A 72,089-nucleotide genomic window follows, 5' to 3' on the forward strand; every position below is an offset into this window, starting at 1 on the left:
CAAATACCTAAAAATCCCTCTTCCAGGTCACAGGCGATGTCAGTGACAAAACAAAACTGAGGACCCTCGACTCCCAGGGTCATACATCCATCTCCAACCATATTTCCCCTGAAGATTCTAAAGGGTCATCATTCATCAGAACAGTGAACTCACTGAGGGTAATTTGTTATATCGTTCACCAAGTCAGAGGCCAAGTGTGTTAATACTTTTTGAAAAAATTGAAATATAGTTAATTTACAATGTTGTGTTAGTTTCAGGTGTACGTCAAAGTGGTTCCGTTAGATACACATATAGTTTCAGATTCTCTTCCATTATAAGTTATTACAAGATACTGAGTATAGTTCCCTGTGCTATACAGTAGGTCCTTGTTGTTTATCTATTTTATATATAGTAGTGCGTATCTGGTTTTCTTTTTAATATTTATTTATTTATTTTATTTTTGGGTTGCACCAGGTCTTAGTTGCGGCATGCAGGATCTTTCATTGCAGCACACAGGCTCTCTAGTTGTGGTGCACAGGCTCAGTAGATGCGGTGCGTAGGCTTATTTGCCTCGAGGCATGTGGGATCTTAGTTCCCTGATCAAGGATTGAACCAGTGTCCCCTGCATTGCAAGATGGAGTCTCAACCACTGGACCACCAGGGGAGTCCCTGTATCTGTTAATCCCAAACTCCTAATTTATACCTCCACCCCACTCTTTCCCCTTTGGTAACCATAAGTTGGTTTTCTATGTCTGTGAGTCTATTTCCGTTTTGTAAATAAGTTTATGAGTACCATTTTTTTAGATTCCACATATAAGTGATATCATATGATATTTGTCTTTCTCTGTCTGGCTTACTTCACTTAGTATGATACTCTCTAGGTCCGTCCATGTTGCTGCAAATATTTTTTTCAAGGCTGAATGAATCCCTGTTGGCTTTTTGAAGTGAAGATAAGAATGCAAACCCAGTAGTGAGGGAAAATTTAAGACTGAGGCAATATTAATAAATCTTAATTGCTTTATTATTCACATTGACAAAGCAAGCGAAGGCCATAAGGAAAAATACTGCAGGAGCCATTGTGCTGTTTTGTGCCAGTCTGCGTAAAATTTGTCGCTTTGAGCTTTCTGGTCGCTCTCAGTATTTAGCTACACATCCGTGATGTCTCAACAAAACCAATGTCTGCCTCAGACTTGGCCTTTACAGTGATTTTCCAGGTTATTTCAATGTGTCTCTCAGGAGGAGTGTAATGGTGCCTAACCCGAGGTTATCCTTCAGTTCATCAGTGCAAGTTTTTAAATTCAATTCCTCTCTCCCCTTCACTCCCTACCCCACAAACTCCTGACCAGTGTTTTCGAAATATATAGGATTTTTCCTGGAGGAGAAGCAACGTTCTTGGAATGTAAATGAGAACTAAATGTCAAGCTTTTAAAAAGGACAGTATGTCTTCTCAAATATGAAACAAGGGGCATTTCCAACAGAACATTTTTCTTCTCTTGACCTTCAGTTCCACGACCTACTGGAGGTCATTTCATTTAAAGCCCTCGGAAGAGAAAGTGGTTACATTTTTACAGACCTGCATGCCCAGGAGCTAGAGAGGGAGACAGGCAACTCACCTAATCTTCTCCTCAGAAACTGCTCCAAATAGCTCTTGAATGATTGTGAAAACAACTTAACAGGAGATTATGCTTAAAGAATGTGTATACATGTATAATTGAATCACTTTCCTGTACAGCAGTAATTAACACGACATTGTAAATCAATTATACATCAATTAAAAAATTAAACAGTAGATTATTCTTCCTTACAATGAAGTACAGTAATAACTGCTCAATTCTTAGAATGCCAGTCCTCATATTTTTCCTGAAGGAGAGCATACAAAATACAAAAATGAGGAATAATGATGCACTTTTTTTTTTTTTTTAAATTAATTAATTAATTTATTTTTGCTGTGTTGGGTCTTCGTTTCTGTGTGAGGGCTTTCTCTAGTTGCAGCGAGCGGGGGCCACTCTTCATCGCGGTGCACGGGCCTCTCACTGTCGCGGCCTCTCTTGTTGCGGAGCACAGGCTCCAGATGCGCAGGCTCAGTAGTTGTGGCTCACAGACCTAGTTGCTCCGCGGCATATGGGATCTTCCCAGACCAGGGCTCGAACCCCGTGTCCCCTGCATTGGCAGGCAGATTCTCAACCACTGCGCCACCAGGGAAGCCCCATGATGCACTTTTAATAAAACAACAAATAGATCTCTCTCCTAATTTGACTACTTAAAATTATAAATTGGATATTATATGTAATCACAAGAGAAAACGTATACTGCTTGGTGTTAGTTTTGTCATATTTTATGACAAAATTTCATTGTCAGTTACTCACTTGGCATTTTGCCCTGACCAATTAAAGCAATCACTTCATTAAAGAATATACTGTTAAAGAAACAAACGATAAGGGCAGGGTGGTCATTTTTCTAGTGTTTATTCTTGATTAAATCTACTAGTTTTACTGAATGAGCCACTTAAAATGGCCAAAAGAGAGAAGCAGTATTTATTTTACCAACTACTCGTAGATCATTTGAGTTTTAAAAGATACTCATTAAAAGGTGTATATGGTGCGTGTGCATGTGTGTGCTCGTAGGTGGGTGTGCGTGTGTGCATGTGTGTATGTGTGTTTGCATGTGTGTGTATACACAACTTGGGGGTAGTGTCTGATTAGTGGTTGCACTTCTAAATATAGGAAGCTCTCCAAGTTCTCCTGGGACCCTTCTAGTCTCCACAGACAGAGAGATTGCTTACCACTTGGCCTAAACCAGGAATAAGAATGATTTGCTCTACAGTGGGCAAGTGATCTGCAGTAAAATAAAAGTAACAGTATCGACTATTAAGACAGTTGTCATAGGTCGTGTATATTTAAAAGTTAGTTTCTGGACACATACTAATAGCAGTAATATTAGCTACTCACCCAGGGTGAACATATTTCAGTAAACAGCAATGATGATAAGACAGTATCATAATTATGTACAAGGAATGAATGGGTGAACAAGGCAGCTAAAATCCTGCACTCTTATTTGTTGTAAATTCTCTGAAAATAAGGACAGGGTCGGTCTCAACTCCGGGCCAAGTCTCAACTCCTACCCAAAACTGAAGTACCAAAACATTTTGGTAGTAGTAGGAGATCATTGGTTATCTTTAAGGAAGTGTTAACTCCTTGCCAGATACAATTCCTTACAAGGTCTGAGAGCACATTCCAGAAGGCTATGATTGTAAGAGGATCTCTTTATGACCAAGACAACCTTAGCTGTCATCACAGCTCTTTCTGTGAAGGTCTGAGCATGAGCCGTGTCTGGTGGTGGTCAAGCATTCTTGTGGGCTTTACTGAGCACGTAAATCTCTCACACTATCTTCCTGCACTTGGCAATGAGAAAAGAACACCTCAAATGTCCTCTTCCGTCACAACTCTACTCACTGTTCTACGAACTGCCAAGAGGACATGTAATTACCCAAGCTTAGCAGATGCTGACTGATGGCAAAAAGGACAGGAGCCCATCTCAGATAATGTTGGCTTAGCTGCTACTCTGCTATCTTATACCAGGAACACTTCAGAATTTTTTTCCCTGTCCTTCTCTTTGTTTGGGTAACCCAGTTTTGCTCTAATTGTTGTAACTTGACAAGAGCCAGGAAGAGAGCTACCGCAAAGACTACAACAGAACAGAAATGTGAGCGTTTTGGTCTCCATCCTAGAGAAAGAGTAACTGCACAGATTCACTTGTTGCCTCTACGGAGAAACGAGTTATTTCACTGCTATGAAATGTGAGTAACCGTAACTAACACAGTATTAACCCGGCTACTACAGAACTGCAGAACTGCAATGCAGAACTGCAGTTTAGGTGTGCTTTGTTATACAGCAGAAGCTAATTGATAAAAGCAGCAGCATTTTCTTCAGGTAAAACGCTTGAAGGTAAATATACTGCCATATGCTAAATTATATTCTCCATAAACTGCTTAACTTCTCACTAATGTAACTCGTTCATAAATTTTAGTAATAAACTTTCCTGAGAATATAGAATATATATGCATGTTAAATGTGAAGAGGGTAGAAAATTGGGAATTCAGATGAGATACATTTCTGAAAAGCCAACGTGATAAGATACATCCAAGTTGAAATTCATTAATATAAAATATGATGTCCTATATCTTTGGCTATATTTACAGCACAGATATAACATGTCTTCTTGTGTCTTGACTGAAGCATTTGAGGATAAACATTTAGGCCAATTTTTCCCCTCAGTGCAGAGGAGATAAGGGAAAAACACAAGGACATGCCAAGGTCACCTTGAGGGCACCATTGGATACTGTATCAGTGAAAGCTGCCTAACTGGGCAAGGCTGGGAAGGTGAGCAGACTGACAGAGTGGCCCTCTTCCACGCAATCCGTAGGGAATCCAGGCTGACGGAACTCTGTCATCTCCAGCATGTGGCATCATTATCCCTTGCCCCTAACATCCAATTCAGTCCTACATCCCTTGTCTATTTCACTGGGCTAGAGGGGGAAGGAGCGTGAAGGATCTCGTGTAGGAGATACTCATGTAGCTTTGAAATAGCTCAGACAACAGCTTGTACTCAGTTACCTGGCTATCCAACTTTAAGGGAGGCTGGGAACTCTAGTCTGACTATGTGTTAGGAAGAAAGAAACGTGGAACTTGTCAAGTAGTCAGCCTTTCCCACCGCAGCATCTCATAGGTGTGCACACTTGCCCAGCACTCCTTCCCATCCTCATCTTCTGAGGACCCACTGCTTTCCCTGCTCCAATCTTTCACTTTATTTATTTTTTATTTTTGCGGCACGCGGGCCCCTCACCGCTGCGGCCTCTCCTGTTGCGGAGCACAGGCTCCGGACGCGCAGGCTCAGTGGCCGTGGCCCACTGTCCCAGCCGCTCCGCGGCATGTGGGATCTTCCCGGACCGGGGCACGACCCCGCGTCCCCTGCATCAGCAGGCGGACCCTCAACCACTGCGCCACCAGGGAAGCCCCAATCTTTCACTTTGAGTGAGTCACTGCCATTAACGTGCAGGAGGCTGCATTACTCAGTTGCAGAGAAAACTGTTGCAGATTTGAAATTGTTCAGGTCCATTAACTCAGAGAGCTTTATTCAGTACAAATCAATAGTGGATATGACTGCAAAGAAGCAAAAAAAACATTGATATCAACATGACATCCAGAATGAGAGAGATGTGACACTTGTTCTTCACCGATTATCTCAAACATAAAATATTTCATTCAGTTGTTTGTATCACATTTGCAAAAGGATAAGGTGGATCACAGAACAAAGCCATAGCAGAAGAGATAAAAGAACTGGAGTTATTCAGGTAGAAGAGCAAAGAAGGATGAAGGAAGAGGCTATCATTGCCTTTAAATGCATATTTTCAAAAATCAGCTTTTTCTGACTACAAAACTACCAAAGAGAGAAAAGAAACTTCATCCATATTCCCACCACCCCAAGACAAGCACTATTAACATTACTTTTTATATCAATCCTTCTGGACTATTTTCCATGCATAATCTCTTAAGATATTCTTGCATTTTATCTATTTCTCTAACTTTCGCATGCTTTGGTCAATTATATGGGCATAGCGTTTGACAACGGTTTTAAAAAGTCTTCACAAACACGTTTTCTAAGAACACATACTGTTTCCCTGTGAAGATATTTTATAGACACTTACTGCTGAAGACTTAGATTGCTTCCAAGGTTTCACTATTTTAAATATCACCTGTATGCATCTTCGTGTGCAGAAGCCTTTTTCCAATCCAGTTAATCAAAGTACTGTCTACAAAGCCTCTTCCTACATATGCTATATTGTTTTTTAATATGTTTCTCCCACTGGTAAATGGGAGGCTAGGAACCCATGTTTCATCAAACCTTCTCTAGCATTTGGTATTGTCTAAAAAGTATTTTCCGATGGAGAGAGAAAATTCGTATCTTATTTTGTTTAATCTGCCCGGGTCCCTGCATCCCCTCCACAGCTTGATGAATGCTTGTGGGGCTGAGCATATGCTCGTAAACTTCCCCTAAAGAGCTCCCTTGTAACAGATACTGTGCTGCCTTCTTCTGCGAACACTCCCTACCTGGTGCCCAGCGTGAGGCAAACACAACTTGTCTTGGTTGTGGACCCTCCCAAGGTGGAGGAGGTGGGAGACATCCCCACTGAGGCTGGTGACAAGTTATCTGTATGGCGCTGGCTTGTTGATAGCCATGAGATGTACGTGGCCTGAAGTCCACAGACTGTGGAAACCCTGGTAAGGGATACAAAGTCCCCTGCAATTCTATTCCCCTGCAATTCTATCCCTTGACTCGATTCAGAGTTGGTAAATCCTTCTGAGCCCTAAGGATAAAAAGGAAGAGAAAAAAGAATTTCCATATCATTCCCAGGCAAACTTTGGAGTGGCTAGAGCAGTCTAACCACTTAGACCGGAAGCCTTACGTTAGGCAGTGTAACCCAAGGACCTTCTGCGGGAAAACAAGTATGAGTAGAGTGTGACTACACATAGAAAGAGAACTGCACTCCTCTGAGTGTATTATACCCAATACCTGGAGGAATTGAAGATAGTTCGTTTTAATGATGAAGTACTTAGATCAATGCAGTTGATGGAGACCCCATATTAGAAAATAGGAGGTGATGAATGCAGGACCCTCAGTTGCTGAAAGAATTTTCTAAACTGACTAATAAAATAATTAGGGGCTCTGGGGAATCGTGTTCACATTATCAATCCGAGGATACTTCTCCAAGTATTTAGGATAACAAACCTACAGAAATCTAATGGGTTTAGCATGCAAATTTTGATCATTTGCAGTTCACTGGGAGCCCATTAGCTCTTTAGGGAAGCTGCTTTTTAAGCAGTGACACAGGGATCCAGGCTGAGTTTACCTGAGGCTGTAGCTTCTCAACTGTGGCCAAGCCAATCAACATGGAAGGGAAAGTGGGAGACAGAGGAGGCACAGGGCTCTCTGACATTTAATGGCCAGGATGACATAGTTCACTTCCTCCCATTTCCCGCTTACCAGTATCAGCTCGTGGTACCATCTCAACTGCAAAGGAGACTAGGAAATGGAGGCCGGTCCTGAGTGTGTAATAAGCATTAAATATCTCTGCTGTAACATTTTTCTAGGTTAGGAGGAGCGAGAAGAGATAGTCTGCCATAAGAAAGTCAAATTTGGTAATGTTAGACTTGGGTACTTAACACCCATATTCTGTGCAACATTAATCCGGGATACAGAAGAAAAGAAGATGGAGATGTTTACAGATCAGTAGCTGGAATTATGACCTTTTGATAGCTGCTCTCTAAGCTCAGTTACATCCATGTATATCTCCCATTATAAATGATAAATTTTATTGGTTTTCCTAATCTCCTTTATTTTATGTAGAGAGCTTTAACAGTCATTAAGGCTGATTATAAATGTACTTGTTAAAGTTTTCAATCCAATTCAAGCATGAAGTGGGGTTTATGGTATTTCTACCACAAATCTCATTATTAAGTGATTATTTCTTCCATCCAACATTCTTGTTTTCCCTGTTAGTTTTAATTAAAAACCCATTTGAACCACAACCATAGCCTGATGAATATAATACATCAAAAGCTCTACGCTCCATGAGAAATGCAAGAATCAACTCTCCAGAGAGCCTCATGCTCCTGTCATAACACTGTGCTTTTTATGAGCAGTACTTAAGAATTCAGGGAGAAGATTCATGGAGCTCATTCATCAATTCACATTTAATCTTATCGCTATAATTTTAGAAGTGTGCATGTGGTTCTTAAAGTGGGTGATGAGCTTTCAGTGAAAATTATTTGGGCTACTTTCGAGACAATTTGTGAGTATAAGGCAATGACCCTTAAACAACACCCAACTGGCATGATAATAAATTAATATTATGTCAAGTAAATGATGCAATTAACTATTACTTGCCTTCTTTTCTCTGAGAAACTTTTCTCAACTGTACTTGAAGAGCTTTTAGTTTGCTCAAACTTAAACAGAAGATTTCAACTCTTCAAGAATAAGAGCATGTCTAACAACCTATCTGGGAACGGTTGTGAAGTACTCCATTATTGTTTATATATATTATATGCATGTATATATAATGCCCCTCGAACTGGAAAGTCACATTTTGGTATCTGTAAGAAAAGCAATAGACTTAATATATTTCACCCAGTTGTAAATCGCAGGGTCTTTCAAGGTCATGTAGTTGACCCTTGTACTCACTGTGTCATTCCTTCTATGTTGCCACCAGGTAGTCACCTGGCTTCTGCTGGACCGCCTTTAACCAACAGGGGTCCATGATGCCTCTAAGCTACGCACTGTTAGAGATAATTGTTGGACAGAAGTTCACCTTTTTTGAACAAAAACTTATCTTTATATAACTTCTTCCCAGCTGATCTTAATTGTACTATAATATAGTAGTAATATTATATTACACATATAATGTTCTATAGTAATATAATATCTCTCCCCCTGACAGCTATGATGTCTGCCTTTAATCTTCATCTAGTCTGAAGTCCTAATATAATTAAATGCCGCAAACATTAACATTAAGATGGTCTGGCCACTCCCTCCTAAACAGACTGTCCTCTGCATTAGTGACCCGCAGCTGGTGATGGGTACACACACCGGTTGGGGTGGAGAGAGGACTCAGGGTTGCCTGAGAGGTGAGGAGGGTTTTTTCCCCGTGTGGTTCCCTCCCTCCAAGATTTATCCCTGAGGAGAAATGCCCTTTCTTCTGTCCAGGAATGACTGCTGAGTGAATCCCCGAGTTGGGGGAAAAGATTTACTTAAAATGTATTCTTCAACTTGTTAACACACTCTTCTAATATGATGCCCAGATTTTAGTACAGAACTCCAGGTGTAGTTTGATCATTACAAAATATAATAAAGCTACTCTCTCCCACATTATTTTCTACCTGTAGTAATTTAGCTATGACCTGAGTTTTCTCAGGTCTTACAAACCTATACATACAAATGGTTTCTTATTCATAGTAAAAATACACTGTACTCAATACTCTGTAATGACCTATATGGGAAAAGAATCTAAAAAAGAGGGAATATGTGTATATGTATAGCTGATTCACTTTGCTGTACAGCAGAAACTAACACAACATTGTAAATCAACTATACTCCAATAAAAATTTTTAAAAAATAAAATGGGGCTTCCCTGGTGGCGCAGTGGTTGAGAGTCCACCTGCCGATGCAGGGGACACGGGTTCGTGCCCCGGTCCAGGAGGATCCCACATGCCGTGGAGCGGCTGGGCCCGTGAGCCATGGCCACTGAGCCTGAGCGTCCGGAGCCTGTGCTCCGCAACGGGAGAGACCACAGCAGTGAGAGGCCCACGTACCGCAAAAAAAAAAAACTCCAAGACAGTGAGAAAACTTATGTCTCACCTCCTGTTGCATGTGGTCAATGCCCCCTCTTTTTTTCCAGGCACCAGGCAACATGTCATCAACTGACAATCACTGTTGATCTGGCCAGGTCTGGGCCAGGTCTTGAGGATGTTACAAAGGAAGATGAGGTTACAAGCCTTTGAGAACTAACTGTCAACTGAAAAAAAAAAAAAAAAATGCACAACCTAGTAGTTGAGAGCTCCGTTTTACTCACAGGACATTCTGAGGATTTCAAGTCCCTGACACAGCATCTCAGATAACTCTGAAAGACTCCTCAGAAGAGGCAAGGTGGTGGGGGGAGGGTGAAGCCAAGAGATATAGGAGTTCTTGCAACAAAGACCAGGTAGTTGGAACATCTAAAGATTACTGTTAATTAAGGAAAACCAGATATCTCAAGTTAAGGAATTTAGCGCTTTTCTGTGTGTGAGAGGATGCAGTCTGGGCTCACTGAAATCATTCCTTTGACATGCACCTCAGCTCTGCGGGGCCAGTGTCCTGTGTTTTCACATCCTGAGTTTCCACAGGGCTCACCTAGGGAGTGGCTGCAGTCTGATGGCTGCTAGATGGCAGGTATTCTTTCCTTCCTGCATTCCCTCAGGACTCACCTTTGGGGCGGCTGTAATGTGATGGCTTGATGGCTACAACATCCTTTGTTTACGGATATGGTAGGCAACATTTTTCATTCACATAATCATCCCCCAAAATAAAACAAATGGCTTTAATTTAAAACACATTTAGTCAACAGCAGCCCTATGCCATCTGGCGCAGCCCGATTAGGCTGGTCAGACCAGGCACAGGAAAGCAGGGCTGAGGAGCTGCCTCTGAGGCCAGAGCCCCTGGAGGGGATTTGGTGGGAGCTGATGTCAACCCCTCCTCGAGTCTTCCTCAGCAGCCACAGGACAGTGGCCTAAGGCCAGAGTCTTGGAAAGGGAGAGGGCATGGGGAGGGAAGGGGTCTTGGAAAGGGAGAGGGCATGGGGAGGGAAGGGTCTTGGAAAGGGAGAGGGCATGGGGAGGGAAGGGTCTTGGAAAGGGAGAGGGCATGGGGAGGGAAGGGTCTTGGAAAGGGAGAGGGCATGGGGAGGGAAGGGTCTTGGAAAGGGAGAGGGCATGGGGAGGGAAGGGTCTTGGAGAGGGAGAGGGCATGGGGAGGGAAGGGTCTTGGAGAGGGAGAGGGCATGGGGAGGGAAGGGTCTTGGAGAGGGAGAGGGCATGGGGAGGGAAGGGTCTTGGAGAGGGAGAGGGCATGGGGAGGGAAGGGTCTTGGAGAGGGAGAGGGCATGGGGAGGGAAGGGTCTTGGAGAGGGAGAGGGCATGGGGAGGGAAGGGTCTTGGAGAGGGAGAGGGCATGGGGAGGGAAGGGTCTTGGAGAGGGAGAGGGCATGGGGAGGGAAGGGTCTTGGAGAGGGAGAGGGCATGGGGAGGGAAGGGTCTTGGAGAGGGAGAGGGCATGGGGAGGGAAGGGTCTTGGAGAGGGAGAGGGCATGGGGAGGGAAGGGTCTTGGAGAGGGAGAGGGCATGGGGAGGGAAGGGTCTTGGAGAGGGAGAGGGCATGGGGAGGGAAGGGTCTTGGAGAGGGAGAGGGCATGGGGAGGGAAGGGTCTTGGAGAGGGAGAGGGCATGGGGAGGGAAGGGTCTTGGAGAGGGAGAGGGCATGGGGAGGGAAGGGTCTTGGAGAGGGAGAGGGCATGGGGAGGGAAGGGTCTTGGAGAGGGAGAGGGCATGGGGAGGGAAGGGTCTTGGAGAGGGAGAGGGCATGGGGAGGGAAGGGTCTTGGAGAGGGAGAGGGCATGGGGAGGGAAGGGTCTTGGAAAGGGAGAGGGCATGGGCAGCTGGCCCTGTCCCACAGGGGATCCTGGAGAGTGCAAACACAGGGGCCTCCCTGTGTCAGCCAGTTCAGGGGCCAGGGGGGCCCAGCTGCCCCACCCAGGGTTCCCAGTCCACAGGGAAGGAACTTCCTTAGCCAGAAACAGCCCATGAAGTTGATGTCCGCCAAGAGCCTGTAGCAAGTGGAAGGAAGAAGAGTCAAACGTGGTCTTCACAGAGTTGAGAAATGCAGGTAATGAATGAGAATTCTTGGCGGCCAGCGTGTGTTGCTTTGATTGTGTGAGACTGGATCATGTTGGTGGAGAGTTATGAATATTATGCGTAATTAGGAAGACAATGCAGTTCTAGAGTGAGTGGTAAAGGTGAAGCACACCATAGAGAGTTGGCTGATGGAGGAGACTGGAGGGGAATGAGGGTCACCCTCAGCCGGGGGGCTGCTGGGACTTGGGGCGCAGCAGAAGGGAAAATACCTTCAGCAACTGAAAGAAACACCCCCTGTAACAATCTCACCCTCTTATTCCACGGAAACAAAACTGTGCTTTTCTTTTGCATCTTTGTTCCCTCTAGTCTCAGCCCAGGAGCTCTTTCCCGGACATCGCAGCTCTGGCTGAAGTCACCTTAAGCACTCAGTTAGGATGCCAGAGGAGCCCCTTTCCCAATTCTGGAGTGAGCATTTGTCCCCTCCTTCTATGTGGCCATAGCCTTGCTGTGATTAATGTAGACAATTGGCTTCACTTTTAAATGATGCCCTAGTTTTTCTTATCCAGGTTCATCTTTGTAGGATGCCAAGTCACAAATCCACCAGATAGGGGGACTTTATCACCCGCCTGATTGATACTCATTTGCCATGTGCTCCTTCGAAAGGAATACGGGGTGACCCATTCCCCAGTCATCTGCATTCTAAGTTGACTAAAGGAAGGGTTGTCTTTTCTCTCTTGATTCTTCTGTGTTTATTTTGACCTTCATAAGTCAGTGGGGAGAATGAGCTTGCAGATTGTGCAAGACAGGAATTGAAGATATTTCTTGCCCTCTTAAAACATTCCACCAGAGCAATCTTGTTGGGACATGCAGTATGGCATGCCCATGACCATGGCAGAAAAGCCGATGTCAGCTCTACCCCCGCCCTACTTTGTCTCGAAAGGGTTACATTGGCATGATATGCACCATCTATTTCTTGACTTGGCCTGTTGGTCCTTCTTCCTTCTCCCCTCCCTCCTTCCTTTCTTGCAAAAAATCATTTTATAATGTATAATTTATATACCATAAAATTCATTAATTTTAAGAGTTTGATTTACTGAATTTTAACAACTGTATAGAATCAGGTAACCACTCCCACAATTAGAGAACACTTCTGTCACCTAGGGGTCTCTTGCAGTCAACTTCCTCCTGCTAGCCCGCCCCTGGATGTGGGCAGTATAAAAAGAGCGTGGTGCCGTAAGGTCCCCTAGGGCTTCCTGTTCTTTATCTACAGTAATTGCATTCTGCCAGTCGTCTCCTAATTGGTATCCCGGAGAATCAGGAATCCTGAAAATCTGTCTACCTTTCGCCCACTTCTTCAGAGGCACCCGCTGAACCCACCACTTTCATTGACTAGCCCCATGTATATCAGAGATAAGTTTGCTCCATGTTTCCAAAGGTATGTCGCTCTAACTGACATCTCTTCAGAGGCTGAAAGAGAGCAGTCTGAGCTTCAAGAGAAAGAGATGCACATCTGAAATTAAATCAGGTAAACTCTACCTCCTCCCTTGCTTCCTATTACCCTTTGACCTGATTTGGATAAGGTTTTATATCTGAGAGATGGTTACCCCTATTCTACTAACCTACGGGAAGAGGAACAGATACAGAGTTGAGAACAACTCAACTCAACTCAACTCAACAACTCTTCCCTGAGAACAAGGCCCAGGGAAGAATCGGGGGACAGGCAATGGCCGCGTAAATGTTGGCATGGGGAGGTGAACAAAACACATAATAAACTCTTTGTTGAGTATGTGTTAAGCGCAAGGGTTCTGGGACACCAACCCAGAATAGGCTGTGGGTCTTGCCCACAAGGAGCTTACAGTCCAGGAGGGGAGGCAGCCAGGTCACCAGGCAGTGATGATACGATGAAATGCACGAAATGACAGAGGCATCCCGTTTGCTATAGGAGCAAGCGCACAGAGCATGAAGTCCAGGGACGCCTCCTGGGCACCGTGATAGCTAAGACCAGGCTTGAAGAACATGCAGAGTATAAAACCCAAGAATTTGTTTTTCAGGGCTGTTCATGGTAGTAAGCGACTCCTAGTGTAGAAATTGGAAAATATTTAAAATTAAGTCGTATCATTCAGAAGCGCTCAAGAAGTGAGAAAAAATTTTAAGTGCGATCTGAATCAGATTATATGCAAATCTAAAGTGATTTAATTTAAATTCTAAAAGACATGGCGGGTGGGGCAGAAGGAGGTCGTGCCCTGTAATGGCGCAGGCACTGTGGCAGGGCTGAGAAGCCAGGCTCTGCATTTGAGGGGCCGATGCTCTTGCTGCCTTCCCAAGGAGGGAAGAACTTGTAACTTCGTACTGATGTATGAGGATGTTAAAATGTTACTTGAGGGACTGTAGTAGATGGGTCATGATGGCCCTAGCTGTCCACGGCCCTCCGCAAAGGGAGGCATCGGGCCATTGTTCTTCAAGTAACTATGGCTTTTATCAAGTGTGGGGATGTCAAATGAAAGTAATCTTGCTACCTTGGCTAAAATGACTCAACTAGTGCCAAGTACACCCACGTAGAGGCATTACAGAGCTACACCATGAGAAATAACTTGGCATGAAACACTGCTAGTATGAGTGACGCCTTCAGGCTGGTGTGAACATGAGGCAGGCAAGAAAAGGTGGATCACTGGAGCTGCCTTTGTATTCTGCAGGACTGTGAGTCATCCTTGAAGTACTCTGTGATCCGCTGAATATTCCAGTTTTAGAAGTACTGAGACACAGAATGACTCTAAGTTGCTGCGAGGGTCCTGGGGTTCCTCATGGCTGCAGATATTCTTACATAAACCCTTATCACCGAGAGCAATCTGGGCGTGTCTCACCTTTTCTAACTACAAAAGCCTTGAGGACAGGAAGGGTGAATGGGGCTCTAGGGTAAAGACAGATGAGCAAGAGACTTAGTTCTGCTAATACGATAGGTGATTCTGGAAGACACTCTGTAGCAGAATATAGTATCATTAGTAAGTTCGCGCTGCAGAAAAATGTACTTTCTATTTGCTTTGGGATTTAGATGAAGAAATCAAGTTGTGAAAATTGGCTTTATGACTTAATTGACGATGTGGGGATATTGACTGTCAAAAGAGGTGAAGGGTCTGCGATTTCACCCTACCGGCAGCTAGTAAGTTAGCCTGCCAGTTTCATGGAAGCTGGCGGAGAACACGAGACTCCTGGCTCAGAGACAAAACAATTGCAGCATTCAGAGTGTCAGCATTCCCACTTGTTTCTCAAGCCCCAATTCCCACGGGGTGACACTTAGAGGGTCAAGACTCCTGCACGCATGCATAGCGGCTTGCCTAACAGGAGAGGAAGTTTGAACTTAGGGACCCTGAATCTTTTATAATTGGTAGTAAGCGTGCCTGCCATTATTTTTGTAGAGGAAACAAATAATAATGTACAGGAAACAAACGTGTCCTTCTCCCTGGAGGGAGATTCCATCTCTGTCTTTCCAAGCTCTTTGTTGTACAATCATCCTTGCAAAGATAAATCCTTGAAAAGGGAGTCAGTGCCTCTGCTGGAGAGACAAACAGAAAACACAGAGACTCACAGAGAACTGTCTCCCAACAGTGACCCATGAATAGAATCATGAAATTGATTCAGAGGGTTTAAAACCACAGAAGGATATTTCAGGTCATAGGGTAAGCACTGTTTAGTGAAGCTCTCTTTTGTTATAGCTATAAAGTGAAAAAATTTTTTTTTAACTTTTTTTTCATTGGCAAAAAGTTTGAGACACATAGGCTAAGATATTAAATTATAGAGTTCTTACATTCTGGGTGACGTGACTTGGCTTGAATTATACTAATCTGTGCAATAGTAATGTGTATTACGTTGGGGTTCTTCTGTAATATAAATTTTGAACACAGTTCCATAGACTATATATTCTAATCATATTTGATAAACACATTCAAATACTATTTTTTGCAAATCAGAACATTCCAGATACTAAATATTTTTTTAACTAGATGGTTTGGGTTTTTTTTTTTTTTTTTTTTGAGTTTTTTGATGTGGACCATTTTTTAAGTCTTTATTGAATTTGTTACAATATTGCTTCCATTTATGTTTTGGGTTTTTGGCCACGAGGCATGTGGGATCTTAGCTTCCCGACTAGGGATCGAACCCACACCCCCTGCATTGGAAGGTGAAGTCTTAAGCACTGGACCGCCAGGGGAGTCCCAACTAAATGGAGTTTTAAGAAGATAACTTTACCTTATTTAGGTTTTGGGTTGATAATGGGCAAAATGTGTAATATGAGCTCAGACTACCTACAGAAGAAAATATAATGTTGGACATTTTACGTTATGAACTGAACCGATGCTTTGCCAGCACTGGATTTAATAAAGAACACACACAGAAATTAACAAATATTTGACTTCTCAACAGCTCCAAAGCTACTATTTATTTCAGCTTACTTGTATCCTTGTGAAACAGATGTTTTGAAAAGACAAAATGAATGTTGGGTCTTTAATGTATCTGCTAAATTCAATATTTGAAAAAAAAATACTTTACACAATAGACAAAATTTTGTTAAAAATCCAGTTTCATAAATATTTACTGAGTTCATACATGCAAAAGGTCTGAGTTAGGTCAACAGATATAAACATATGTAAGATACCTACCTGGCTTCATGTTGATCGTATGGATTATAATTTCAAGGGGTAGAAATTATATCCAGTTTTCTATTGTACATACCTACAACATGGCCTCTATTTTAAATAAGTTTTAACTATTATTGTTGCTAAGATCAGGGCTGCAGTAAGGGTTATAATGCTAACATATTACTTTATACGAAGTGAAAAACTTATTCATTTAGTTGAGTATTTCTAAATCTTGGGGGAAATCAGTTTTAAGAATGGACATAAATGATGTTTCAGAAAGTGACCATCCACAATCTTAACATATGCAAGACACTGTCCCAAGAATAGTATGATTTACCAAAGAGAGAACTTTAGTGGCAGAAGCAAACACCATATCACTGGATCTACTAAAAAACAGAATTATTGATTTTATAGGATTGAATCATTTAAGGGAAGAATATACAAATAATACTCTTTTTGGAAGTTTAATACTTAAACGTGAAGAAATGCCATCAGTTTGTTGTTTTCTTTTGCTTTCTCAGAAAAGTAGTAAAACCTCTGTTACCCAGGGTTCTCCTGGCCTGAACTTTTAACTAATTTAATTGTCCCCATAAAATGCACTTTTATACAAAAAAAGAAAAATACAAGGAAACTAACTGGCAGAGACTTACCACAAACACGCTAAGTTTCTCCAAGGTAAGTGTGGGGGTCAGGAGGCATTCAGACAAACCAAAATATGCCCATCATTTAAGACGTTAATAACGTTTCATAAACGGGTCTGACTTATCTCACACACAATGCAGAGCAGAAGGCGAGGTGGTACTTGTAGGAGGAAGGTAGTAACAACACCCAGGCGTTCGGGAGAGCTCCTTGTCCGACGTCCTCAGGACTGTAGCAAGTCGGTTAACTGAGAAAACTCAAAGTGGGGAATTACAGAACAGATTAGACATCTTAGGCGCTTAGAAGATGTAAATATATCATCATTTGTCTATCTTTTAGTATAAGGCAGGGCTTTCTTTGCTAGCACTTGTTGCAGTGTCAACTATATGGGTGACGCATCGTCCACGGGATGACCAGATCGGTTTCTTTAAGTCCAGCAATCTGATTTCAGCATCAGTTTGAACTTCCACAATTCTTTTTCTTCACAATCAGTTTTTGCTCCAACACCTAATTTGATGGAAATTTTTGTTTTTGGTGACTCGCCTTAATCAAGATACTTAACGCTTTCAGCTTTATATTTATACTCATGTTTGACTCTCTTATATGATATTTAATTTATGTGTAATTATAATAATAACCACAATGGCAAAATGGGGTTGAAATAAACAAAACTAACTCTTATGGTATATATAAAGTTTTACTAGTGGGAGTGAAAGGGGGCAGGTGCCCCAAGAGCACATACCCTTACTAGGTGTGAGCACATAGAGAGGAGTATGTGTGAAGCCAGTTAAGTAGAAGGTGGTTAAAGAAGTTTCTGCTCTAAGTCAATGTTCGTTGCCATCAGCACTTATACAGAAGAAATATTAGTTAGTCCTCATATTTTTCGACTCCTAAAGATTACTTTTGAAAGATCAGTTTGCCTCAGTTCACAAACCTATTATCTTACATTTACTTTCATATAATTTTCATTAGTATGTATACAGTTTTTCAAGCTTCTAGCAACTTGTTACTGAAACCGCAAGTTTCTTTCAATCAAATTCCTATGAAGTTTCAACAGAGGAATGGATAGAGAAGATGTGGTACATATATATAATGGAATATTACTCAGCCATAAAAAAGAATGAAATAATGCCATTTGCAGCAACATGGATGGACCTAGAGATTGTCATACTAAGTAAGTCAGACAGAGAAAGACAAATATCATATATTGCTTACATGCGGCATGTAGAAAAAAAGGGTACAAATGAACTTATCTACAAAACCGAAATAGAATTACAGATGTAGAAAATAAACTTATGGTTACCAGGGGGTAAGGGGGGCAGAGGGATAAATTGGAAGATTGGGATTGACATATACACACTACTATATATATAATAGATAATAAGGACCTACTGTATAGCACAGGGAACTCTACTCAATACTCTGTAATGAACTATATGGGAAAAGAATCTAAAAAAGAGTGGATATATGTATAACTGATTCACTTTGCTGTACAGCAGAAACTAACACAACATTGTAGATCAACTATACTCCAATAAAAATGTTTTAAAAAATTCCTATGAAGGTTCTAAGACAATATCGCTGTCCCGCGTGTAAATTGTTCTTCTTGCCATAAAGTTTCTCTTAAGGATTACATGCTGCCTTTTGTCAATATCTATTAGCTATTATCAGTTGTTACCTGAATACTAAAGCACTTGGAACTACGATCTTTAAACTCACTTTCATTCTTTGCATGTGCCTTGTCATCTTCTCTCTCAAGTCTTAATGCCTTTCCTGCAGTATAAATGCCTCAGAGCTTTAAACATCTCTGTGTCTCACGAAGGCTTTGTATAGTGCCACAGTGAGCATAGCCCAGTATTCCTTTCCACTATCCTTGGAATATACTATTGATTATTTTTACAAACCTCAGCCAGACTTTCCAATAACGCTTTTAATATTTTCATAACTACTATGCAACTCACATCTTTTGCTGATCTCATGGTGCAGTTTGAGGTGATTCGGTTGAGCTGAATGAAGCCTTCACTTCAACCCCAGTTTTTATATTTATCCCTGGATTTGGTAACCATAATTACCCTGTGTGACCTTCACTTTCAGATGTCTTTGGAAAGCAGCATTGCTTAATTGTGAAGTTGCTCCCCAAAGCTGACAAAGACAGTGCCAGTTCCTTAAGATTTGGTGCCGTCAACACTCCAGGAACTGTTCCTACATTGATTTGTATTTGTACGTGACTTTGTGCTGTGATTATAAGCGAGGAAACCAAGCAATCAATAGTCTTTGTTTATTGTATCTGTATAACCACAAGCAAATTCTACGGGTGCTCTGAACTCAAAGGAAGTGGTAAGAGTCAGCTGTCTCTAACAACTTGCTCAGCAACGGATGTTCATAATCCATTCTGTATACCTAAAGTTTTTAAGGTCGTTAATATTAAAGCTCATTTAAAACCAATGACTTCTGGCTGTGAACAGTAAAACCGGCTGCATTTTAAGTTGATTTTGTGTAAATATTCTAACACTTAAAATGATACTGCTCACCTTAATATTCACTTTCAAGATGGAGGATAAACTTACTAACGATTATAATACTTATTAAAATTTAGTAAGCACTCATATTATTGCTAAAATCAGTGGCATAGTAGAAGGCAGTTACTTCTGTTAAATGCTTCTGCAAGTACATTTGAAGGGCCTACATTGACCCAGAGGTTACATACTCTAGATTGACGGGCCATCGTGAGACAACCCTTATATTGCAGGCCATTCCTCTGCCCCCTCAGCCTCTGGAAGGTACTGTATGGGTAAGGTGGATGTGGCAGTGAGCCAAGCCCGGAGTGTTTTCTCACATCGTGAAAGCCCAGAATCAAGGTAAGTTCTTCACCTGCCTACAGGATGGTTTATTCTGGGGGGTTAAGGTAAAGGGAAAAATCTATGCAGACAGACAGATATAAATGCATAAATGTTTAGACTGGGGTGCCGAAAGAATAAAAAGCCAAGTAAAATTCCTCCCATCCCCGCCCAACTCCCGCTCCGCCTGGAAGAGCGCCGAGAGGCGATTTAAAGCTGCAGGCTCTGCCTACACAAGCGCCGACGGAAAAAAAGCATAGGTTTCTCTTAAAATGGATTGCAACGTCCTCCGTTCCTCAATAATCAGAGTGACGGGACGTCTAGACCGTCCCTATGGCTCTATTTCAGATATACGCTGTCGTTCAAAGAGAGATTTAATTTAAATTTCCACACGGCACTCAGCATCCTTCCGTGCCTGGGAAGTAGCTCCGCCGTATCCCGGAGTGATCTGAAAACCCAAACACAGCCGTCCGACCGGAATCACTGAGGCGCCGCCGACCAACACGACCCGGAGCTACCGGCCGGCCGCCCCGCCTCCGGTCGCCCCGCCCAGGGGGTTGGGGCTGGCTCACCCCGCCCCTCACCAGCGCCCCGCCCCCTTGCGTAACCCGGATACACACCCACGCTCCCCTTTCACCTCACGGCAGTTGGCTAACGTGTAAGCCAGGCGCGCGGGCCGGCTGAGTAACTGGGAGCGCGCCGCCCCGGGAATCGGGCGTGCGGAAAGGCGGCGAGGGGATTCTTGGAGCGGCTCGGCCTTTCCCGGGAGCGAGCGATGGGGCGCGCGGGCGCCGGGGAGCGGGCGCCGGTGTAGTACGCGCGCTGCCCGACCCGGGAGCGCGGGCAGGCCTGTGAGGGCTGCCGCCCCGAGGGCCCGGCCTCCCGCCATGGCCCCCATGGGCATCCGCCTGTCCCCGCTGGGGGTGGCCGTGTTCTGCCTGCTGGGGCTCGGCGTGCTCTACCACCTCTACTCGGGCTTCCTGGCCGGCCGCCTCAGCCTCTTCGGCCTGGGCGGCGAGCCGAGCGGCGGGGCGGCGGGGCCCGCGGCCTCGGCCGACGGGGGCACGGTGGATCTGCGCGAGATGCTGGCCGTGTCGGTGCTGGCGGCCGTGCGCGGCGGCGACGAAGTGCGGCGCGTCCGCGAGAGCAACGTCCTCCACGAGAAGTCCAAGGGGAAGACGCGCGAGGGGGCCGACGACAAGATGACCAGCGGGGACGTGCTGTCCAACCGTAAGATGTTCTACCTGCTCAAGACCGCCTTCCCCAACGTGCAGGTGGGCGTCGCGAGCCGGCGCTGGGGCGGGGGGCGGAGCGGGGGCCGGGGCGCGGGTCCCAGCGCGTCGACTCCTGCAGCAGCCCCAGGCGTTCCGGCTCTGGCTCCGATTTCGCAGATCCGGAGCTGGAGACGCAAAGGTTTAGGTGCTCAAGGTCATAACAGAGAGTTCTTGGAAGAGCTGGGTGAGGTCGCGGGGCGTCCGACTCGGGGCGCGTGACCTTCTGGCCCCTCCCCAGGTGTGCGCGCCCACTTGGCACCTGGGATCTGGAGCTTTGGCTTCTGGGTGGGCCCTGCTCTCCGAAGGCAGAGAAAGTTAACTTCGCTCCCTGCCGCAGGCTCTTCTGTCGAATGAAAGGGTTGGACTAGCACCCCCAAGGCCCTCTAGCCTCCTTTCATCTAATTGCTGGAAGGGTCGTGACTGTAAAATACATGTTTTCTGGCGGACCTGCTAGGAACCAGCTGAAGGCCACGGTAGACGTCTTGCGGCAGAGCTCTGGGTGTGCAGGACATGTGTGGCTGGTGCGCCCACGATTTACTTTAGCTGTGGTCTCATCAGGACCCTCTTACTGGCATATATTTGGGGGGCCCTTCAAGGAAGTGTTTCGAAGTATATTTCCCAGCAACTTCAGCCTTCTTTCCCTTATTTACTCCAAAGAGTAAGGATTGAAGAACGTTTCTGGGGAAGGAATTGACATTTTCTTAGGGAAATCCAGACATTTTGGATTCGTTATTAATACTTTAAACTTCATCATTTCAGCGCTGTTGAATGAATAAAGCTTTTTAAAATGTATTACAATCCACAGGAAGAGCTACCATAGTGTGGCGGTACTTTCTATGTTTTAGCTCACCTAACAGTAGATTTTGGCGACGGGGAAGAAAAATTGTTTCCAGTGGAATTTTATTGATTAGATAAACAGTGAAACGTAAACCCCAGCTTCTTTGGAAGGTATCTGACCTTTTACTGTTGTTCTTGTAAGACTTAGGAGTATTGTCATTGTAGAATTACATATCTTGTTTAATCCTCTCTCCAGTCTGTTATATTACTGCTTTTTCTTTTTTTGGTCTTTTTTTCTTACTTTTTTTTTTTTTTGTCTTTTTAAAAATTTTTTTGCAGTGGGAAGGAACTTTGGCTCTCGTATCTCAAGCTGCTGGATACCTGATGTAATTGACATGATAGTTCTCAAACAAAACATAGAACACTTCAGGTTTTTCTTTTGCCCTACTGTGCTTTATCATCACAAATAATACTTATCTTTTGTTGGCTTCTGGGTGTAAGATGTGCTTGTAAAATTTCTTTTTCACTTCTCCGAAGCACATGGTGTTCCCTAAGAGTTTGTGGAAAAAAACGGGAATTTCAGTGAAGTTGATATATGCTAGTTATAAACAATAGTGATAGTAACCACTTATTGAGTGTATTTTAGGTGTCCAGATCCTGGCTACATAGGACTTGGCTTGATCCTCACAGCAACTTTAAGAAGTAAATATGATTTTCCCACTTTCCACGTGGGAGACCTGAGACTCATGAAACTCCGCTCCACAGTTTATATGAACTACCTTTAAGAGGCGACTTAAAACTTGTAGTATGATTTTCTGGGGAAAATTTAAAATTGTAGAAGCTTAAAGGCAATAATAGTGAAATATAGCAGAGAGTTGACTTTTTAAAAAACGCTAGTACAAAAATATTCTCAAATATTGGATGTGTATATCCATATGTACACGTGTGTTCAAATGTGAACTCCACCCCACTGCACATCTATCAAAACTTCTGCCTTGGGTAACTTCCGCAGGATTCTGCATTTGTTTTCTCCCTTCTTAACAAACGCTGGGGGAGTAGCTGCCACGGGTGATGCGCTGCATCTCGTTAAAACACAGAAACTAAGCTTTTTACAGATGGTGAAGTCTGCTTTATGTAGAATAACTTTTTGTTTTCTTGTGACTGAATGTTTGCATGTACGTCTTTTGCGTGTCTTTTTGTGTTCGTGTTGGATGGTGATTAGTGGAATAGAGGAGGTTATGTTCACTTACACAATGTCACAGTAGGATGGTGTCATGATGAGCTGTCTCCTTTTGTCAGTAAGTTGTTAGACTAGAGGCCAGATGTTACTGCCATCTAGGTAGTGACTCAGCCCTACATTCTTTCCTGTCTCCTTCCCTTCCTCCAACACCTAGAAGTACAGTCTTAAATGTCTAGTTGTTTTTGAAGCTGCACCTGAAATTTTTTGGTGAGGATCTTAAGTCGAATCCCACTCAGTTTATGTCCCCATGGAAAATTAGCATTGAGAAACCACAGATCCTCTCTTCTTTTATCCTGGTGCCCTATGCAAATGGAGAGAGGTCCCTTTCTCCCATGACTTCCCTGTCTGGAGTCAGAGGCTCGAGCTCGCCTCTCTTAATTGTTCACTCCTTAGTAAGAGGATATTGCAGGTGTCACTCACTCTCAACTGGACAATTTTGCCCCCAGGGGACATTTGGCAATGTCTGGAGATTTTTGGTTGTCACAACTGGGGGCAGAATGCTATTGGCATCTAGTAGGTAGAGGAAAAACATCCCATAATGCACAGAACAGTCCCCCTTAATGAAGAATTATCTGGCCTAATTTCTCAATTGGTGCCGAGGTTGAGAAGCCCTGCTCTAAAGCAGTGCATGTTGGACTTCTCTGGTGTTCCAGTGGTTAAGACTCCCCTCTTCCGGCGCTTCTACCGCAGGGAACCCAGCTTTGACCCCAGGTGGGGAACTAATATCCCACATGCTGCCCGGCGTGGCCAAAAATAAAAAAAAGGTGCGTATGCTGTCCTAAGAAAACTCAAGTTTGGCCTAGGATCTCTGGATTCCCTTTTGCCTTCAGTCTTTCTCACGTTTGGGATCTTGGGAGAGTTCTCAGGGCAGTCTTTCTCCTCTTCCTAAACACGTTGGCAATGCTTGATTTCATGGTGTGAAAATAATAGTAACTGCAGCCATTTGTATGACACTGTCTCTCATTGTATGCTTGTGGATAATGGTGAAAATGAAGGCTGAAGATAGTTTTCTGGAGTGGATTTGCACTACAGAACGCATTTAGATTTATAGTTTTGGTTTAATGTACAGGGAACTCTCTTTTTAAGGGGCTCCTGTCCTCAATTTGTTAAAAGTTTTTGACAGTGATTTATTTGAAGATAAAGCATGATACTTCAAGCTGGTAGGAGTCTTGGGTCTGTGCCTTCCTTGACCACAGGGATGAGAGACTCTTCTCTCTCAACAGGAGTACTCACTGGAAAAGTTTGAGAAGTGCTAATATAGTGCAAAGAACACTTGCCTTAACGTCTCGTCCTGTCACCAGGCTAGGTGATCCTGACCAGTCATTTAACTTCTTTGGGCGACAGTTTCCTCTTCTATAAAATTGAGGTAACTAGTAATTTGATAATTAGTACAGACATAAGCATCACAGACAGAGAAAAACCAAGTTCAAAGGAGCAGGCGGTATAGAGGTGGTAGTGTAGTAAATTCAAGTAGCCTGATGAACTTGAAACAGATGCACATGGAAGACTTACTGTGGAAGAAACTAGGAAGGTACGCAGAGGCTAGATCCTGTGCTAATCTCAAAGAAGTTTGAACCTGATCTTTAGTTTAATCCTAGAGTACTAAAAGAAGGCCAGACTTACCTGACTTTTCTTGAAGCCTACACGATGCCATACTTTGTTTGGGCTTTGGGCATTGAGAGGTGAGTGAGACCAGTTAGGAGACTGTTTAACTAGACTTTGGAGAGATGAGGACCCAAACTCAGGCAATGGGAAAGCTATACTCAGCTTGTTTTACTAGCCAACATTTATTTAGTCCTCGGTAAGTGGCAAGCCCCGAATTAAGCTTTTTCTTACCATTATTAATTTACTCTTGACAACAACGTAGGAGGTTAAGTGCTATTACCTCCATTTTGCAGGTAAATAAATTGAGGCTTGGAGAGGCTAAATAATTTGCCAAAGGTTACACAGGTAGAAAATCATCTTAGGCTCACAGAGATTCACTTAATGGTCTGGGAATTATCTCAGGTCTGTATAATTTTGTATATAAGGCAGCATAGGAGTAGCAAATAAAGTGTACTCTTAACTACAGTTTTTTAAAGGTTGGAAGAGCTCATGGTGTAGATGCTTAGAGAATGGTTTGGAGGGGGTAGACCAGTTAGGAGGCTTTCTCAAGTGAGAGATGATGCATTTTGAATTGGGGGTCATGGTTGTAGAGAGGAGGATATATGTGGAAGGATATGAGAGAATTTCTAGGGATGTGTGTCAAAAATGACTTCTGTTTCTGGCTTTCACAGTTGGCGTTTTGCTGGTGGTGAAGGGCAGTGGAGGATGACAAGTGCAAGAGGGCACATTATGAATATGCCGTCTTAGACTTGTTAAGTTAGAGGTGCCTTTGAAAGGTGCAAGGGGCCTTGTTAAAGTGGTAGTTGAATATATGGGTCTTAAGCTCTGAAGAGACATTTGCATTAGAAATATAAATTTGTGAGTCATCAATGTTGTAATATTAATTGAAACCAGTTTTGGACAGGGGTGCTTCGGGAGAGAATACAGTGTGAAAGGGAAGATCAGGGCCTAGGACCAAGAATAACGAAAACTGAAAATCGTCATTTAGTAAGAATACTAGCAGCCAGCTTTTATGGAGTGCTTACTCTGTGTTAAGCACTGCACTGTTTGTTTGTTTTGCCTATTGTATTTCATTGATTCACCCAAAGAACCCTATAGGAAGGTGTATGTATCACCCACTTTTAGCAATAAGGTAACTGCAGCTCAGAAAGATTAAGTGACTAGCCTAGGTAAGTCACATACCCAGTAAAATGAGGAGCTGGAATGTAACTCAGGCAATCTGATGTAGAGCACATACTCTTTATAATGGCTCTGTGTGCAGGTCATTGGTAGATTAGATGAGAGTTCTCTTGGTGTCTTGATGAGAAGGAAGCAAAATTTAAAACGATGGGAAGTAAGGAAATGGAGACATTAAGTAAAGACAAGTCTTTCGAGAAATTGGGCTCTCAGGAACTTGGCTAGGGTATTATGTGGGACTAAGAGAAGGTTCTGTGGATTTTTTGTTTCATATGTTTCTTTTTAAAGTGTGAGACACCAGAGCATGTTTATTTATAGGGATATATTTGAGAGGTAATAGCTGGCAGTAAAAGGCTTCTCTACGTAAAAGGAGAAGAGGACAGCTAGAGAGCTATATATATCCATTTAGAAAATAGTTATTGAATGCCTACTGAAAGCACAGTGTGAAGCATTATATCTAAAAACTTATTAGGATATAATGATTTAGGGAGAAATGCAGTAAATGCTACCTTCTTAAGGCACTAACCAAAAGTTTCCTTGACCCCAGAGTAACTGAACTGTCATATGAATGGCACTAATTGTATTTTAGGATCTTGATTTCTTATTCTTCAATTCCTTGGTGAGGACTGAGACAGATAGGCAGTAGTGATGAGAGTAGATTGAGTGGAAAGTCTTACAGGGAAGAAATGAAACTGCGTTGATGAAGAATAATGTTGTCAATCAAGAAGTATTTATGTAGCACCTACTGTGCCAGGCCCTGGTTTGGGCACTGGGGATAGAGCTATAGTAATGAAGGAAACTGGGTCCTTGAACTCACAGAACTTATGTTCGAGTGAGTCAAGATAGATAGTAAACATATAAACACATACGTCAGATACTAATGAGGGCTTTGAAGAGAATAAGATTTTGTGGGGAGAGGGGTGGGGTGGGGTGGGGCCCTGCTCTGGCCATGGTGGTCAGGGAAGGCCACTCTGGGGCCCTGTTTTGGGGCTGAGAACTGAATGACGAGAAGCAGGCAGACCATCATGCGGAGGTTTGGGGAGAGTGTAGATGAACCGAAGAGTACAGGTGCAAAGGCCCTGAGGCCAGAGGGTCAGACGAGGGCAAGTGAGTCTGGAGTGTAGTAAATAAGGGCGCAAATAGAGAAAGGTTACTGGAGCCAGATCATCCTGGACTTAACCTTGTAGGTGATGGTAAGGAGTCTGGATTTTATCTCAATGTAATGAGAAACCATTGGAAGGTTTTAAGCAGGGAGTGACATGATGTGATTTAGGAAGATGTCAGGTTGCTGGGTTGAGAAGTGAAGCTTCAGAAAGGCAGTAATTGATCTCTTTTATTCACTATTATATTCCCTTGCCCAAAGCAGTTTAGAATATGTAGTCATTAAATTGTTGTTGAATGAATGAATGAATCAGTGAATGCACGATTGGAGGCAGAGCAATCAAAGGCTATTTTTGGAATCCGAGTGAGAGACAGAGGGTGGTTCAAACTAGGATATATTTCTTGGTATACATAGTGACAGATATTTAGAATCGAGAGCTAGAACTTCCAGGGCTTACTGGCTGGTGGAATGTGGAAAATAATTGAGGAAGACTTACTGGTTTTGACTTTAACAACTGTTGGTAAGGCTGTCTACAATGGTGGGAGTGTTTATTAAATTTGTAGGTGTGACGTGGTAGTAGCAGGTAACAAATAGCTGTTGTGCAAAAACAGATCAGGTAATTGTGCTGATGTTCTTATTCTCTTACTCTGTTTCTCCCTTACCTGACTCTCAGTGAAAATCTCTTCAAATAAAGTTCTGTAACTTGTTAGCACATACTCAGTTGAAAGAATATGAAGAAGCTGATGAACTCCAAACAAAAATCTTAATCATTAAGGCACAGTGATAGGGCTTTCCTGGTGGTCCAGTGGTTAAGAATCCACCTTCCAAGGCATGGGACGCGGGTTCGATCCCTGGTCAGGGACTAAGATCCCACATGCCACAGGGAAACTAAGCCCACGCGCTGCAGCTACCGAGCCTGCACGCCACAGCTAGAGAAGCCTGTGTGCTGCAACTACAGAGCCTGTGTGCTCTGGAGCCCGCACGCCACAACTAGAGAGAAACCCATGCATAGCAACAAAGAGCCCATGTGCCGCAATGAAAGATCCTGTGTGCCACAACTAAGACCCGACACAGCCAAAAATAAATTAATTAATTAAAAAAAAAAAGGCACAGTCGTTGCTACTCAGACTTGGCACTACCGTTTTTGTAAAACTGGAGTGATCAAGACCCAGGAACTGCTTCTCTTTTCTTGGCGTCACATCCATTATTTGTTTTAAGTTTATTCTGGTTTTTGCATGTTCTTACTGCTGCATTCATTCACTGAGGTGGCCTAGCATTGTCATTAAGAGCATGGGCTCTCTACCCAAAATACTTTGGAGTGATATTTGCAAGATGGTAGTATAGGAATTCTCTATTGTCATTCCCTTATGGAACATTGATTTTGGCAGTCACCCACAGACAAGAGTTTCTTTGTGGGAGTCTGGGAGTCCAGCAGAGAAGTTTCAGCACATTACTGAGACAAAAAAATCCAAAAATAGATGCATCGAAGAGGGTAAAAGGAACATTTTCACTTTTCTTACGTTGCCCCTCTGTCAAGGTAACACAGCTCAGTGCCAGGAGAGAGAGAGACCCCTTCAGCCTGTGATTTCACCCACAGGAGTGTGTGAGTGAGTGCCTGGCTTTTCTAGCCATGCAAGACACTGGCCAAAAGGCCTACTTTTTTTTCACCTCACCTAGATTACTGAGGTGATCTGCAAGTCTGAGGGGTTGGGAGAAACTGTGGGAGCACCTAAGTCAGGACTCAACTCATCAAACGGATGCTACTAACCTCTTTGCAAATGCCGTCAGGAAGCCTGCCCATGAGCCACTGGGGACTCCTTACCTGCAAACCCCCCTAAATGGCCTGTGAACACCCCCAACAATACATGCCTCACCTACACCACCCACCCGCTTTGGCCTGATTTTGGCACATGCTTCCACAGACCATGAGATTAAGCCTTTGCAGATGGCTAGTGAACAAATGCAGAAAGTCACCATGACTCTGGGATGGGGAAAAGGCTCACAGACTTGAGCATTTCAGGACACCACCCTAGAGAAAACAAATGAGAAGCTCTCGGCACTTGGCCTGGCTTTAGGGGATTGAGATAAAGCAAACTATAACAAGGGATGAAGAAGGTCAATCTGTAATGATAAAAGGGTCATTTCATTAGGAGGATATAACAGTTGTAAATACCTGTGCACACAACATCGGAGCATCTGAATATATTAAGAAAATATAGATCTGAAGCTAGAAAGAGAGCAATGCACAATAGTAGGGACTTCAGTACCCCACTTTCAGTTACAGATCATCCAGACAGATCATCAAGAAAGAAATAATAGACTTGCGCCATAGATTGAATGGACCTATCATACATATACAGAACATTTCAGCAGCAGCAGAATAATACACATTCTTCTCAAACTCACATAGGATATTCTCCAGGATAGATCACATATTAGGCCAGAAAACAAGTCTTAACAAATTGAAGAATATTGAAATCATATCAAGCATCTTTTGTGACCACAATGATGTAAAACTAGAAGTCAGTAACAGAAGGAAAGCTGGAAAATTTACGAATATGTGAAAACTAAACAACACTCAGAAAAAGTCAAAAGGGGAATGAAAAAAAATATCTTGAAGTAAACAAAAATGGAAGCACAACATACCAAAGCTTATGGGATGCAGCAAAAGCAGTTCCAAGGGGGAAATTTATACAAAAAAAGAAAAAAGCCTACATTAAGAAAAAAGAAAAATCTCAAATAACCTAACTCACACCTCAAGGAACTAGGAAAAGAAGAACAAACTAAGCCCAAAATTAGCAGCAGGAAGGAAATAATAAAGATCAGAGCAGAAATAAGAGACTAGAAAAGCAATAGAAAATATGAACTGAGATCTGGTTTTTTGAAAAGGTAAAATTGACAAACCTTTAGCAAGACTAAGATAAGAGAATACTCAAATACATAAAATCAGTAATGAAAGCATAGACATTACACCTGATACTGCAAAATACAAAGGATCATAACAGACTACTATGAACAGTTATATGCCAACAAATTGGATAACCTAGAAGAAATGGATAAATACCTTAAAACAAAAACCTACCAAGACTGAACTAGGAAAAAATAGAATATCTGAACAGATCTGTAATTAGTAAGATTAAATCATTAGTCAAAAGTCTCCCAACAAAGAAAATCCAAGGACCAGATGACTTCTTCAGTGAATTCAACCAAACATTTAATGAAGAATTAATTCCAGTCCTTCCCAAATTCTTCCAAAAAATTGAAGAAGTAGCAACACTCCCAGCATTACCCTGATACCAAAGTCATACAAAGACACTACAAGAAAAGAGCATTACAGGCCAACATCCCTGATGAATATACATGTAAAAATTCTCAACAAAATACTAGCAAACTGAATTCAACAGCACATTTGAAGGATTAAACAGCATGATCAAGTAGAATTTACCCCTGGGATGTAAGGACAGTTTAACATATGCAAATCAATCAAGGTGATATACCACTTGAACAGAATGAAAGATAAAAATCGTATGATTCAACATACTTCCATGATAAAAACTCTCAACAAATTAAGTATAGGAGGACTATACCTCAACATAATAAAGGCCATATATGACAGGACCACAGCTAATGTACTCAGTGGTGAAAAGCTTTTAGTTTTCCCTCTAAGATCAGAAACAAGACAAAGATGCTCACTTTTACGACATCCATTCAACATAGTACTGCAAGTCCTGGCCAGAGCAATTAGGTAAGTAAAACAAATAAAATGCATCCAAATCAGAAAGGAAGAAGTAAAATTGTCTCTGCAGATGAGCCAATCTAACATATAGAACACCCTTAAGACTCCACCAAAATACTTTTGAAGTAATAAACAAATTCAGTAAAGTTGTAGGATACAAAATCAACATGCAAAAATCAGTTATATTTCTGTACACTAACAACAGTGAACTATCTGAAAGAGAAATTAAGAAAACAATCCCATTTACAATAACATCAAAAACAATAAAATATGAATAAATTTAACCAAGGCAGTGAAAGACCTGTATACTGAAAACTGAAAGACATTGATGAAAGAAATTGAAGAAGATACAAATAAATGGAAAGAGATTGCTTGTTCTTGGATTGGGGAAATTAATATTGTTAAAATATCTGTACTCCCCAAAGCAGTCTTCAGATTCAGTGCAATCCTTATCAAAATTCCAATGGCATTTTTCAGAGAACTAGAACAAACAATCCTAAAATTCATACGGAACCACAAAAGACCTGAGTAGCCAAGCAAGAACAAAGCTGGAGGCATCACACTTTCTGATTTCAAATTATATTACAAAGCTATAGTAATCAAAACAATATGATAGTGGCATAAAACATACACATAGACCAATGGAATTTAATATAGAGTTCAGAAATAATCCAGTGCATATACGTCCAGCTAATCTTTGACAAGGTGCCAAGAACACACCATGGGGAAAAGATAGACTCTTCAATAAATGGTGCTGGGAATGCTGGTTATCCATATGCAAAAGAATGAAACTGAACCTTTATCTTACACCACACAACAAAAATTAACTCAAAATACACTGAGGATTTAAGTGTGACACCTAAAACCTAAAATTCCTTAGCATGGTCTTAGCAATGATTTTTTTTGGAAAAGGCACCAAAAAGCATGGAAAACAAAAGCAAAGATAAACAAGTGGGACAACATCAAACTAAAAAGCTTTTTGCACAGGAAAGGAGACAGTCAAGTAAATGAAAAGGCAACCTATGGAATGGCAGAAAGTATTTGCAAACCATATATATGATAAGGGGTTAATGTCTAAAACATGTAAGGAAGTCACTCAGCTCAGTAGCAAAAAATAAATAATTCAATTAAAAAATGGGCAAAGGACCTAAATAGACATTTTTCCGAAGAAGACATGTAATTAGCCATCTGATAATATGAAAAGGTGCTCAACGTCACTAATCATTAGGAAAATACAAATCAAAACCACAATGAGACATGAATTCACACCTGTTAGGATTGCTTTTATCAAATAGACAAGAGATAAGTGTTGGCAAGGATGTGGAGAAAAGGGAGCTCTTACCTTTCATACTGTTGGTGGGAATGTAAATTGGTACAGCCATTATGGAAAACAGTGTGGAGGTTCTTCAAAAAAAATTTAAAATAGAACTGCTATATGATCCAGCAGTCTCATTTCTGGATATATATCTGAATGAAATGAAATCAGTATCTGGAGGAAATACCTGTACTCGCAAGTGCATTGTAACAATATTCGTCATAGTTAAGATATGGAAACAACGGATAGATACGTGTCCATCTATGCATGAATGAATAAAGAAAATGCGATGCACACACACACCTAAAGTGGAATACTATTCAACTTTCAAAAAGAAGGACGTCTTGCCATTTGGGACAACATAGATGAACCTGAAGGGAACTCTGCTAAGTGAAATAAACCAGACAGAGAAAGTAAAATATTGTATCACATTTATATGTAACCGCAATGAGAAGCGCACGCACCGCAGTGAAGAGTAGCCCCTGCTCGCCACAACTAGAGAAAGCCCGTGCACAGCAATGAAGACCCAACGCAGCCAAATTTAAATAAATAAATAAATTTATTTTTTAATAAAGCAACTTTCGGGCTTCCCTGGTGGTGCAGTGGTTGAGAGTCCTGCCTGCCGATGCAGGGGACACGGGTTCATGCCCCGGTCCGGGAAGTTTCCACATGCCGCGGAGCAGCTAGGCCCCTGAGCCATGGCCGCTGAGCCTGCGCATCCAGAGCCTGTGCTCCGCAACGGGAGAGGCCACGGCAGTCAGAGGCCCGCGTACCGCAAAAAAAAAAAAAAAAAAAGCAACTTTCAATTATAACTAAGATGAATAAGTTCTGAGGATCTAATGTGCAGCAAGGTGACTGTGGTTTATATTACTGAATTATATACATGAAATTTGCTTCAAGAGTAGATCTTAAGTGTTTTCACCACAAAAGAAAAAAGTGAATACATGATGTGGTAGATATGTCAATTTACTTAATTGTGGTACTTACTCCACAATGTATGTGTATATCACCTCATCATGTTGTACACTTTAAATACATTCAGCTTTGTCAATTATACCTCAGTGAAGCTGGGGGAAAAAGCCAAAATATGTCAAGGAAAGTCACCCCACCATGATATTTATATATGTGTATATATATATATATATATATATATATATATATATATATATATATATACACACACACACATATATATATATGTCATATATGTATCATGATATATCATATATATTTTTTTTTCCTTTTCCCCAAAATGGATTGTTCTGTTTCCAAGAAGGGGTTAAAAAAAGTGTAGGGATTTTGATTGAAGTTGCTTTAAATCTGCAGTTTACAGATGGGAGAATTGACATCTTTATCATTGTTTTTAAGTCATATTGTTTTTAAGGCATAATTTTAAGTCTATTGTCACTTTTCTCTTTCTGACTCTTATAGTTACTTGTGTTCAGTGTTCCATAATATTGTCAGTCCATTTTCACACGTTTAGATCTGTTATTTTTCCTAAATATTATCAAGTTTTAAATAGCTTGTTTCCTTGATGTTTAGTTTCTTTTTATATTTCTCTATGTTTAGATTCTCTGTCCTGCTTACACAACAAGCTAATTTCGAATATTAGATTGGAAAGCACTGGAAGACAATGTCGCTGGAATTTCTTACATATTTTCATTTTTCATTGGCATTCCTTGAAATAAAAATATTTATCTACTTTCAATTTATGGGATTTTGTCTGAATTGTTTTTCTCTATTCTGTTTTTTCCAGGTAGTAATTTTTTTCTAACTTTAAAACTTTTCTAACTGTCAATTCTTTTTAATGCAGATAAATACTGAGGAACACGTGGACGCAGCTGATCAGGAGGTTATCTTATGGGATCGTAAGATTCCTGAGGACATCCTAACGGAAATAGCCACTCCTCAGGAAGTGCCAGCGGAGAGTGTTACTGTCTGGATTGACCCACTTGATGCTACACAGGAATATACTGGTAATTTTAAATTAAAGTTGATCTCAGACTTCATGTTGCCATTATGTATCGGAGAACCAGAACAAGGGCAGGTGGTGTATTCCTGGTGGTAAGTACTTTACCAGCCTGACACAACTTTTCCAATTAGATTTTAAGATGGAGAGCTGGATTAAAGCACTGTGGTGTGCATCTTCTGGAGTGGATCAATTATTCTCAACCTTTTTTTTCTCTCAGATCACTGTATTATGGCATCCTCCTCTCACTGTGTCACTGATTCTTTAGTGAAGGGAAGTTTCTAGCAGTCACAGCAACAAAATAGTTCCTATCGGACCCCAGTTTATTGAAGTGTTGATTTACATATTGATTTACTTATTGAGGTGCTCGTTATTGAGGTATTTATTTATATAGCCAGAATACAATATTCACTTGTGATTTTTGGAATTTAGGTTTTATTCCATATGCATCTGTTCTTGGAATTCAAGATAGTAAATCCTAGGCACCCAGGGAGCAAGTAAACAGCAAAACAGAATTACTTCTCCCACCTCCTATTGCTGTTCTTTTCACCTAGTCCTAGCTCCTGTTTCACTTCTGTGGATCTTCTCTCAGTCCCTATTTCTTACACAGAGATATATAATGTTCTGTGTTTGCTTTGTTCTCTTGGTGCGTAAAAGTTGATTGCTTGTATATCAGTTCTTCTAAACGGTACGTTCTCTGAATCTGGAGGCTTCTGCTTTTTCACCTTCGCAGTCTAGCGCTTAAGTACGGAACTTGGCCCAAAACAGACACTCAGTAGAGAACTATTTGGAGAACAGGGAGAAGACACTAGGTGTGTATATCTGATAGTAACTGAAACTATAAAACAATATTTTGCAGAAATAGTAGAAATATGGAATATTGAGGGGTTTGTTTGTAAAGAGTTTTTCCTAGAGTGCAATTGATTTGATGATATAATAATGATGATATTTAGTGAGCACATCCCTTGCACAGGGACTATTCTAAATGCTTTTTAAAATTCTAAATGCTTTAAAAATTGAATTTTTAAATTCAATCCTAAAATTATTTTAATAATAATTTTTATTATTGGATTTTTTTTTTTCTTGTAGAGGATCTTCGAAAGTATGTTACTACTATGGTGTGTGTGGCTGTAAATGGTAAACCTGTGCTAGGAGTAATACATAAGCCATTTTCTGAATATACAGGTAAGAAATATGCTAGAGCTTCCAAGAGTTAATGTTATTAAACCATTTGTCTGTAGTATTTACTGTCCTGTTGGAATCTCAGCTGTGGCTCAGTAATTGTTCAAGTCAGTCCCCTACCCTACCTCACCCCCTCCCTGGATACAGTGAGGATTTTATTGTTGGTACTAATAATATATGGCAAAGCAGAGCTTTCTAAACCTTGTTCAGAGAACAGAAACTGTGTTAAATGAAGATGAACGATTCTTAGTGTGTCGGGGAATACAACTGGGCATGGACTCCCCAGCAGCTGAGCTCCTCTCTGCTTCTATCATGCTGTTGCTGGGGATAAGGTCCAGGGCTCTTACACATTGGATTCTGTGTACATTCTGAGATCCACGTGAAGTGGACTTAGCCCAACCTGTTGTCATATCAGGAAATGAGCTTCATATTGCGGTGGTTAAGGGCAGTGCCAGTCTCAGCATTACAGTTGGGTCGTATCACTGTGAAAGTCTTCATAATCAGGCCAATCCCTCTGTAGTTCTGGACGCCCTTCCGAGCTCCTTTAGACCCTTGCTTCCCCACTTTCTTGATGTAGTAATGTTTGTTAGCTTCCTGCAGGTGACAGGTCAGATCCATGACAGTCGTGTTGGGAGGGGGAATATGGAAGGCCATGCCAAAGAGCTTGCCATTCAGCTCAGGAATGACCTTGCCCAAAGCCTTGTCAGAGCTAATGAATCCTGGGATGACATTTTGGGATCTGCACTTTGCCAGAGAGGCTAGTCATGGTCTTCCAGATATCAGTGATGGTGTGCACTCTGGGTTACAAGTCCACGATGACACCATGAATTTTCAGGGTGGTGAAGTGGAGGGAAACAATTAGTGGTATAAGCAGTATTGCTGACAGTTTGAAGGGAATCCTCATACTTTTAATTGGTAACTCCCGTCAAAAACTTGAGGCTAGGATTATGGCCCTCTTGACTCCAGTGTTCTCTAAGATGATGAAGTTCTTTTTTTTTTTTTTTTTTTTTTTTTTTTTGCGGTACACGGGCCTCTCACTGTTGTGGCCTCTCACGTTGCGGAGCACAGGCTCCGGACACGCAGGCTCAGTGGCCATGGCTCACGGGCCCAGCTGCTCCACAGCATGTGGGATCTTCCCAGACCAGGGCACGAACCCATGTCCCCTGCATCGGCAGGCGGACTCTCAACCACTGCGCCACCAGGGAAGCCCGATGATGAAGTTCTTGATGGGGACAGTATCTACTTTGCCAGTATTGAAAGCAGCCCTGATGACCAGTTATAGTAGGCTGAATAATGTCTCCTTCAAATTCACATCTATCCCTGTATTAGTTTTCTAGAGCTGCCATTAAAAATCCCATAAACAGTGTGTCTTTAAACAGCAGATATATAGTCTGTCACAGGTTTGGAGGCTAGAAGTCCAAAATCAAGGTGTGGGCAGAGCCATGCTCTCTGAAACCTACAGGGAAAAATCCTTCCATATCTTTCTCTTAGCTTCTGGTAGTTTGCTGGCAATCCCCGGGGTTTCTTGGTATAAATCCAGTCTCTGCCTCTGTCATCGGTGTGTGTTGTGTCTCCCTGCGTGTCTGTGTCTGTGTGTCTTTTCTTATAAAGACACAGTCATGGTAGATTAAGAGCCTACCCTCCTCCAGCATGACTTCATCTTAACTAATTACATCTGCTAGTAACTTATGATCCTGTTTTCAGATAGAGGCAGGTTCTGATGTGCTGGGGGTCAGGACTTCAGCATATCTTTCGGGGGAAAACAGTTCAACTCATAACAACCCAGAACTTCAGAATGTGACCTTTCTTGGAAATAAGGTCCTGGCAGATGTAATTAAGGTAAATATCAGCATGAGCTCATCCTGCATTAGGGTGGGCCCTTAAGCCAATGCGAGCATCCTTAGAAGAAACAGAGAGCACGCAGACATACCAGGGGTAAGACGATGTGTTAGGAGGCAGGGCCTGGAGTGATGCGTGCAAGCCGGGGGACACCAAAGACTGCTGGCAGCCACAAGAAGCTAGGAGAGAGGCGCAGAACAGACTCTCCCTTCGAACTTCCAGAAGGAACAAACCCTGCCACCTTCGGGATTTTGGACTTGCTGGCCTCCAGACTGTGAGAAAATAAATTTCTCTCATTGTAAGCCACCAAGTTTGTGGTAATGTGTTATGGCAGCCCTAGGAAACTAACACAGTGGGCATCCGTATAGTTTTATCGTTTACTCCAGCCTCATCCATCGTGTCTCGTTGGTGTGGCTGACACTGCATAAAAATGCTGTCTGTCAAGTGGAGAGAAATAGAGACAAAGTTAATTTTTTATTACTCTAGATTATTTGCTTTGCACAATAACCTTGTACTCGAATTCTAGCTGCTCTGAGATAGGCTAAACATATATGTGAGGATTGGCTCTGCATTTCAAAACGAAATCTGCTTTGTGTATCTGACCTTTTAACTCCTTTTCATAATTCAGGTCGTTTTTTTCAATTGACAGTTTGATGAGCTACAGCAGCTTCATGCCATTACTGTGGTAGTGTGCCTTAAGATTAATTACATAATTGCTTAATGGTTTATGGATTGCTTTCACATATTTCATTTAATCCTTACCAAGTTAGTTATTATACAGGTTAGACTTCTAGCTGAAGCTGTGTAATAATCTGTACCAAAATACAGGAGATTGAACAAAACAGTTTATTTCTCTCTTCTCCAGCAGCCTGTATGTCAGCAGACCATGGCAGCTCCCTGGTACCAAATTCTCACACAAATTCTCTTGCTGTTTTGCTGTACTAAAGTTAGTTGCCCTCATCTGCACGACTGAGGATGGCTTACTGCTTCATCCACTTTGCAGCAGTGGAGAGGGCTAGAAGGCAGACGCGGAAGATGTTTCCCACTAAGGGTTGGACCTGTAAGTTGTACACATCACTTCAGCTCACATCCATTGACCAAAACATAGCTGGAATCCAGCCACAAGGGAGGTGAAGAAATGTAGTCTTTATTTTCAGTGGCTATCCAAGCTGAAATTCAGGGGCTCTGTCCCTCAGGGAACACAGGGAGAGTGGATATTGGCGTGTAATGTAGCAGTACTGCTACACTTTGTCCAGCTCCTGAGGGAGGGACACGGTTACTACTAGCATTGCACTTACAGGTGAGAAAATGAGACTCAGAAATTTGATATGTTCCTCAAGATCATCCAGCTAAAGCAGAGGAGTCCACCCCAGGAATTCCATGCAAATGGTGTATCACACCGCTTTCGGAATAATAACTCCATGAGTCCTCACGTGTGTGGTGTTTACAAGTTTATGTTCTCGCATTTGAACCTTTCGATAACTCTGGGGGACAGAGAAAAATGTTGTCTTTCTTGTAGATGAGAAAAGGACCTTAGGCAGCTCTCATCGAGAAAACCATACAGTAAAATGTTACTGTAAGAGCCATCCACTCCTTATTAGTATCTTACATTTGTTTAGTATTTTCACAGTTAGTGAAGTGTATTGACATAAATTCATTTCAGTCTCAAAGTAACTCTGGAAAGAATATAAAATAGGAAATAGGTGACTTTCTTTTAATAAAAAAGAGAAAACAGGCACATAAAGGTTGTGTACAGGGCTTAAGTCTTTGAGATCCTCTCATTCTTCTGACAGCGTCCCTCATGCCTGTTTCTGTCAGTTAGGACTGCCTTTAGCTGCGTATAAAATAAATCGTCTTTGCAGTAGTTAGACAAGTAAGGGCTTTATTTTTCTCACCTAATTAAGACGGCCCAGGGTAGGAGTGATTCGGTGGCTTCTGATCCTCTTAAATGCCTGACTCCTCTTTCTGCTCTTTCTTCTTAGAAGGTGGCATTTTGTTTGCTTGCTCACAAAAATGGGCGATTCCGGTTACCATGGCTCTATTCTAGGCAGGAAGAAAGGGCAAAGAAGAGGGACAAAAGATCTATCTTAGATATTCTATTTGGAAAGACTGACTTTGAAGCCCTCCGCTTCATCTCATTGGCCAAATGTCACGTGGCGTGCTTAGCTGCCAACAGAGCCTGCTGCCCAAAGAGAGTTAGAAGTGGGATAGAGAAAATGCAGAGAAAGTTGATATCAGAGAGGCCGATAGGTCCTGGTCTCCACATCTGTTCATGTTAGGAGGGAGAATGGCGATAATAAAACCTCCATTTTTAAAAACCTTTATTCCATCAGAATATACGATATACCCCCTCATAGGCTTAGGAACATAAGGTGCTTCTAGTCAGCAAACATTCCAAAAGAATCAATACGCCCTTAATTAGGTGTGGGTTGACCTTCCATTCCTGGATCGAAGGTTTGTTTGGCTTGTGCCCTCTTTGGGACTATTGTTTTCACATCCAGACTGTATATTGATGTTGGCAGAGTACAAACTGTCAAGTATTGTGTATTTACCAGAATTTAGCTACACTTGACCATGATGGGAGCTAGATATTATTGTTGCTGGCAACAGTTAGAACAAAGCTGATCAAAATTCTTCTCAGACTTAATTAGAATTAATTCACTGAGTGAAATACTTAAAGCAAGAGATACTAGAATAGTACATATTTTAATGAAGTAATATCAAGTAGGTGTAGTATATCCACTCAGTGGAAATTTGTAGCTATAAAAATAAGTGATAATGTCTGAAGTATGTGTAGAAAAGTACCAACCACTTTCTATTTCCTACTGGACTTTTTGTTAGCATGTCTTATAGACTAAACATATTCTGTTGGCTGCTGTTTTAGCTTATCACTGCTGCCTTATCATCAACATCAATCGCTTATATTTATTTAAGCACCTCCTGTATTTTTTTAAGGGGCTTGAAATAATTTTGTCGATATAAATGTTATGACTGAATGTCTTGAGTTTATGTGATCTGAAATATATATTTTTAATATTAAATTAGTAATTCTTATCTAAAATTACTCTTGTACTATCTACTGAGATATAGTCTTTATTCTCTTACACAATACTGACCTCTAGAGATACAGCATTGTAAATTCACTTCTTAATAAAACTTTTTGATCATCTCTAAAAAGAATTTAGAGGATTTTTTTGCTTCTCATTTCTTATTTTACTTTTATTACGAATAATTCAAAAACCCAATTATAATGAATTTTCATGTACTCCATCCAGATTTAACAGTTGATAACATTTTTATATATTTGCTTTTATTCATTTATTCATTTATTTATTTATTTGCCTATGTACTTTAGAGAAAATTACAAGGATCATGACATTTTACCCCTATATATTTCAATATGCATGTCTAAAAAGAACATGTTTCTAAACAAGAACAGTACTATTAGTATAATAATAAAATTAAGAAATATTCCATAATTGACCCAGTAGTCACATTTCCCCCAATTGTTCCTAAATTGGATTTTACAACCTGTTACATCAGACCAAAATCCAGTCAAGGACAAGCATTTCTTTTGGTTGTTAGGTTGCTATGTTAAATTCTTCTAATGTAGATCCTAGAACAGCCCCCAGTCCCCCTTATCTCCAGACATTGCCTTGTTGAGATCAGGCCCCTTGTCATAGAATGTCCTGCCTCTTGGATTCTTCTCATTATTTTCCCAGGCTGTTGTTTAACTTGTTTATTTTTCATCTTCTTTTTCTTATAAAGTGTAACAGGTCTGGAGGCTTGATTGGATTAAGGTTAAATATTTTTCTCAAGAACACATTTTAGGTACTCTTCATGTACTTCCTACTGCATCACATTATGTTACATACGTGTCATCTCACTATTAATGATGTTAATAAGATGGTTAAGGTGTCATGACCAGACTTCTCAGTTATAAAATTATGGTGATTCTCTTGGTATCAGCAGGTAATCTAGAGAGAGATTTTGGCATCATTTGAAATCAGGATTCCATTAAACCTTCCATATAATAGTTTTAAGATCTATTTAAGATGTAAAATGGGATTTTCAATTCTGTTGTTTTTTTCTACGTATGTCAGCTGAAGTTCTGTAGAGAAAGTTCTCCATCAACTTGGGGTTATTTATTTACTGTAAAACATTGTTTCTACTCAAAGACACTGTACTCTTTTCCTTTACCAATTTTTCAAGTTAGGGTTAGGGTAAAAACCACCTCCGGTGCAAACAGATGTTATTCTGGGGCAAGAGTAGGCATTCTCTCTCTCTCTTTAATATCCGTATCTCCTGGATTTTTATATATTCAATGTGACTCAAACTACAGTTATTATTTTTTAAGTTTAATTTGTTCTTCTGTTGTTGCATTTTTTAGTAACACTTTAATATATACTTTTCTCTTTAAATAACCACTATATAGTCATCTTCTTCAGGTATTACCTATTGGTTCTCTCCTAGCAGCAGCAATTAAATTAGCTTAGTTTAGCCTTCTTGACCAACTATCCCCATGTTAGTCAATCATATTTTTTTGATGTTTATCTTTCTACTCCACTATTCAAATCTTCAGATTTAAATGGTGTCCTTCAACTCTCAGTAATCAACTATGAGGTAACATTTCTACACCTTTTTCCTATCTTTGTCTTTCTCTTAAATCCACAGTTACACTTATTCAGTGCTTACCAGCAGTACTTCCGCTGAGAGTTCCTCAGTCATCTTTGGTTGGATAAAGCCTGTCCTCTAATAGATTACTTTAGAAGAGCTAGCTCATGAATGCCAAATTACCTGAGTTCTTACATGGGAAAAGCTTTTTCTATAGCGTTGACACTTGGAAAGACCACTTGGCTAGTTATAAAATATATGTATTTTAAAACTGTATTTGTTTCCTAGGGAAGTTATAACAAATTACCACAGACTGGGTGGCTTAAAACAATAGAACTATATTCTCACATTTCTGGAGGCCAGAAGTCTGATCTCAAGTGGTTGACAGTGTCACACTCAAGAGAAGACTCCTTCCTTGCCTCTTCCAGCTTCTGGTGGCTCCAGGCATTCCTTGGTCTGCCTTGGTTTGTAGACACTTCCCTCCAATTCATGTCTCCTTCTTCACATTCTCTTTGTCTCTGTATTTCTGCATTTCCTCTTCTTATAAGGATACCAGTCATTAAATTTAGGGTCCACTCTAATCCATTATGACCTCAGCTTTACATCTGCAAAGACCCTATTTCCAAATGAGGTCACATTCTGACGGCTCAGGGTAGACCTGAACTTTGGTAGGATGTTATTCAACCCACTATACACCGTTTTTTCTTGGTTAAATGGTATAAACTCTTGAACTGGTGTGACATCTGTGTAGGCATGTGTTGAATCTTGAGAAAAAGGCTTATAACCTGATTTTCTGTTCTTTGTAAGTAGCTTGGTCTTTTTGCCTGGAATGCCAAAGAACATTATCTTTAGAGTCTCATAAAAGAACTATGACTTATCTCAGATTCAGAGTTGGCATTCTGGGCAGTTGTCTCCATATTATGTCTCAATGTGGACATTTAGGTTCTCTTCATTTCAAGGACATTTTCTTGAATCATAATTTTAAAGATTAGTTCTGTTTCACTTTGTTTTTCTGTTTCATGGACTCCTAATGTATGTATGCTGACTCTTCTTTCATTGGCTTCCATATGGATCACTTTTACTCTGGTCCCTTTTATGTGTTTACTTGTCTCATTTATTTTTTGTTTTTCTTATTGCTTTCTATGCTTTTGGGCATTTCTATTGTCCCTTGTGTATCCTGTGATTTAGTACTAAGCCTTTAATGATTTTGTCCTTTTGTTTGTTTGTTTGTTTGTTTTTGGGGTATGCGGGCCTCTCACTGTTGTGGCCTCTCCCGTTGCGGAGCACAGGCTCCGGACGCGCAGGCTCAGCGGCCATGGCTTACGGGCCCAGCCGCTCCGTGGCATGTGGGATCCTCCCAGACTGGGGCACGAACCCATGTCCCCTGCATTGGCAGGCAGACTCTCAACCACTGTGCCACCAGGGAAGCCCTGTCCTTTTTTTTTTCTTCAGTTTATTTCCTGTTTTATATGAGTTCCCATTTCATATCTTCCTATTGTTTATTTACCTCTTCTGATTTGTTCTTTTTTATTTGTTCCATAGCATTCTTTTTATTTTTTTGTTGCTTGTTTATTTTTAACTGTGTTGCAATGTTGCATTATAGTCTTAACTCTGCTTTGTAGAAATTTTCAAGTAGCCTGAAATGTTTTAGTCGTCATTCCTTATGTTTTTTTCTTTTTCAATAGACATTGCAGTTCTATATTTCTTATATCTATTTGATCCAGTTTCTGTGGAATTGGGGGAAGGGTGGTAGCAGGACAGAGGTTTGGGTAATTCTTGGTTTACGAGCTTTCTTTAATGTTAGTGTGAGGAAGGCGTTGTCTTTATTAGTAGGCCTCTTTTTTTGTTGTTTTCACATTTTTTCTTTCTTGTTTGACCCTTTCTTGTTTCAATAAGGCCCTTACCTTCAACCCCGTCCTTCTTTTTAGTCCTCTTTGCCGTCTTCCAAATTGTCTCTCTTAGAGAAACGTCCTAACAGATGTTGTTCTCCATCCAGTATGCTCTTGAGACTTCACCCTTGTTTCCGTGTCTTCTCCAAGCCTCCTTTACCTCTTTGGCTGTTTTATATTTATAAAGCTCATTAGGAAATTGAGCCAATATACAAATAATTGAAACCATGAATATATCAGACGAAAAGGTAGTATAGAAGAAAAGTCGTTTTTAAATTTTGAATTATGTCGTAGGTTCCGCAGGTTGTGTTGCCCAGGAATCAGACTTTGGGGTGGAGATTAGAGTGCAGGATGTTTACTAGAGAGTGCTCTCAGGATCAGATTTGTGGAAGGGAGGGAGGGAGGGAGGAGAAGTTGAGTTGCAGCATGGTCCCAGTGAAGACTCAGCAGTGCCCTACAGGGAGCTCTGGAGCCCGGGCTTTCTTAAGCCGAGGAGTTAATAGTCACTGTTTCTGGTTGGGCAGGATTGCATAGCCTCTTTTAGTTTTGTTTTAATATGTGACTATTGTAAAAAAAAATAAACATGTTACTCTTGTACTCAGAAAATGAAAGCTTCCTGTTTTGGAAAAAAGTATGAGTAATTCTTTGGAAGAAGTTTTTTTTCAGTCACTCTTGGTACTTTGAGTTCTGGTTTTAAAAGCTTCAGTGCCATTACTGGCTGTTACATTTTCTTTCCAGCTTGGGCGATGGTAGACCATGGGTCAAATGTGAAAGCCCGCGCTTCTTACAACGAGAAGACCCCGAGGATCGTCGTGTCTCGCTCACATTCAGGAATGGTCAAGCAGGTTGCTCTTCAGACTTTCGGAAACCAGACCACAATCATCCCGGCGGGTGGTGCTGGTATGTTCCTGCTCCCCTGCGGTGCCTGTGCAGTGTTCCCTGTGGGTCCAAGGCCATGTCAGGAGGCACACTTGGTTGGCCCATCCTTGGGAAGAAAGTGAGAATGGACAGTGGGCTTTCAAGACAGGCATGGTCTCCTACTTGGTGATCTCGAGAGTGGGATTCAGTCATACGTGCCTCCTTGGTAGAGACAGTCTCACAATAGAAACAGTCTCACAATGGTGATTTCTGTTCCTCGAATACTACAAAAGCATATTTCTGACATTGATGGTTGTTATATATATGATCTGATGGTGAAATAATTGTGCTATTAGTTTAACTGTAAGAATAGCAAGGAGAAGAAGAAAGATCCAGCACATCACGACGCTTTAGTTAGCAGCAGGGTGCCAGGAATCATCAGAAGTGTTACTAGAACGGCCAACCCCTTGGTCAGTGTTAACGCCCCTGAACTCCTCAGCTTTCGTGTCTGGGAGGAGCCGCAGAGTCTAGTGCCCATCCAGCTTAATGCAGATCCTGTATTGTTGCATTCCCTATGTTCTAGCTCAGGGTCAGCTGACTTTTTCTGAAAGGCCCAATAGTAAATATTTTAGGCTTTGTGAGTCACATGATCTCTTTTGCATACTATTATTTGATTTTTTTTTAACCGTGCTTTAAAAATACCAAAAAAAAAACCACAAGAAAAACCATCTATAGCTCGAGGGCTGCACAAAAGCAGGCCGTGGCCCAGACTTAGTTCCTGGGCCATTTGCCCACCTTGTTTTGAGTGTTGTTTAATATGGCAGAAGTGTTGTAATTCAAACAAATAGCAAATTATAGTCGGAAACATTTGTGTTTGAAAACCTTTTCAGCAGAGTAATAAAGGGAAAAGTAGTGCTTTTAACCTTTAAGCCTAATAGTTTTCGTTTACTGCTGACCTATACGTGTCTTTCTTAACATGGCTTTATTGTTTTCTTACAGACTCTCAGTTTGGTTAGGAAAGGTGATATCCAAAATGCCCAGTAGGAATGGGATAAACTAGATTTTAGACCCAGTTTCTTCTGGGTTTGTTTTATTTTATTTTTAAAATTCTGCCTCATTACAAAAAAGACTTAAGATAGTAGCATTATTTTGTGCTTTCTTCTTTCAAATCCAGCCTTCCTGGAGACTCAAGGGAAACCTGTGGGTGTTTAGCTTTAGTTTAATAGTCCATAGGAGACGATTCATGCTGAAGGTATCACCCCGTAGAAGACAAGCACAAAGTGGATTTAAATTTAAAATGTTATAGGCATATATTTGTTTGTATTTGAGAACAGCTTAATAAATTACTTTGCAGTATTTTTTTTTGGCTCATTTGGGTTTAATGTCTGCGCTATTACTTAAAAAAAAAACTTTTTAAAAATAAGTTTAGACTTAGCAGTGGCAAAGATAGTACAGAGATCTCCTGCACATCCTGTGCTGTTATTTTAACAATGTACTCAAAACAGTAAGCTCCTTTCTTCAAATCTTTCAGACAATAACCTAAATTCTGTGTTTATCTTGTAGGTTATAAAGTTTTAGCACTCTTGGATGTGCCTGATAAGAGTCAAGAAAAAGCTGATCTATATATCCATGTGACATATATCAAAAAGTGGGATATATGTGCTGGCAACGCCATCCTAAAAGCCCTTGGGGGGCATATGACTACCCTGAGTGGGGAAGAAATCAGTTACACGGGTTCCGACGGCATTGAAGGAGGGCTCCTCGCCAGCATCAGAATGAACCACCAAGCTCTGGTCAGAAAACTCCCCAGTCTAGAGAAGACAGGACATAAATAAACCACGCTGGTTACAGGTCACCGCTCCTCCAGAGCTGAACGGTCAGCCTGGAACGCTGGAGGCTTCAAGGCATTGGTGGAGACTGCATGGTTAAGGCCATCCCGAACTTTTTAAAGTATTTATGAAGCATCAGAGACTTATTTTCCCTGTAATAGGATGCAAGATCAGGGAGAATGGGTTGCTTCCTGTCTCAAGTATTGTCTTTATTTTTGAGACTATTTTCGTACAGTTGTCATACACAAGGCGCATATATATATATTTGTGAATTAAAATCTATAGTCGAGTCTACATTGTTATGAGTCACCATTTTCACACAATATCATGAATCTTCACTGTTAGTACTTTCATATAGAATTGGGCTGAAGAAAGGATTGATTTTGTGTAGATGTTTAATATTACTTTACAATTATATCTCATTGAAAATAAAATAATTGGGGGTTTTTACCCCTAGTTCAGATGGAAAGCACAAGAAGCTACAAATTCATTAATATGCAACAAATTCTCTATCACTTACTGAATATATTTCTTATGGATTAAAATAGAAAAAGCTTAAATTGTTTTTTTTCTTTGAAATTTTAATAACAGGTTCACCAGCTAGTAGCGAGTATAGATATATGATGGTTGCATTGTAACTGTAATTTCTGTGTGTGTGTGTTTTGTTTTGTTTTTATAAAGAAAAGTGTGTTTGTACCTATGGGTTCAACATTTCTGCCATCTTGCTGGTAGTTTTCATTTGCCCTGTGGACGGTGCATGGTTCCATCCTTTCCCTCTTGACCAGCATTTAGTCTTTAACTTGTAAGGTTTGGATTAAGGTTTCAGGGTTAGCATTAGAATTTGGTATATTTTCTCATTAGGGATAAAATATGCTGTATAAGGCATTATAAAAATATAAATGATCCTCTTATTAACTGAAAGTTATTTGACATTATGTGAATTGAGCTAGCTTTTATTATTTTCAAAAGCCTTGTTATAGTACTTTTTAAAAAATTTGCCAGGTTTGTGTATAGAGATTCTCTCATTATCAAGAATAAGTTAAGGTTGCTTTTGCCGTGGTTAGTTTTACCATTAATAAATGGATCTAACCTAACCAAACTAAGTATTAACTTTTGAGATAATTTGTATCTTCCCTTCAGATTAAAAAAATGAAGATTGGAGTTACTTTTTGTTGAATTTTTTTCCTATTCAAGTGTGCAGAATCTGGTTGGAAGAAAGGTTGTGACATATTCACTGTGTCACTGTAATTTGAACCTTGCTTTGTAGGATATCTTCCATTGGGATGTCTGATTTCTCTGAATGTGATAGCTGGAAATTTCAGGTAAACAGTAGCATTATTTCACATGACTTTGCTATGGTTTTATTCCATAACACTGATAAGGAGAGGCATTTCTTGTGGTTTCATGGTTTCTTTTCTTTATATCTTTCTTCCTTCCTCTCTCTCTCTTTCTTTTTCTCTTTAGATTTTTTAACCCTAAATCAACTTTCCATTTATTTTCCAATCTTGGAGGTAAAGTTGACCAAAAGATGGGCATCCTCACCTGGTGGAATGTGCTCACAACATTAGGTTTGCAAATTACACTGTCCAAGGTCCTTATTCCTCACTGGGGAATTGGACCTAGTGTGATAACACACATTACCACCCAGTCTCTAGCAACTGGTCACCAATCTGGTAGGGTAATGGGCCTTGATAGGTAGGGTTTTGTTCATGAAAATTCATTCAAAGTTTTGGTAGTTGGAACACTTGATATTTAAACAGGACTTAGGAATTCTGAGCAGAATATTAGAGACTGCATCTTTTTTTGCAACGAGATGAGGAAATCCTTTTTCTCAGGAGGGATGGCAAAGGCATATGCTGTTTCCAGAGTCCTGTAGTACAAACATTTGTTTTCTTTGTAATGTGTCAAACTTAGGGAAAAGGGACTAGCATATTAGGAAATGGGACTAGTTCATATTAGCAAGCATGGTGCTTTGGTTTTATTTTTAATTTTGTTAAACCACATGTAGATAATGACTTTGTGAAGGGCTTTGTTGTGTGCAAAAATTAAGATATTGGCCGACAGTTAAATGCATTATGTTTGTGATTTGTTGGGTATATTATAGTACTAATGATTTTTAAGTGCTTTTATAAAAATTTCATTTTAAAACATTTTGTTTCTAAAAGTCAGTATACATTATAGAACTAATGTAAGTACAAAGAACAGTATTTATATTTATTTATGTAAGACATTATTGTGCCAGGACATACCAGTAAAACACCTTCATGAATAAGTGAGACAGATAATATCTCCCAAGAATGACATAAATACAGTTATTTCTAAAATGTTTACTTTTAGTGATCCTCACCTCCCCAGTTCCTTGTCTCCCTTTCCCTCATCTTGACATTGATAACCTCAGGATCCATCAACTGTCCCCTTCCTCAGCCCCTCTTTGTCTCTACGTTGTTCCCTATCACCCTAGCCTGTTGATTAATGTTCTCCTTTTATTTCTGTTTCTCTTTCTTCACCAGTATACTCTTCCCCAGCACTTAATCCCTGAATTGTCTCATAGACCTACATCTCCACGATTGGTTGCTGAAATCTTAGGGCAGAACGGAGACTCTAGTAAAGTTCCGATGGAGAGAGTCGTCCTGGTAGAGTCCTAGCTGAAAATTACTTTTCAAAGACTCCTCGAAAAGTAAAGGAAAATCACCTTCAAAACCACAAAGTAACTGTCAAGTATAACCCAAGTCCTCTGTCTTTACAGAGCGTTTCTTCTGACCCATCCTTCAAAGAATGAAAATGCAGAAAATACAAGAGTTGGCTGTGCTCTGCCTGCTGGAGAGAACTTGCTTTCTCTATGAGTTTTCATATTGTATCCCTATTTCAGTTGAGAGTGTCAGAGCCTACAAGATGGGTCATGTTTGTCTTTGTTATTCAATTGTCCCCTTTCCCCAATTTTGGAGTTTTTCTTTGATCCTAAATATTGAATTGTTTATGGCTGTATAATGAAGTAACAAGCGTCTTGGTCTGTGTGTTTTAAGTAGTAATTGTGCAAATTCTTCCTGTTTTCTGGGTGCTTCCTTTGAATATTGTGCAAATTGAGTCAGAGGCAGTGGGAGGGGCAGTGACTAAGAAAAGACTAGGGAAGAAGGAAGCCCAGGGGAAGGGTAGCCAAGGGAGGATGCCAAGCAGGCATCTGCCCTGTCTCAGATGTTTAATTCAGAAGTTGGATTTTACTCGGGCTTGAAAGGTGACAGCTGTCTCTCCTAGCTTAAACATAAGTAAAGAAAGCTGGAGTGCCACCCCCTGTTCCTCAGAAAAGGAAATATCCGGCTTGCCTCTCCTTGATAACAGCTTGGAAATGGCCTTCTGGAGACAAGCTCTGGCAGGTTTAAAACAGGAACTGTTTGGAATCTAGTTGCAACTACTTCTCCTGGCTGTGTGGTGGCTGCTTGTGGACAGAAGCAGTGATTTTTCAGTTTAGATCTTGGTTGAATTTAAGGCTTATTTAATTATTTTCAGCATATGCCTACAAAAGTCTGCCTTGTAACTGTTGTGTAAAATAAACCTATGGTTTCATTTTTATCCTAAAAACAAGTTGTGCCTTAACAACAGGGCATTGTATGTTAATAAGGGAAAACAAAATTCTTTTTAATAGATGGGGAAAACAGGAACTTTTGCCATTAAAATTTAAGTTCTTTTTATGTTTTTAATGTTAGAGTTGGGGAAAATTCATTAAAGTTAAATAAAATTAATATAAAATTATTTTTGCATATACAACTAAAGTGCATTTTTATAAGAACTGGCATCTTGATGTATATAGGTCTGAAATGATACTTCATCCTTTGATTTTTAATTTGAATTAATAAGACCATGATAGATTTTTTTTTTAATTTTACCCTTAAACTATTTCAGTGTGCTATTATATCTGTTCTAGTACTCTGAGTCACTTTGGTTCTAACAACTATTTATGGTATCATGTCAAGAATTTCTTAATGTTAAAATATACTGTATGTCTGTGACATAAACCAGAATGGTTCATAGATCAGGGAGGGTTCGGATTAGCATTTAGTAAGAGGGCAAGAAGAACTGAACTTTGTACTTCAAAAGGAGGTTTTGGTTTTATGAGGTGCTGGTCATAATAAGTTGTTTATTTTTATTTCGTCAAAACCTGGCAGGTGTTTGCATTCCAATTTACCATTGATAAAGGCTTACAGGGAAGCTTCTTTTTTAAAAATTATTTTTTAAAATGAGTGATGAATTAATTCTGTGGGAAAATGAGATTTATAAATATTAGTTTTCCTTTAAGATAAAATAATATAACCCAAACTTTCAGAAGTTAAGGATGATGAATAATATTACAACTTGTTGTGTATTGTGTTTGTAAGGGTTCCCTAAAGTATTAAAATTCAGGTAATTTGTGTAAATTGCAAAAGCAGAAACTGTGATATTTGATTAGTAGTATGTTGCATTAGAATTCTTTTTGAGATGTATGTTATACATATAGTAAACTATTATTCAGACTTGTTCATCCTGTATTTTTTTAAAATAGGAGATACAGCACCCCAAGTCATCTTTAGATCAGTCTACAGAGTTCATCTGTCTCCCCAAATTATCTCTTCTAAGCCCTCTTCGTCATCTATGTTCAGTTAAGTTTGAAATGTTTATAGACTTTAATTTGTGTGTAAAATATGGACTTCAATTTCCATTGTGCCCTTGCATCCACCCTTGGCAGTAGCCAAAACTATCTTTATAGTCTAACGGGAGAGACTGTGTTCTGCCATGATGAACTGTGGTGCTCCCAGTGGTTTTTTTTTCCTCTTTTGATGGTTTTACTTAAGCTACTAAATGGATATACACAAGCAGTTGAGTTTACACTAACACTATGAAACGGTATTTCCCGTCTATGTCCCTGCCTCTTCAAACTTGGATGTGGTGGGTTTTTTTTTTTTAATCATTTTCACTTCCTAGTCAATCTCTTATAATGGGCTAATGATGACAGGGATTAAAATAAAACTAAATACCTTTGAATACCCCTTCCCCTCTCACACACTGAAAGCTGTGGAGGAACTAGACCATTTCCGGTTGCCAAGACATGCTTAGACACCAGAGTTGTCTTTGCTTGGCATGCTATCCCCTGCCTCACCCACACCACCTAATTTAAGAGGATCCCGACTTAAGCCTCCTTCCAGGTTTCTGAGCAGGCTTTTTGGCTTCTCACCTGTAGCCCTCACTTCTACATGTGCTGTTGTAAACTTCTTAAGGTCAGGGATGACGTCTTGGTGATTTCTGTACTTCCACCTCAGCCTCGGCAGCTACCCCAGTGTCTGGAACATATTAGGTGCTTAATGTCTGTCGAACTAAATGGAATAAAGGGTTTCTACTAGCGTCAGCGTTTCTCGTGCCTCAGTTGTGTAAGCTGGTTGTTTGTTTTCCTCTGCAAATATTTATGTTTTATCACCCACACACCCTAAATTATTTTTTAAAGTTTTGTTTTCTTTCCTTCAGATACTACCCCATGGCCAAATAGCTCTAGAAAATGTGGTTGCCTCCGATGACATGATCATCCCAAACCCTGCCCCTGGATATACTTTGCCAAACTGAACTTTGAGTTTCCTGAATAAATTGGTCGTGTCTGAAAGACGGTGTGCTGCATCTACTTTTTTTCCTTTTCTAAAAAAATTTTTGCTGTGATGAAATATACACAACAAATTTACCGTTTCAACCATTTTTAAGTGTAAAATTGGGTGGCATTTACATTCACAGTGTTGTGCAAATATCACCACTATCCATTTGAAGAACCTGTTCAGCCCAAACAGAAACCCTGTGCCCTTTGGACAGTCACTCCCCATTCCCCACTCCTGGTACCAACTATACTGCTGTCTGTCTCTGAATGCTTCTGCTTTTTTTTTTTTTTTTTAACAGCTTTATTGGAGTGTAATTGCTTTACAATGATGTGTTAGTTACTGCTTTATAACAAAGTGAATCAGATATACATATATCCCCATATCCCCTCCCTCTTGTGTCTCCCTCCTACCCTCCCTATCCCACCCCTCTAGGTGGTCACAGAGCACTGAGCTGACCTCCCTGTGCTATGCGGCTCCTTTCCACTAGCTATTTTACATTTGGTAGTGTATATATGTCCATGCCACTCTCTCAGTTCGTCCCAGCTTACCCTTCCCCCTCCCCATATCCTCAAGTCCATTCTCTATGTCTGCATCTTTATTTCTGTCCTGACCCTAGGTTCTTCAGAACCTTTTTTTTTTTTTTTAGATTCCATATATATGTGTTAGCATACGGTATTTGCTTTTCTCATTCTGACTTACTTCACTTTGTGTGACAGACTCTATGTCCATCCACCTCACTACAAATAACTCAATTTCGTTTCTTTTTATGGCTGAGTGATATTCCATTGTATATATGTGCCACATCTTCTTTATCCATTCCTCTATCGATGGACGACACTTAGGTTGCTTCCATGTCCTGGCAATTGTAAATAGTGCTGCAATGAACATTGTGTTACATGACTTTTTGAATTATGGTTTTCTCAGGGTATATGCCCAGTAGTGGGATTGCTGGGTTGTATTTTAGTTTTTTAAGGAACCTCCATACTGTTCTCCATAGTGGCTGTACCAATTTACATTCCCACCAACAGTGCAACAGGGTTCCCTTTTCTCCACACCCTCTCCAGCATTTATTGTTTGTAGATTTTTTGATGATGGCCATTCTGACTGGTGTGAGGTGATAACTCACTGCAGTTTTGATTTGCATTTCTCTAATGATTAATGATGTTGAGCATTCTTTCATGTGTTTGTTGGCAGTCTGTATATCTTCTCTGGAGAAATGTCTATTTAGGTCTTCTGCCCATTTTTGGATTGGGTTGTTTGTTATTTTGATATTGAGCTGCATGAGCTGCTTGTAAATTTTGGAGATTAATCCTTTGTCAGTTGCTTCATTTGCAAATATTTTCTCCCATTCTGAGGGTTGTCTTTTTGTCTTGTTTATGGTTTCCTTTGCTGTGCAAAAGCTTTGAAGTTTCATTAGGTCCCATTTGTTTATTTTGGTTTTTATTTCCATTTCTCCAGGAGGTGGGTCAAAAAGGATCTTGCTGTGATTTATGTCATAGAGTGGTCTGCCTATGTTTTCCTCTAAGAGTTTTATAGCATCTGGCCTTACATTTAGGTCTTTAATCCATTTTGAGTTAATTTTTGTGTATGGTGTTATGGAGTGTTCTAATTTCATTCTTTTACATGTAGCTGTCCAGTTTTCCCAGCAGCACTTATTGAAGAGACTGTCTTTTCTCCATTGTATATTCTTGCCTCCTTTATCAAAAATAAAGTGACCATATGTGCATGGGTTTATCTCTGGGCTTTCTATCCTGTTCCATTGATCTATATTTCTGTTTTTGTGCCAGTACCATACTGTGTTGATTACTGTAGCTTTGTAGTATAGTCTGAAGTCCAGGAGCCTGATTCCTCCAGCTCCGTGTTTCTTTCTTAGGATTACTTTGGCTATTTGGGGTCTTTTGTGTTTCCACACAAATTGTGAAATTTTTTGTTCTAGTTCTGTGAAAAATGCCATTGGTGGTTTAATAAGGATTGCACTGAATCTGTAGATTGCTTTGGGTACTATAGCCATTTTCATAATTTTGATTCTTCCAATCCAAGAACATGGTATATCTCTCCATCTGTTTGTATCATCTTTAATTTCTTTCATCAGTGTCATAGTTTTCTACATACAGGTCTGTTGTCTCCTTATGTAGGTTTATTCCTTGGTATTTTATTCTTTTTGCTGCAATGGTAAATGGGAGTGTTTCCTTAATTTCTCTTTCAGATTTTTCATCATTATTGTATAGGAATGCAAGAGACCTCTGCATTAATTTTTTATGCTGCTACTTTACCAAATTCATTGATTAGCTCTGGTATAGTTTTTCTCCCAGTGTATTTCTTTTGTTGGAGCATTTAATTCATTTACATTTAATGTAGTTATCAATATGTATGTTCCTATTACCATTTTCTTAATTGTTTTGGGTTTGTTATTGTAGGTCTTTTCCTTCTCTTGTGTTTCCTGCCTAGAGAAGTTCCTTTAGGATTTCTTATAAAGCTGGCTTGGTGGTGCTGAATTCTCTTAGCTTTTGCTTGTCTGTAAAGGTTTTAATTTCTCCATCGAATCTGAATGAGATCCTTGCTGGGTAGAGTAATCTTGGTTGTAGGTTTTTCCCTTTCATCACTTTAAATATGTCCTGCCCCTCCTTTCTGGCTTGCAGAGTTTCTGCTGAAAGATCAGCTGTTAACCTTATTGGGATTCCCTTGTATGTCATTTGTTGTTTTTCCCTTGCTGCTTTTAATATTTTTTCTTTGTATTTAATTTTTGATAGTTTGATTAATGTGTCTTGGCATGTTTCTCCTTGGATTTATCCTGTATGGGACTCTCTATGCATCCTGGACTTGATTGACTGTTTCCTTTCCCATATTAGGGAAGTTTTCAACTATAATCTCTTTAAATACTTTCTCAGTCTCTTTCTTTTTCTCTTCTTCTTCTGGGACCCCTATAATTCGAATGTTGGTGCATTTAATATTGTCCCAGAAGTCTCTGAGGCTGTCCTCAATTCTTTTCATTCTTTTTTCTTTATTCTGCTCTGTGGTAGTTATTTCCACTATTTTATCTTTCAGGTCACTTATCCATTCTTCTGCCTCAGTTATTCTGCTACTGATTCCTTACAGAGAATTTTTAATTTCATTTATTGTGTTGTTCATCATTGTTTCTTTGCTCTTTAGTTCTTCTTGGTCCTTGTTAAACGTTTCTTGTATCTTCTCCATTCTATTTCCAAGATTAAGATCGTCTTTACTATCATTACTCTGAATTCTTTTTCAGGTAGACTGCCTATTTCCTCTTCATTTGTTTGGTCTGGTGGGTTTTTATCTTGCTCCTTCATCTGCTGTGTGTTTCTCTGTCTTCTCCTTTTGCTTAACTTTCTGTGTTTGGGGTCTCCTTTTCACAGGCTGCAGGTTTGTAGTTCCCGTTGTTTTTGATGTGTGCCCCCAGTGGGTAAGGTTGGTTCAGTGGGTTGTGTAGGCTTCCTCGTGGAGAGGACTGGTGCCTGTGTTCTGGTGGATGAGGCTGGATCTTGTCTTTCTGGTGGGCAGGACCACGTCCGGTGGTGTGTTTTGGGGTGTCTGTGAGCATATTATGATTTTAGAGAGCCTCTCTGCTAATGGGTGGTGTTGTGTTCCTGTCTTGCTAGTTGTTCGGTATAGGGTGTCCAGCACTGTAGCTTGCTGGTCATTGAGTGGAGCTGGGTCTTAGCATTGAGATGGAGATCTCTGGGAGAGCTTTCGCCGTTTGATATTACATGGAGCCGGGAGGTCTCTGGTGGACCAATGTCCTAAACTCAGCTCTCCCACCTCAGAGGTGCAGGCCTGACATCTGGCCAGAGCACCGAGACCCTGTCAGCCACACGGCTCTTGAAGGAAAATCACGAAGGTTGCTTTGGAGGCTTTTGAAGAGGGGAGCACAGGATGAAACCTAAACAGCCCCACAGAAGCGCCCTTACGACATTTTGCCGGAGTGGCCTCTGGACCTTGCGTTCCGGGAGGCCCCGAGGCCACAGCAGAAATGAGAGTGCAGGCCTGTCTAAGCAGGCCCCAGGGCGGCCCAGAACAAACTCATTCTAGTTCCTCCTTCCACTTGCTTCCCTCTCCTACACGCCAGCCTAACAGATACCAGCTTCAGCTGGACCACAACCAACCGGAAATGGTTCAAGAAGCCCCCCTGAATGCTTCTGTTCTAGAACTCTTTACTTTTATGGGACTCTGTCTTCTCTCTCACCATTTACACAAAAATCATCTGTTTGAGAATAGGTGTACGTAACAAACATACCTCTAGCAAAACTATCAATTGAATATTCAATTGTTTGAAGTAAGATGGAGGGAGGCTAGAAAAAGAGAGAAAGAAGAAGAGAACAAAATTGTAGAAAAGTAGTAATGGGAAAAGTATGATGAGAAAGATACTCAGGGTGTTTGTTTTTCTCAAGCCTTGTAGATGATAAAAAGATGTTATCCACCCCCTTTGAGATGTTTTCATTTTTAATCTGGTTTCTTCTGAGTATGAATAAAGCAGGCTTCAGGAGCACAGGCCCTTTCATTCTGTCCCTGGCAAACTGCTTGACTGTCCTTACTGACAGCTGCTTTTTGTTCCCTTATTTTAATTTCTTTAGCTACACTTTTAAAATATAATTCTACACTTGAAAAATGCTTTTTTTTCTGAAAAGCATGATTTTTCTCTGAAAAGCATGATTTTTCTGAAATTTTGCTTGTTAAATTTCCTGAGGATTTCTTGAAAAAGTGTTTGTCAGATTTGCAGATTAGCGTTTCCCGTTTGACAAAGCTGAGTGTACAAATGGCAGAGTCAGGGGGGTGTCTGGACTTGCTCTCGATCTGGTGAGCCCTGTCCCAGCTATGAATTTCTAGGTGGTAGATGTTCTGGAATTCTCTACCACTCCTTCCACACCCACATGGGCTCTCTAGGCTACAATTATATATACGAGGCAGAAAATACCTGTTTGAATACTAACAGAAGCAGATGGCTTCTGGACACTTAGAATTCGGAGATCCATGATTTTACATTGTCTGAGACCTTTGCTGTATTGGTTCATATTAGATATTCCATAAATATACCTTAATAATTGCATTTCTTATTATAAGTAGTTGGCTCAGGCAAGGGCAGTGAAGAAGGGTGTACTTTGTTTATCTAGCACCACCCCTCTTTTGCGGGGGGGCGTGTTAAATCACTGGAGAGATGAAATTTAAACCCCTGGCAACTACTTCAAATCCAAGACATCTAGCCAAAAAATATCAGGAGTTTTCACAGTGGCTAGTAACCTTCATAGTACATTTTCATTTCATGGAATGTTACGGATCGCCTCTGGTATTTTTGTTGCTGTGCCTATTGCCAAACTGAGGTTCAGCTGTTTGCCACTCAAAAGCCAGTATTTCAAGAGGCAAGTGTCAGTAAAAAGGAAAGTCACTTTAATCAGAAAAGCTGGCAATCTCGGGAGAAGGCGGACTTGTGTTCTGAGACCAACTCCGAAGGTTCTACTCAGCCATGAGAATTTTTAAAGGGAAAAATGGGGGGAAGAACCTCAGTGAATCACTGAGGCAGGAGGTTGGACTCTGCATCATTCTCCACGGCCTGCAGACTGGCTGACCCTCTTCAGATGTTATCTTGTCCGTGTGATCTGCCTGCAGGATTGCTAAGGGGGCCGCTGGGGGTAGAGAGCTAGTCATTTTTTACCTGCTTAACTCTTCATTCTTACTTCTTTTTAGCTAGGAAAATAATCAACAGGTTAGGCAAGGTATGGTGTAGCGTCCAGGAAAGTGTAAATCGGAATTAGTTTCAATTCTTAGTGATCTCATTCCTATAAGTAGGTTTTTAAGGTTAGAGGGGGCAGAAATGGGAAAACAAGAAAGGGACAGAAGAGCTGCTTTCGTGCCTATCATATATCCTGACATGAAAAAGAGATGTTCTGTTCCTGGAAAAGCAGCGTAAAGCAGTAGCACCATCTCCTATCACCCTCTTCTCCTCCCAAAGTAGGAGAGAGGCCTTAGAGTCAAGCATGTTGCATTGGAAGAGGCTTTGTCACGGATTCTATGAAAACAAGTGGTACCTGAGAAAGTCAAGATCAAGGAAGGCAAGGTGATGAAAAGAGATCAAAGAGCACAGCCAGATACTCAGCCGTCGTTTGAGGAAGGTAAGTTGGATGCATCACGTACAAAGGCAGGGAATCAGATTGTGTCTGGGAAGAGGGTTAGATAGCTTAGATTGTATGGCATCCTTACATTTCTTGTTTCAACCTCACTGGAAGCCCGGAAGGGGAAGGCAGATATTCCCGTTTACAGGTGGTCTTCCTTAGGTGGCCAACATCCACCTCCCAAACTGCCTGTCAGGATTGAATTCTACGTGGGTGATCTGCTCTTGCTAGAAAATGTCTTTTTCCCCTTTTGGTTTCAGCGACCGCATTTTCTTCCGGTTTCCCTTCTGCCTCCTTGCGTACTTTTCATTTCTTTCCCGGGTCCTCTGCTGCTAGCCGTCGCTTCAACATTTACTTCCAGAGGTTCCATTCTTGAGCTTTTATTCATCATACTCAGCGTATTCTCCCAGGGCCATTTTCCACTATTACCTATGTGGCAATGACCCCTAATTCGTATCTCCCAGTTTGAATTTCTTCAAGACTCTGGACCCATATTTCACTATGCCTATCTTTAACTGAAACTCATCATGTTCAAACCTATATGTAGTACTTTTTTTCCTCTGACTGTTTTAAGATGTCCTCTCTATCATGGAATTGCATTCCTTTGATGGTGATGTACCTTGGTGTGGTCTTTCTGTTTATCCTGTTTGAGGTATAATGACCTTTTAAATATGTGATTGGATACTTTTGAAAAACGTATGCTCATTATGTCTTCAAATAATATTCAGCCCTCCCATCTCTCCTTCTGAGATTGCAGTTACTTTTATGTTAGATTGTTTAATATTGCCCAGGGACCATGGAGATTCTGTTCATATTTTTTCTTTTTTTGGCCACACCATGCAGCATGTGGGATTTTAGTTCCCCAGCCAGTGATTGAACATGTGCCCCCTGCAGTGGAAGCACGGAGTCTTAACTACTGGACTTAACTACTGGAAAGTCTCTGTTCATTACTTCTTCAGTCTTCTTCCCATTGTGCTTCAATTTCCGCAGTTTTTATTGTCACATCTCCCACTTCTATTGCCTTTGCAATTATTACACTTGCAAGAGCTATTACTCTTGAAGTAGCTAATCTATTATTAAGTCTATCCAGGGAATTTTTTATTCTGAGTGATTTTTAGCTCTAAAGTTTCCCATTGGTTATTTTTTATACTTTCCATCTGTCTCCTCATTTTATTCATGTTTTATTTTTGAACATATTTATAATGTCTGTTTTAAAGTCTTATCTGATAATTCCAACAACACTGTCATTTCTGGGTCTTTTCCATTGGTTTATATTTTCTTCTAATTATAAGTATTATTTTCGTCATTCTTTGCATGTTTCAGTACCTTTTGATTTCAAGAAAATAAATATCTTGAGCAATGAAAGGATTTTTTCAACACAATTTTAAATTAGTGTAAGAGCGTATGCATTTTCTGGAAGACATAATATTTACTCTAATTTATTTTTAGTTATCTTGTTGAATATCAATATTTTATCATTTGGTTTTTGAAAAAATCAGAAAATTTTGAGACAATAAAGCATGGTCTACAGCTATAGTAGTCTCTTCATTGTCTTTTTTCTTTTAACACTATGAATGATCAAGAGAGTTATAATGAATTAAAATTGATGATTATTGTTTTGAGAATTACTATGTACTTTTGAGATTATGCATATGTAGTCTAATCAAAATTTCAGGATTACTATGATACACATGATTTAAACTATGTAGTCACTGGAGCATAAGAAATTTTATATCCTAGTCTTTTGTTTCCTGAAGGTGAACCTCCCCTCTCTTTATAATTTGCATGAATTTGAGTGGTATATTGAATTTAAAAGCTATTTATATGGTAATAAGCAGAATAACAGTCAGGATTGTGCCTGAGCTCCATCACTTGTGAAGGCAATAAAAAGTGTTTTCAGCCAGAAAAGAATAAATTTATTTTTGCCCAGAAAGAGCACCAGTTTTCATCTTCAGTTCACTCAGAGACAATGTTTAATAACTCCAGCAGTTTGTTGAGTATCGAAATCCTGAAAAAAAATCTCCAAGCAAGTCAAGAAGGTTTAAGGTCTACTTCTTGAGAGAAAAGTCTCGGGCTTCAATGGAGAAAGAGATTAGTAAAGGCTGGAATGCACTGGATGCAAGAGAAGATGTTTAAGACAGCAAATAACTAACATAAGGGCTTCCCTGGTGGCACAGTGGTTGAGAGTCCGCCTGCCGATGCAGGGGACACGGGTTCGTGCCCCGGTCCAGGAAGATCCCACATGCCGCGGAGCGGCTGGGCCCGTGAGCCATGGCCGCTGAGCCTGCACATCTGGAGCCTGTGCTCCGCAACGGGAGAGGCCACAACAGTGAGAGGCCCGCGTACCGCAAAAAAAAAAAAAAAAAAAAAAAAAAAAAAAAAACTAACATAAAAGTCAACAAAAAAATTTAAGACATCGTGACTTCCAGGCAGCAAGACAAAAAGTAGCCGACGCCAACCACTTGCTACACAGCACAGTGTGCCAGGGCCTTTCCCTTCTGGGAGGGAAACTGCTTCCTGTCCCTCCCCTTGGGAGCACTGGGTCTGTTCTCAAATGCTCACACGAGGTGCATGATCTAGACGTAGATATGCAGCGATAACTAGGAGTGATTCAGTTTGGGACTGCTTGAAAATAACAACTCTCGGAAGACTACTTCCTACCCTATGAAACGAGAATTTCACAAGCTTTAGGTAATGTATGTTCATCATGGACAACAGCCATAAGTGCTGTTTGGAGGGGCTCTAATTGTAAGTTATTATCCCATCTCTCAAAGAACTGTTAAAACAACAACCACACTTTGTGGCAGGTACAGCAGCCCAGAGAGATTTTTCTTCTTTGGGGAGGCAGTGTGGTGCAGTGGTGAGCCCAGGCCCAGGAATCAGCTGACCTCATTCACATCTAGTTGAGTGCCCTTGGACAAATGACTTATCCTCTATGTGCCTCCGTTTTCTTACCTGCAAAATGAGAATAATGATAATATTTCCCCATAAGGCTAATCACAAGAAATGAAGTCCCTGATTAAGATTAGCTACTTCAGATTAGCTATTAGCTTAGCTAATAGCTAATCAATTAGCTATTAAGATTTCACTTTCTGAACCTGTGATCTTCTGTTTCTCTTGGAGGGTTCTCTTTGTGACCTTCCCTTCTTTAGAATCCGTGTTCAGCATCATATTGTCACAGAAGGGGAGGTTTTGTTTCCTTGCCTTTTGGAGAGCAAAGATCCTTTCTCACTGGGTACAAGCTGGCTGCCCACTTGGAAGAGATATAGATGCTCTTATGCTTTCTGTACAGGGGGATTAAACACCCTTCCTGTCTTCTGAAGCCCCAGGTTTATTTAATCATTTCACACAAATCATCATAGAAGCCACACGCATTTGAGAAAAGCACTGAGTGATTAATAATTATACAAAATCCTAATCTACATACCTAATTGAAGAGGTTGTCAGGAATTGTTTGTAGGTAGAATTACCTGTGTCCCTGTTTGCTCAGAACAATCCTTGTTAATGCCTGTTGTCTGGGCATCTCATTCAGTCAAGTATTTGTCCCAGGATTTTATTTTTTATACGTATGTATAAAAAATATGTACATATGTATATAGTATCTATATATATGTATATGCTTATGTATGTCTATATATCAGTATATATAAAATAAGAAATTTCTTTTTATATATACTTAGAAATAAAAATTTAAAAACAAATAATAAAATAAGGAACTTGTGGTAGGGATTTGACCTTACGTAATTGTGAGAGTTGGTTAAACAGTCTCTCTAAAGTCTTCGTGCTGACACCGAGTAACAGGGTCCAGTCCTATCCAAGTCACAGCATCAAAATCTGAAAACTCACGAGAGCATCCTTAGCATAAACCTTTATTTAAAAACACCAGAGGCAAAAGGAGGATTGGAGGCAGCAGTTAAGGAAGAAGAGTGGAATGTTTTCCGAGGCTGCAGCGGGAGGGGTTCAGCAGAGGTGTAACTAGTTTGGGAGACAGTTGATCAAGGGCGGTTCTCTAAGGGGGACGGGATTGTTCTCCTGGATGGATGGCTACCGTTCCAGCAATTTGGGTTTTATCTGGTGAGGACCAGCTGTGGGGCAAGGACATGCAGGGGCTGCATGAAAACCTCTCAGTCCTTGTCTCGCCTGAAAAGACACCGCTCACTGAGGGCGAGGATGCATCTCCTCTTGTTTGTGTTTGAGTGACCAGCGCGGTGCCTGATGCAGAAGTGGGGCTCTGTGAAGGTGTGTTGCCCTAAAATAACCGGAAGAGAGACAAGGAGGGTGCTGGAGAACAGAGGAAACAATTAAAAAGGAAGGTCACCAAGAAGCAGGAGTGTCTGTAGTAGGATGAGACAGACTTGACTTCAGAAAGGAGAAGACGTCCTTCTTTTCTCTGCAACAGGGTAGCAGAGAAGAATTCACGTCAGAATAAAAGTATCTAGTGTAAAGCACAAAGAAAACTTCCTTGGCATTTCTATTTCTTTCTCTTTTTTTTTGCTGTATGCAGGCCTCTCACTGTTGTGGCCTCTCCCGTTGCGGAGCACAGGCTCCGGACGCGCAGGCTCAGCGGCCATGGCTCACGGGCCCAGCCACTCCGCGGCATGTGGGGTCTTCCCAGACCGGGACACGAACCCGCGTCCCCCGCATCGGCAGGCGGACTCTCAGCCACTGCGCCACCAGGGAAGCCCCATTTCTATTTCTTGTGGAAGTGGGTGTAGTGTGAAAGAGTTTAGCGATGACCATAACGATACTATTTGAAAAGCTGGGGAGAAGGGTGTCTTTGGGAGGATATAGCAGAGACCACCTGCAGAAGCCCTGATTTTTGTTTGGGAAAGTCATGCTAAAGGAGATTTTTCCTATGTATATTCCCATCCTGTAAGGAGCTGTTGGTACCTAGACGTGCCGAATTATGGCTCGCTGTCATAATGTGCAAGGCCGTCATCACAGAGGTCAGAGAATATCAATAATATTGGTACAACCATTATGGAGAACAGTATGGAGGTTCCTTAAAAAACTAAATACAGAGCTACCACATGATCCAGCAATCCCACTCCTGGGCATATATCTGGATAAAACCATAATTCAAAAAGATACATGCACCCCAGTGTTCATCGCAGCACTATTTACAATAGTCAGGATTGGAAGCAACCTAAAAGTCCATTGACAGATGAATGGATAAAGAAGATGTGGTACATATATACAATGGAATAATAGTCATAAAAAGTAACAAAATTGGGTCATTTGTAGAGACATGGATGGATCTAGAGACTGTCATACAGAGTGAAGTAAGTCAGAAAGAGTAAAACAAATATCATATGATATTGCTAATATGTGGAATCTAAAAAAATGGTACAACTGAACTTATTTATAAAACAGAAATAGAGCCGCAGATGTAGAAAACAAACTTATGGTTACAGGAGGGAAAATGGGGGAGGGATAAATTGGGAGATTGAAACTGACATATACACACTACTATATATAAAATAGATAACTAATAAGGACCTACTGTATAGCACAGGGAACTCTACTCAATACTCTGTAATGACCTATATGGGAATAGAATCTAAAGGAGTGGATATACGTGTACGTATAACTGATTCATTTTACTGTACACCTGAAACTAACACAACATTGTAAATCAACTATATTCCAATTTAAAAAAAAAAAGCCACACATTTGCCTGTAAAAAAAAAAATAATATGGAAAAGTTGGCTTAGAATTTGCAGTCAAGAATCAATGTACAAAAATGTAAACATTTATAACTGAGCTCCACTTAGGACATCTTTTTCTGGTTGACAGAGAAAATAGTTCAACTTGTGAGAAACTGAATCTACAAATGAATAGTGGTCAGATCACGCTTACAAATAGAAACTGTGACCCACAACCTGCAGCAACTGGACCAGGAGTCAACCCTTCATCTACAGTCAACAGCCCAGGACACCAGTGTCTATGAGTCAGACTTGCAGGACGCCAGACCCTTATCTCTAGTGACAATCAGGAAACTAGAAAATAACTTGCAACGATCAGCCCAAAATGTCCAGGACTTTAATAACTGACAGCTTCCCTAAGGTTTGTGCCCTCTTCCAACTTAGGATGAGCCAGAGAAAGTCAAATATACACCGCTAACCAATGACTAGAAGACCCAGCTTCTAGTCAGCCTGCCTACAGCTTCCCCAGGCCAACAGCTCCAATCAGGGCATCCCTGCCTGGAGCCTTCCCCTTTTCACTCTAAAACTTACGTGCTGCTCTGCCTGACTTTGAGTCGCTGCCCAAACACAAGTGATGGCGGCCAGAAGAAATAGCGTTTGCTTTGCTTTTTTCATTTGCTTTGTCTTCTCTTATTTCCCTACTTGCCAACACAACACAGTACTGTCACTTCTGATACAGGACTGGGGCAGGTTAGGGTCCATACGCCGTCACGCTCAAGACATCTCCCCTTCTCTTGTGCCTTTGGCTGTTTGCTGAGGTGGTCCAGGTTCCCAGAAGTTTCCCTTACTGTCTGGGCATTGGAGATGGGCATCTGGTCTGAGAACCATTCTCTGCCACACTCTGGTCTCTACTGAGGCACCTCATGCCATGGTCTTTGGGTGATGGCCTTTGTTCTTGCTGCGTCTGTGCCTGAAGTGGCCTGATCCCCCCCCACGACCCCCACCGGTGGACTCTGGCTGTCAGAGTCTACATGCTCTGCACTCCCCTGTTCTGACCATGTCTTTGGGTTCACCAGCCTTCTGAGTACTTCTGTGTCCCTGGGGAGGCTTGCGGGACTCTCAGCATCTTTCCCCTCACCTTGCTGGTGTGCAAGGGACTCTGGGAGGCTGTGCTTGGGCCCATTCATCTATACAGATATTTGTTTTGATCCCTTACTGCCCAGAGCTCTGGATCACTTCCTCCGTTCCTCTGCCATGAACACTTCTCTGTTTATGGCTTCACCTTCATGGTAGAAGCAGAAACTCTTGTTCCAAGTTTTGTTTTGTTTTGCTTGGTGTTTTTTTGTTGTTGTTCATTTTTTGTTTGTCGCCAACAGGACATTGATAAGTGGCTTAGACTCTGCGAAGCTCCCACGTGGCTCCAGCCTGGAGACCAGTGGTGTGAAGCAGGCAGTACGGGCTGCATAGTTAATAGAGAATGACGATGAAACACCCAGTTTGCAGGGTCAGCAGCGGCAAAGCTCGGAAAGGTAACGTTTGATGTAACGTGAGATTCTCTGCCCTTCCTGAGATTCCAGGAGCTCTCTGTTCTCCTCTGATCATTTCTTTTTAGGTTGAAGCTAGCTAAGCTGCGTTCATTTATTCACAGCTAAGGACCCTATCAGATACTTCTGCAACCGTTGTTAATCTGTCATTCAGGACCCCGTGGCCCCAACACATGGGCCAGATCAGACATGAATTGCTAAGGGGCACATCCTGAGAAGGAAGACACCTTGGGCAAAGCATGTAAGTTCAAGGAGAAACAGTTCCATGATGGTAAGAGGTGACCCAAGCACAATTCTGTTGGACTGGAGCAAGTAATGACAGTCGACAACCAGAGCTGATTTGGAGAACGTGTGTGCTTTCCTCAGAGCCTCAGGAATATCCCTTGGGTTTTTTTACAGACACACAGGGTGGGGCTGCAGCTGTGCTATCTGAGTATGAAAGTACAGGATGGAGCTCCCTGATCTGAAGCCCTTGAGGAGTTTCAGGCCCCAGGAGCCACCATGTTGAGTATTGCTTTGTGCCCGGCACTATTCTGAGTACCAGGCATTATCCATCTCATGTAATCTTCTCTGCAGCCTTCAGAAGTACACCCTCACTGTATAGATATGAACATGGAGGCTTAGCGATATTAAGGTCAAAGTCACATAACTGGTAAGTTTGGAACCATGACACAGAAATGGAGGAAAAGGGAGGGTGGCAGAGATATCAAAGCTCCTGCTTTGAAAAGAAACCCATGTTGCATTTTTTCAGCTAAGAATATCTCTTTTCATTACAAGGAGGAACATGTCAATTAAATAAAGGCTCTAATAGGGCTGCAAAGCAGACCCCGCCACTCATCTGAAAGGAAGGTGATGTAGGAGAGAACGGGACTTTGCTCCCTTAGTCAGTGGCCACAGAACATGTTATTTCCTGAAAAGCTGTTTTTCCTTCCAGTCTTAGGGACTAGTGATCACCCAGCTGTGTCCACCTCTGTTCATGAACAACTCCCAAAGCCAACCCTCATCCTTGGTAGCCTGTAGCAATGTTGCTGAGTGAGACTGGATGGGTTTTTTGGTGCTTTTTGAAATCTTAACATCTTTTTTTGGAGTATAATTGCTTTACAATGGTGTGTTGGTTTCTGCTGTATAACAAAGTGAATCAGCTATACATGTACATATATCCCCATATCTCCTCCCTCTTGCGTCTCCCTCCCACCCTCCCTATCCCACCCCTCTAGGTGGTCACAAAGCACCGAGCTGATCTCCCTGTGCTATGCGGCTGCTTCCCACTAGCTATCTATTTTACATTTGGTAGTGTATATATGCCCATGCTACTCTCTCACTTCGTCCCATCTTCCCCTTCCCCTTCCCCATGTCCTCAAGTCCATTCTCTACGTCTACATCTTTAGTGCTGCCCCTAGGTTCGTCAGAACCATCTTTTTCTTGATTCCGTATATATGTGCTAGCATACGGTATTTGTTTTTCTCTTTCTGACTTAACTTCACTCTGTATGACAGACTCTAGGTCTATCCACCTCACTACAGATAACTCAATTTCGTTTCCTTTTATGGCTGGGTAGTATTCCGTTGTATATATGTGACTGGATGCGTTTCAGGGCACCTGCAGTATTCTTTGCTTTTGCTGCTGCCCTGCAAGTTCTCTTATCCCCTCAGATGTCAGCCTATCCTCATCCAGGGCCACGTAGAAAGAGGAGGTGGGGATCTGTCTGTGGCAAGCGCTTCTCTGGCCTCATAAGTTTGCTGTTTTAGGGCAGTGGTTGCCAAGCAGGGCATCAGGATAGGCTGGGAACTTAGGTTTGCATCAGAAGCAGTGGTGCTGGAGCGGTCCAGCAATCTGTGTTTCATGCTGATGCCCGCTCACACCCGAGAAGCGTCGGTTTGGAGTCCAGGTTAAACATAAACCCCAAGGTCATCTTCTTTTCCCTTTCATACGACAGCTCCATTGAGCTACTATTTACATGCCGTACGGAATGCCCATTTAGAGCACAGACGCAGTGGATTCTAGTGTATCCACACAGCCGTGCAACCACCAATACAATCGCTTCTAAAACATTACCACCACCCCCAAAAGAAGCCCTCTAGTGGCTCCTCCCCCATTTGCCCTTCAACCCCCCCGCTCTCTCAGCTCGAGGCAATGGCACTGACTTTTTAATCTCTGTAGATTTGCCTATGCTGAACATTTCATATAAATGAGATCACACAATTTGCAGTCTTTTGTGATTAGCTTTTTTTCACTTAGCGTAATGTTTTCAAGACCTATCCATGCTGTAGGTGTATCGGTCATTCATTCCTTCTTATGACTGAATAATACTCCGTTGTGTGGATATGCCACATTTTCATCACCCATTCCTCAGCTGATGCATATTTGGGTTTTAATTTGGTTTTATATTAAAACTCTGTAGTGCGATCTCTTCCTCTCCTCATGGAAAAATATCTACATGTGACGCTTTTGTATGTACACACATCAGTATTCTGAATTAATATTTCAGTACCGAGTGGACCACAAGTAGTTATGAAGGTTCTAACTGCACAGCTTTCTCCCCTGACGGATTTAGAGTCTGTAAGGCTATTCTTAGCGCTCCTATCACTGCCACCAAAACAGAAATGAATTGAATGTGTGGGATTTAATCTGATGCTTGTTTTCTGAGTTTCCGCTGTGGCCATCAGCAGGGGTAGCCCCATGGGTGCTGGGGGCTGGTGTCCAGCTGGTACGCAGCTCTGGGTCCTGAGCCAGTCTCACGTAGGGAGAGCTTGCATGTCACCTTTCCGGGCCTTGGGATTCCTGATCTTTCACGACACACTGGAAGTTCTTCAGACATTGTGGCCCCAAATGTTTGACTCAAATAGTGCAGTAAGATCATGCCCGACTCCCCTGTTCAGTAGCGTGTCAACAAGGAGATTTGAAGACTGTGGGCAGGAGACGTATATGCCTTACAGGTGGACAGGGAATTCTGAACTAAGACATATACACCTGAAGGGGATGCCAGATGTCAGGGAGAAAATATTCAGAGGACTTTCCTCTCTCAGCAATGCATGGCTGCCATATGAAACTGATACGAAGCCAGGTGACTAGTCTCTCCACAGGTTGACATTATCCACAAAAAAGGCCACAAATGTATCTCTCCAACTGAAAAAAATATTAATTCCTAAGCAACAGATAATAAAGGATGCCTCCAAGAATTTATCGGTTATGGACGTGAAACTCAACGCAATATGTTTTTGCATTTTGGAGATTTGTGTTCTTAGAGACAGCTGATACGGAAGTCAAATACGTTAAATAAGCAAATTCATCACTGGATTTTTTAAAAAATAAATTTATTTATTTATTTTAGGCTGCGTCAGGTCTTCGTTGCTGCACATGGGCTTTCTCTAGTTTCGGAGCACGGGCTCTAGGCACATGGGCTTCAGTAGTTGTGGCACGTGGGATTAGTAGTTGTGGCGCACGGGCTTAGTTGCTCCGCGGCATGTGGGATCTTCCCAGACCAGGGCTCGAACCCGTGTCCCCTGCATTGGTAGGTGTATTCTTAACCACTGCACCACCAGGGAATTCCTCTTACCTTCTTTTTTTTTTTGAATTTTATTTTATTTATTTTTTTATACAGCAGGTTCTTATTATTCATTTTATACATATTAGTGTATATATGTCAATCCCAATCTCCAATTCATCCCACCACCACCCTTCATAACTGGAATTTTTAAAATGCTTTTTATTTGTTCATATAAATAAATAATAGAGAACTCTATTCTACATCCTAATTTAAAAATTGGGATGTAGACCATTATTTATTTATTTATTTATTTATTTTTTTGCTGTACGCGGGCCTCTCACTGTTGTGGCCTCTCCCGTTGCGAAGCACAGGCTCTGGACGCGCAGGCTCAGCGGCCATGGCTCACGGACCCAGCCGCTCCGCGGCATGTGGGATCTTCCCGGACCGGGGCACGAACCCGTGTCCCCTGCATCGGCAGGCGGACTCTCAACCACTGCGCCACCAGGGAAGCCCTAGACCATTATTTTTAAAAAGACTTCTAGAATTTGAGTATTTTGAAAGCACAGAACCATTTTTAAAAGTCTCAGCTGCTTAATAACGGCAAGGACTATTTTCGTCCTCCCTTTTAAGTATTTTGGGTGGCTCTTATCAAGAATATCATTTCAGAGTTTGCAAAGTGCTTCAACATGGATTCACGTTTTCCTGAAAGAGGGGTGATCCTGTGACCTCGTGACATTTCAGAGGTCACATCTGATTTTTTATTTTTTGCCACCTGCACAAATATGAATTTGTCTTTCTGGAACAGTGTGAAGCTTGAAGCAAATGGAGAGGAAACATGATTCACAGTGAATTCACTGGTGGAGTCCAGTACGTCACGTGGCCTCCGTCTACTCTCTAGAACTTCTGGGCCTTCCTCCCAGCCAGTGCTGTTTGCCCTCCAATCATGCCTTGGGGATTAACATGAGAACATCAGGAAACAATGGATCACATCTTGTTGAACAGAGAGCAGAGTGGTTTCTTTCCCAAACCAGATTTCCGATTGTGAAACAAGATTTCCACAGCTCTGACGGGAGATCTTCCCAGATATGTCCTGGGTCACGTCTTATTTCACAGTAGGAATGCGAACAGCTTACATTTGCAAGTTTTTCTGTTTTCAGCGAATTCAGTTCTCTAGCTGGATTAAGATCTTTGGTTACATCCAATCTCCAACTGGCAGAGGACCAGACCTAATTTTTCAAAGAGAACATTGTCATGGAAAATGTTTTCAATAGTGGATATAGTTTTTCCCAAAGCTGCTCTTGGTAGGTAAGCAGTGGAGTGCCATGGGACAGAAGGACAAAGGATCTTTCTCCAATACACTTTTTATTCTCTGGGGAAGAGATAAAACATTCTTCAAACAGTTGTTTTGGACCGCAAGCCAAATAGTCTTGGAAACCTCAGAGGATTAAATACATCAACAAGAGGAAACACTGAAAATGGGAAGGTCTGTCAGACAGCAAAAGATACCGCACTAAGAGCAAGAGGTGAATTTCCAGTAGTGACAGGTCACTGTCAGCCCCGGACTCCTGGGGAGTGGCAGGTGGATGTACTAAACCAGTGGTCTGTGTTTCATGCAAAAGTTCAAGAATAGTTGACCATCGAGGCAAGTCAGAGACAGGAGTTAGGAATCTCCAGACAGAAGAGTGACAAGTATGAAAGTTCGCCCCCAGAACTCGGGGACAGCAGTGCCTGCAGTTGAATACCCCTCCACTTATTAGCTGCGTGATTTGGGGCAAGGTACCAAACATGGGGTTGTCGTGAGGATGAAATGAGATAAAATATGGGAGGATCTTAGAACAGTCACACGGCCCCTAAGGATCTCCTCTCTGAGCCCCTGTTTATGTTTGTCTGATCTGAAGGCTTTTACTCCGTGCTGTACTTATTAGACAGGACTCTCTTGTTTTCTAGAGACAGAAATTAACTTAAATTCACCTAAACAGAAAATAATTCATTGGTTCAAGGGCCCAAGAAAGAAGGTTAGGGCTGAGAAGGTCGGCTGTTGAAATGATGTGGTCATCTCTCTCTCTCTCTCTCAATCCCTCCCTCTCCCCTTCACCCCCTCTTCCTCTCTGCTGCTGTGCTATTTCCTTCTCTCCTTTGATAGACCTTCTTTCTCCACAAAATGGGGAGCCCAGACCCACATTCTTCCAGCAGTGCCCACATGCATGGAACAATCTTCCACACTCACCTTACAGAAAGTCCTGGAAAGAAATGTGATTGCTTTGGTTGGGTCATATGTCCTCACCTGTCCCAAACTCTCCTGTCCAAGGTGCAAGGCAGCATCTGTGAAGAAAAGAAGCAAGGAGGTTGGGCAGAGGAAACCATAGCTACTAAAATCCAGTCAATAAGGACTTCCCTGTAGGTCCAGTGGTTAAGACTCTGCACTTCCACTGCAGGGGGCCTGGGTTCGATCCCTGGTCGGGGAACTAAGATCGACCAAAAAAAAAAAAAAATCCAATCAACAAGATTTATCTGCGAGAATGGGGTGAGGGGACCCATCCCAGGTCAGTGCCCGGCTGTCAAGGGCGCTGACAACTGTCTTGTTCTCGGGTTTCTCACTGTTCTGTCCTGATCGGGGGCCCGGGTCTCAACAAGATGGAGATCGGCAGCCACAGGCACCTCCTCCATTGCCTCAAGCCCAGCCGGCCACTCTTCCCCGCACCTTGCTCTTCTGGGGGGTGTTGGGTCGGGAAGGGGCAGGTGGGCACCCTGTTTTGATGTTTAAAACTCATATCCCTACCTAGTTCCCTAATCCTTCTTCTTCTGTAGACTTCCAGGAGTCCAGGCTAAAGCCATCACTACTCTGGTAGTGTGAGGGGCAGATGGCCTGCTCCCTACTGGGAGTCCTTGGTATTTGAAAAGCTTCTGTGGACTTCCCTGGTGGCCTGGGAAGAGTCTGCCTGCCAATGCAGGGGACACGGATTCGAGCCCTGGTCCGGGAAGATCCCACATGCCGCAGAGCAACTAAGCCTGTGCGCCACAACTACTGAGCCTGTGCTCTAGAGCTCTCTAGCCACAACTACTGAGCCCACAAGCCACAACTACTGAGCCCGCGTGCCACAACTACTGAAGCCTGTGCTCCTAGAGCCCGTGCTGCACAACAAGAGAAGCCACTGCAATGAAAAGCCCGCACACTGCAACAAAGAGTAGCCCCTGCTCGCTGCAACTAGAGAAAGCCTGCACACAGCAACAAAGACCCAAAAACAGCCAAAAATAAAAATAAATACATTTTAAAAATAAAAAGCTTCTTTGCTTTCAGAGTACTAACATTTAGAAATGATTTTTTAAAAAAATGGTCTAATCCTAAGAATTCTCTACTATAATGAGCAAGTAAGAAACCATTTTTAAAAACCTGGTGACAAATTTGTTTATTTAACATCCTTGACTTCTGCATCAGCTATTTTTAGGATTATAAAATTGTTTCACATCTAGGACCAAAAATTCCAGGGAGGTTCCCCTTATCCTCTGTTGCTTGGAAATGAGTATCTTGTTCAGTTTCTTGGCCGCAGTCATCATAGGCCAACCTGAACCCGCAGCCCTGGCTGGTCTGAGTCTTTGCCCTGTCTTCTCTGGGTAAAGTGAGTAAAATTACACCTACATTAGCTGGCTTTGGCTGCTGTAACAAAGTGCCACAGACTGGGTGTCTTCATAACAGAAATGTACTGTCTCCCAGTTCTGGAGCAGAGTTCCAAAACCCGATGTCCCAGTTCTGGA

At 41.4% G+C, this 72,089-nt stretch overlaps 1 protein-coding gene across 2 annotated transcripts; it reads left to right on the plus strand.

Moving 5' to 3' along the window:
• The first annotated feature begins 20,155 nt into the window (after positions 1-20,155).
• Positions 20,156-51,552, plus strand: BPNT2 (3'(2'), 5'-bisphosphate nucleotidase 2). Of its 2 annotated transcripts, XR_010936518.1 has the most exons (6): positions 20,156-20,798; positions 33,563-33,725; positions 34,808-34,903; positions 43,981-44,142; positions 45,664-50,559; positions 51,420-51,552. XR_010936518.1 is itself a non-coding variant. In XM_067712290.1 (5 exons), exons 1-5 carry the CDS (start codon positions 20,412-20,414, stop codon positions 45,933-45,935), a joined length of 1,080 nt encoding a protein of 359 aa, XP_067568391.1. In that variant the 5' UTR covers positions 20,156-20,411; the 3' UTR covers positions 45,936-51,552. The 2 variants fall into 2 exon arrangements, 1 of the variants encoding a protein (XP_067568391.1); XM_067712290.1 differs by having other exon boundaries at positions 45,664-51,552.
• The last annotated feature ends 20,537 nt before the right edge of the window (positions 51,553-72,089 follow it).

This window comes from Pseudorca crassidens, chromosome 17 (assembly GCF_039906515.1).
Source record: "Pseudorca crassidens isolate mPseCra1 chromosome 17, mPseCra1.hap1, whole genome shotgun sequence".
Lineage (NCBI taxonomy): Eukaryota > Metazoa > Chordata > Mammalia > Artiodactyla > Delphinidae > Pseudorca > Pseudorca crassidens.

Coding starts and splice junctions, on each gene's coding strand:
- BPNT2 (XM_067712290.1), top strand. CDS start 20,412: ATGGCCCCCATGGGCATCCGCCTGTCCCCGCTGGGGGTGGCCGTGTTC. Junction 20,799..33,562: donor CCGCCTTCCCCAACGTGCAG/GTGGGCGTCGCG, acceptor TTTTTAATGCAG/ATAAATACTGAGGAACACGT. Junction 34,904..43,980: donor GCCATTTTCTGAATATACAG/GTAAGAAATATG, acceptor TTTTCTTTCCAG/CTTGGGCGATGGTAGACCAT.